This window comes from Prunus avium, chromosome 3, assembly GCF_965620075.1.
Source record: "Prunus avium chromosome 3, drPruAviu1.hap1.1, whole genome shotgun sequence".
NCBI lineage: Eukaryota > Viridiplantae > Streptophyta > Magnoliopsida > Rosales > Rosaceae > Prunus > Prunus avium.
In genome coordinates, this window is record NC_142286.1 from 31210003 (window position 1) to 31277002 (window position 67000).

The 67000-nt window shown below is 38.6% G+C and overlaps 12 protein-coding genes and 1 pseudogene across 17 annotated transcripts in view; 2 read left to right on the forward strand and 11 right to left on the reverse strand.

Moving 5' to 3' along the window:
- Nucleotides 1–2468: 2468 nt before the first annotated feature.
- LOC110746818 (wall-associated receptor kinase-like 6) lies at nucleotides 2469–7543 on the reverse strand. 2 transcript variants are annotated; one of them, XM_088250961.1, is made up of 4 exons: nucleotides 7062–7541; nucleotides 6082–6953; nucleotides 5741–5965; nucleotides 2471–3915 (listed from the first exon to the last, which is right to left on the reverse strand). In XM_088250961.1, the coding sequence occupies exons 2-4, from the start codon at nucleotides 6746–6748 to the stop codon at nucleotides 2696–2698; spliced, it is 2112 nt and encodes a 703-aa protein (XP_088107087.1). In that variant the 5' UTR covers nucleotides 6749–6953; nucleotides 7062–7541; the 3' UTR covers nucleotides 2471–2695. The 2 variants fall into 2 exon arrangements, with proteins under 2 accessions (XP_088107086.1, XP_088107087.1); XM_088250960.1 differs by having other exon boundaries at nucleotides 2469–3915; nucleotides 6082–7543.
- Nucleotides 7544–13583: 6040 nt separating this feature from the next.
- On the reverse strand, nucleotides 13584–20842 carry LOC110767368 (auxin response factor 17-like). Of its 2 annotated transcripts, XM_088250223.1 has the most exons (15): nucleotides 20680–20842; nucleotides 20137–20228; nucleotides 19461–19573; nucleotides 18881–18979; nucleotides 18744–18800; nucleotides 18504–18662; nucleotides 18315–18399; nucleotides 17239–17329; nucleotides 16918–17082; nucleotides 16721–16843; nucleotides 16553–16628; nucleotides 16259–16406; nucleotides 14966–16161; nucleotides 14612–14802; nucleotides 13584–14149 (listed from the first exon to the last, which is right to left on the reverse strand). In XM_088250223.1, the coding sequence occupies exons 2-15, from the start codon at nucleotides 20189–20191 to the stop codon at nucleotides 13942–13944; spliced, it is 2766 nt and encodes a 921-aa protein (XP_088106349.1). In that variant the 5' UTR covers nucleotides 20192–20228; nucleotides 20680–20842; the 3' UTR covers nucleotides 13584–13941. The 2 variants fall into 2 exon arrangements, with proteins under 2 accessions (XP_088106349.1, XP_088106348.1); XM_088250222.1 differs by having other exon boundaries at nucleotides 20137–20842.
- Nucleotides 20843–21658: 816 nt separating this feature from the next.
- Nucleotides 21659–22457, reverse strand: LOC110767380 (non-specific lipid-transfer protein A-like). Its single transcript, XM_021970908.2, has 2 exons — nucleotides 21996–22457; nucleotides 21659–21869 (listed from the first exon to the last, which is right to left on the reverse strand). The coding sequence occupies exons 1-2, from the start codon at nucleotides 22337–22339 to the stop codon at nucleotides 21860–21862; spliced, it is 354 nt and encodes a 117-aa protein (XP_021826600.2). The 5' UTR covers nucleotides 22340–22457; the 3' UTR covers nucleotides 21659–21859.
- A 773-nt stretch (nucleotides 22458–23230) lies between these two features.
- Nucleotides 23231–26868, reverse strand: LOC110767381 (Actin-like ATPase superfamily protein). The gene is made up of 7 exons (XM_021970909.2): nucleotides 26446–26868; nucleotides 26205–26352; nucleotides 25836–26027; nucleotides 25126–25254; nucleotides 24353–24522; nucleotides 23815–23945; nucleotides 23231–23447 (listed from the first exon to the last, which is right to left on the reverse strand). The coding sequence occupies exons 1-7, from the start codon at nucleotides 26657–26659 to the stop codon at nucleotides 23367–23369; spliced, it is 1065 nt and encodes a 354-aa protein (XP_021826601.2). The 5' UTR covers nucleotides 26660–26868; the 3' UTR covers nucleotides 23231–23366.
- A 481-nt stretch (nucleotides 26869–27349) lies between these two features.
- On the reverse strand, nucleotides 27350–30541 carry LOC110767358 (2-oxoglutarate (2OG) and Fe(II)-dependent oxygenase superfamily protein). The gene is made up of 2 exons (XM_021970880.2): nucleotides 29626–30541; nucleotides 27350–27815 (listed from the first exon to the last, which is right to left on the reverse strand). Exons 1-2 carry the CDS (start codon nucleotides 30424–30426, stop codon nucleotides 27567–27569), a joined length of 1050 nt encoding a protein of 349 aa, XP_021826572.2. The 5' UTR covers nucleotides 30427–30541; the 3' UTR covers nucleotides 27350–27566.
- A 1170-nt stretch (nucleotides 30542–31711) lies between these two features.
- LOC110767371 (oxygen-dependent coproporphyrinogen-III oxidase, chloroplastic) lies at nucleotides 31712–34541 on the forward strand. Its single transcript, XM_021970899.2, has 8 exons — nucleotides 31712–32379; nucleotides 32493–32568; nucleotides 33202–33296; nucleotides 33414–33497; nucleotides 33586–33673; nucleotides 33789–33913; nucleotides 34006–34104; nucleotides 34218–34541. Exons 1-8 carry the CDS (start codon nucleotides 31849–31851, stop codon nucleotides 34284–34286), a joined length of 1167 nt encoding a protein of 388 aa, XP_021826591.1. The 5' UTR covers nucleotides 31712–31848; the 3' UTR covers nucleotides 34287–34541.
- A 653-nt stretch (nucleotides 34542–35194) lies between these two features.
- SRD2 (snRNA activating complex family protein) lies at nucleotides 35195–39150 on the reverse strand. 3 transcript variants are annotated; one of them, XM_021970882.2, is made up of 12 exons: nucleotides 39016–39150; nucleotides 38652–38843; nucleotides 38499–38554; nucleotides 38341–38407; nucleotides 38174–38229; nucleotides 37926–38019; nucleotides 37399–37487; nucleotides 37230–37320; nucleotides 37015–37110; nucleotides 36083–36208; nucleotides 35737–35997; nucleotides 35195–35578 (listed from the first exon to the last, which is right to left on the reverse strand). In XM_021970882.2, exons 2-12 carry the CDS (start codon nucleotides 38838–38840, stop codon nucleotides 35297–35299), a joined length of 1407 nt encoding a protein of 468 aa, XP_021826574.1. In that variant the 5' UTR covers nucleotides 38841–38843; nucleotides 39016–39150; the 3' UTR covers nucleotides 35195–35296. The 3 variants fall into 3 exon arrangements, with proteins under 3 accessions (XP_021826574.1, XP_021826575.1, XP_021826576.1); XM_021970883.2 differs by having other exon boundaries at nucleotides 38652–38847; nucleotides 39016–39149; XM_021970884.2 differs by lacking the exon at nucleotides 39016–39150 and having other exon boundaries at nucleotides 37926–38016; nucleotides 38652–38996.
- A 1307-nt stretch (nucleotides 39151–40457) lies between these two features.
- Nucleotides 40458–44415, reverse strand: LOC148295940 (uncharacterized; annotated as a pseudogene). The gene is made up of 3 exons (XR_015834436.1): nucleotides 44217–44415; nucleotides 41419–43941; nucleotides 40458–41297 (listed from the first exon to the last, which is right to left on the reverse strand). The product of XR_015834436.1 is annotated as an uncharacterized LOC148295940 (transcript).
- Nucleotides 44416–44868: 453 nt separating this feature from the next.
- Nucleotides 44869–46855, reverse strand: LOC110767373 (WAT1-related protein At5g07050-like). Its single transcript, XM_021970901.2, has 7 exons — nucleotides 46547–46855; nucleotides 46269–46331; nucleotides 46045–46161; nucleotides 45677–45914; nucleotides 45416–45574; nucleotides 45182–45333; nucleotides 44869–45090 (listed from the first exon to the last, which is right to left on the reverse strand). The coding sequence occupies exons 1-7, from the start codon at nucleotides 46753–46755 to the stop codon at nucleotides 44961–44963; spliced, it is 1068 nt and encodes a 355-aa protein (XP_021826593.2). The 5' UTR covers nucleotides 46756–46855; the 3' UTR covers nucleotides 44869–44960.
- Nucleotides 46856–48341: 1486 nt separating this feature from the next.
- RUG3 (Regulator of chromosome condensation (RCC1) family protein) lies at nucleotides 48342–52301 on the forward strand. The gene is made up of 7 exons (XM_021970902.2): nucleotides 48342–49028; nucleotides 49528–49667; nucleotides 49918–50112; nucleotides 50639–50767; nucleotides 50877–51032; nucleotides 51503–51683; nucleotides 51759–52301. Exons 1-7 carry the CDS (start codon nucleotides 48469–48471, stop codon nucleotides 51775–51777), a joined length of 1380 nt encoding a protein of 459 aa, XP_021826594.1. The 5' UTR covers nucleotides 48342–48468; the 3' UTR covers nucleotides 51778–52301.
- A 1294-nt stretch (nucleotides 52302–53595) lies between these two features.
- Nucleotides 53596–55251, reverse strand: LOC110767376 (Leucine-rich repeat (LRR) family protein). The gene has a single exon (XM_021970903.2). It carries the CDS (start codon nucleotides 55088–55090, stop codon nucleotides 53834–53836), a length of 1257 nt encoding a protein of 418 aa, XP_021826595.1. The 5' UTR covers nucleotides 55091–55251; the 3' UTR covers nucleotides 53596–53833.
- A 6319-nt stretch (nucleotides 55252–61570) lies between these two features.
- Nucleotides 61571–63200, reverse strand: CWLP (cell wall-plasma membrane linker protein). The gene has a single exon (XM_021948493.2). The coding sequence runs from the start codon at nucleotides 63057–63059 to the stop codon at nucleotides 61836–61838; it is 1224 nt and encodes a 407-aa protein (XP_021804185.2). The 5' UTR covers nucleotides 63060–63200; the 3' UTR covers nucleotides 61571–61835.
- Nucleotides 63201–64837: 1637 nt separating this feature from the next.
- The window catches only part of LOC110767362 (uncharacterized), a 2291-nt gene continuing 128 nt past the window's right edge, over nucleotides 64838–67000 (reverse strand). Inside the window, exons 1-3 of the mRNA XM_021970887.2 lie at nucleotides 66888–67000; nucleotides 66076–66798; nucleotides 64838–65142 (exon numbers count right to left, since the gene is read on the reverse strand). The exon at nucleotides 66888–67000 is cut by the window's right edge and continues 128 nt beyond it. Coding sequence (XP_021826579.1) covers nucleotides 65108–65142; nucleotides 66076–66798; nucleotides 66888–67000 — 871 coding nt within the window. The 3' untranslated portion in view covers nucleotides 64838–65107. The remainder of the gene's footprint in view (nucleotides 65143–66075; nucleotides 66799–66887) is intronic.

A 67000-nucleotide genomic window follows, 5' to 3' on the forward strand; every position in this document is an offset into this window, starting at 1 on the left:
GTGGAAGACAAGATGGTGCCTTATCTTATGTCCATTGGTCTGTGTAAGTAATGGGGAATGAAGCAAGACATTATAAGATGAGAAAGCAAGTTGAAGTTAAGGTGGTTATTCTCAAGGTGGTCAAGTAGCTGGGTGCTATTGTGTTCAAAGGAGGTTAACTCACCAAGGGAGAACGTGAGAGAGAGCAATCAGTTCAAGTTTAGAGCTGAGTTGGGGTCTTGAGAGTCTAGACACAAAGGAGGGAAACACGAAGGGTTGTGAGAGTGTTCACAAGTGCATCAAAGTGTTGAGCAAGGGGTGTGAGAGAAAAGAGAGCTTGGGGAGAGAATAGAGTTCTAAGGGGGTTTTTATGTGTAAAACCAAAGTTGTAACTTATTCTTTCATGAAGTGAATTTCTCAAGGGGATCACCAAGAGGATGTAGGCAATTGCTGAACCTCTATAAATTCTTGTGTCATTTTATGCTTGGTTGGTTTCTCAAGTGTGTGATTGTGTGATTCATCCATCATTGTGTGTGTCACAAAGTCCATCAACAACAAGATCATTAGGGAAGAGTGAAAGTGTTTGTCCATTTTTCACAACACTCTCTAGCAATATTCTTGAGGGGACTATTCCACAGGCTCTGACTGGCCTTTCCTTGCTCATGGAGATTGATCTATCAAACAACCGTTTATCTGGAATGATTCCAGAGTCGAGTCAATTTGGGACATTCCCTGCCTACAGATTCATCAACAATTCAGGCCTCTGTGGCTACCCTTTATCTCCATGTGGCGGAGCTTCTGGGCCAAATGCAAATGCGCATCAAAAGTGTCATCGGCGACAAGCATCCCTGGTAGTGGTGGGCAGTGTGGCAATGGGATTGCTCTTCTCCCTTTTCTGCATCTTCGGTTTGCTTATTCTTGCCATCTAAACCATGAAAAGGCGAAAAAAGAAGGATTCATCCTCAGGGACGGACCGGACCTAGGATTTCAAAACTACAGTTTAAAAAATTTCTTCTTTTTTGGCTGGCTGGGCTATAAAAAAATTTTGGGCTGGGATTTTAAAAGTCACCTGGGCTAGCCCAAGTTAGCCAAAGTCATGTACCGTCCCTATAAACCCAGGCTTGATCCCTTAACTTTTCAATGTGGGACAAATACTCTCAATAGTTGTAACAATAAACCACCGTTCGTTTGAAAAACCTTTCCTTGAGTTCGATGTTATTCGTTTTCTTTATGACTTTGTATGCATACCATGCACCAGCGAGTAGTAACAATAGTCCGGGACCCATGAAAACACCTGCATATATAAATATACATGGAATTATAATTGGATAAAACTATTCATACAAATAGGTTCCACTTCTTTTAATAGAGATGTGGGATAAAAAATAATAAAATAAAAAAGTTACAGCGTTCTCCAACAAAGTGAAATCCGAATGTCATTATTTTGAGAAAAGCTTGCTTTCATAATTAAAAGAAACAGAAAATTAGATATTAACCCATTTTTTGGGTTTATATCTATTTTGAATTCATGGCCATGATGAATGTGTTAGCTGACTTTTTGAGCTAAATTCAAATTTCTTCTCCTTCACCATCAAGGCCTTGAGATGGTAATTCTCCTTCTTTTTCTAGGTAGCAGGGGTTTATGTAACTACGTAGGTTTGGGTGTTGAGGTAGCCTACCTATCAAAGGAGAATATGATTTGTGAGTTTTCTGCATATTACGTATACTAATTATGTCTTCCTATTAGTAGATGTCTTTCATCTCTTCCCATCATTTTTTCAGCAAATCCTTACTAACAACAATGGATTGCTAAAAGAACTATTATGAGATCGAAACAGCAAACGTAAGCCTCTTGGGTACGCATTTTAGAAACTCATTCTGTAATTTCATATTGTTTAGCTAAAGTGAAAGTTTTTACATTTAAATATTTTTTTTAGTTCCAATGTGTGTATATAGAACTCCGCATTGGAGAACTTTTGTATATTTATATATAGGGTGAGTATCCGGAGACACACAAAAAGCCACAAATTTATACACACATTTTCAACCTTGCCCGCATCGAAATACAAACCAAGCCAAAAGGGAACAAAGGTTTGTATAATTAGTTAGTACCAAAATTCTGCAATGTTTGAATTGGCTCTAATATATTATGATCTCAAGTGCGAATTGATATATCAAAGCTTAATTTGTAAGCCGGTTTGATTGGAAGTATTCCTGGTCCAAGTAACAAGTGTTGTCTTGAGTTTGGTAATTGATAGTGAAGTTCCAAAATCCGCAACTTTCGCTATGTAGTTTTTATCTAAAAGTATGTTTGTTGACTTAATGTCTTTGTGAAAAACAGGAGAGGAAAGTGCTCCTGCAATTTCTGTGGCAATACATAACCACAGTTCCATGTTGTGATTCAACTTGGTCTCCATAAGAAACACAACAGAGGGTCTCTTCATACAAATTCCTCTGTCATACGAATGATCTCCCTCCCTGCATAGGACTGAAGTTTCATATATTACCCAGAAATCATTTTGCTCAACTAATACTCTGTCCTTTCCACTAATTTACTCTCATTATTCAGATTATTGATAGTAGTATGCTTGCTCATTATTAATGATAGTAGCATGCCTACCTTACAGAACATATAATAATCCCAAACAACATATAATGTTTGTACAGCATCAAATTAAACATGGATTACAAGACCCAAGTGTTTTAGTTAACTTGTTTACCATGTCACAGAAGATGATAGTGGAAACTCGTCTAATGGTGAACTGGGCCTAACATTCGAGGCTGACTCTGTTGAACTTGAAACAGCATCCCAGTGCTCATTTATGTCACTTACAGCAGATTCAACCCCGTTGTAATTCTGTGGAACATTACAAGTGTTTTCAATCAACATTTGAATGGCCTCCAACTCCGTTGCGACCTCTCTCATTGTGGGGCGATTCCTTCCATTCATATTCAAGCATCTCATTGCAAGGTTAGCAAAAGTTATGATATCTGTTTGGGAGCCCTCCATCACAACCCCAGCATCAAGAATGCCAAATAGACGATCTTCTTGCATCGAAGTAATGAAATAAGTGGCAAGACCTTTGTATTCATTTCCTTCTGACCCTGTTACTGCAGAAACTGGTTGTAGACCAGTCAAGAGCTCAACAAGGACAACTCCGAAACTATAGACGTCACTTTTCTCTGTAAATTGGCTTGATTGAAAGTATTCCGGGTCCAAGTAACCAAATGTACCATGTACAGCTGTGGTCAAGTGAGTCTGGCCGATCACAATTGATCTTGAAGTGCCAAAGTCAGCAACTTTTGCTCTGTATCTATCATCTAAGAGTATGTTGGTAGACTTGATGTCTCTATGATAAATAGGAAAGGAAGCTGCACCATGCAAGTAAGATAGAGCTCCTGCAATTTCTGTGGCAATTCGTAACCGCATTTTCCATGTAAGTGGAAAGTCTTCATTCTGCTCATGAATATAGTGGGAAAGGGTTCCATTCGGTATGAATTCGTAAACCAAGAGTGGAACTTCAGTCTCTAAACAACAACCTAATAATTGAACCACATTTCTGTGATTTATTTGTGAAAGAATCACAACCTCATTGATGAATTCTGAAAGTTGGCCTTCATTCAATATCTTAGACTTCTTTACCGCAATGATTCTTCCATCTGCGAACATTCCTTTGTAGACGGTACCTTGGCCTCCTTGGCCAAGAATTCTATCAATGTTGAAGTTGTCAGTGGACTTCTCCAACTCCTCTGATTTGAACAACTTGATTTTCTCAACATTGACTTCACCTGATGATAATTGTTGTTGTAACAATAAACCACCGTTTCGTTTGAAAAACTTTTCCTTGCGTTTAATGTTTTTCCGTTTTTTTATGACTTTGTATGCATACCATGCACCCACGAGTAGCAACAATAGTCCGGGACCCATGAAAACACCTGCATATGTAAATATACATGGAATTATAGTTGGATAAAACTATGCATACCGCATTTGTACCACTATGAGTTTGAGACTCACTTACAAATAGGTTCCACTTTACAATTATATCCCCCTTTTTTTCCCAACAAAAATAAACTTTTTCCATTCATTGTGAAATTAATTGCACAATAACCATTTATAATACAAACCTACACCATTTTTTTGCCCAAAGTCTCTCACCCTTCCACCAGAAAAAGAAAAAAAAAACACTCTACACCACCTAAATTCAAATTTCTTCTCCTTCACCATCAAGGCCTTGAGATGGTAATTCTCCTTCTTTTTCTAGGTAGCTGGGGTTTATGTAACTACGTAGCTACCAAATAGGTTTGGGTGTTGAGGTAGCCTACCTATCAAAGGAGAATATGATTTGTGAGTTTTCTGCGTATGTACGTATACTAATTATGTCTTCCTATTAATAGATGTCTTCCATCTCTTCCTGAAATTGCTTCATCATTTTTTCTTTGCCGGAAAAGCGGAACAACTGCAATGTCATCACATTCCTCCAGCCCTCATATGTCTATTTCAGCAAATCCTTACTAACAACAATGGATTGCTAAAAGAACTCTAACATAAACCGCTTGGGAGAACTTTTGTGTGTATATAGAAGTCTGCATAGGAGAACTTTTGTGTATATATATATATATATATATATATAGGGTGAGGATCCAGAGACACACAAAAAGCCACAAATTTATACACACATTTTCAACCTTTAGATTAAATCAATTTTAATGGCTAAGATTGCATTTGAAAAAAAGGTCAATAATCTCAACTATATGATTAATTTTCCTTGGAAGAATATATATGGTTTTATTCTAGCCATAAGTGTTTAAAAGTACGTACTTTTAATTTGTTTTCATTAAGGCTTATTATCACAAAAGGTCCCTAAGGTTTACGAAATTATCAGATTGCTCTTAATGTTTTTTTGTGTCACTTGTGGTCCTCAAGGTTAGTATGTGTGATCACAAATGGTCCTTGCCGTTAGGTTCCGTCAAAAACTCCGTTAGTTTGCTGACGTGGCATATATACATCTCTGATGTTCACACATTTATCACAAATGGTCCTTGCGAAATTTTTTAATTTTTTAATTTAAAATTCATAAAATTTTGGTTTTCTTTTTTATATTATTTAAAAATATATATTGTATTTTAAATACATATGACACTATATTTTTTAAGATGTGGGCTCCACATATATGCCACACCAACAAACTAATGAATTTTTTAAAAAATAATATAGTTTGTTGATGTGGCATATATGTGGAGCCCACATCTAAAATAATATAGTGTCATGTGTATTTAAAATACAATATATATTTTAAAATAATTTAAAATTCATGAGATTTAAAAAAGAAAACCAAAATTGTATGAATTTTAAATTTAAAAAATTTTAAAAATTTGCAAGGACCATTTGTGATAGGTGTGTAAACCTCATGGATGTTTTGTGATATATATATATGCCACATTAACAAACCAACGGAGTTTTTGATAGAACATAACGGCAGGGACCATTTGTGATCACACATACTAACCTTGAGGACTATCAATGACACAAAAAAACATTAAGGATGCAATCTGATAATTTCGTAAACCTTAGGGACCTTTTGTGATAATAAGCCTTTCAGTAATATTATTTATCTTCAAGGCCAAAATAGGCATTGAGCATAAATAATAATTGAGCCTAGATTCAATAAGTATATAGTACAAGGGTCTTTCCCAACATTTTTAGCATGGAATTGGTCTATATTAATAATAATGAACTCTAAACAGTATAAGAGCATACCTAAAAGAACAATTCTGATTCGATAGGCCCGAGAAGGCAGAGGCGGCTCTGGCTTGTTGTAGCAACGCCCACCACCTCGACCATCAAAGTCACATGTAGCTCTGGTTACATTTGAGTAGCATGTATAACCACCGGCGACATTCTCACATATAGGACTGCCTCTGAAATTCCATGAAGCTATCACATCATGATCCATACACCGATTAAGCTTGCATTCATCAATATCTGAAATATAATAACAGAAAGACAAAAGAACATGATGATGAATGGTGAAGTTGGCTCATTCCAGAACGAAGTTTTGGATAACGGAATGGAAGGGTTTTAATTAATTACGTACGTACCTTGACAAGGTTGGAGAAGATAAGGATTTCCTTCAAAGCCACTCGGACAGAAGCAATGAACGCTTGACCGATTGTATGTCGAAGAAGTAGTGGCATTATATATTTTGCAATAGGGTGTTGAGTCGTTTTTAAAGTTATTTCCATAAAACGGACGTACTTTTCTTCCGATAAATCCTTCAAATTCTTTGTGTGAAGTGTTGTCTAAGCTGATGTTCCATTCCAGCACCACGGGAACTCTGTCCATTCCTTGGATAGCTCTGTAGCTTGATAAATTGTTCAAAAACCAATCTTGGTCAACAAGAAATGCATAGTTGCAACCATCAATTTGATCTCTTTGCCGTATCTCAGTAGTGAAAGCGCTGACATTTGGAGGAATGGTAGTCTGGCAACAGTTAGTTCCAAAGGTACCGCAGCGAAAAGTAGCACCATCTGTATTCTGATCGTCACAAGTTGAATTGCATCCAAGAACAACATTCACATCTGATCTCATGGTAGCAAGACGGCCGCAGCTGACTGCAGTGAACATGTTTTTTCTGTCCAAGTACACAAAAGGGCTTCCCGTCAAATTTGGGGCTTGGCGAGTTTCCTTTCCCTTGCAAGCGCCGAAGAAAGTAACAGGGCTTTTAACCTGAAGGGTGCCGTCAATAGAAATGTTGAGCACCTCCATTTGGGCGCGCCTCAAGAAAGGCTTGTGCCCAGTAGACTCGTTGCAGTCTATCTGAAACCATTCATTAAAGTAACAATCTTTGTTTGGTCCAACGCCGAAAGGGTAAGGGATGCTGACATTAATTCCGCAGTGCGTCGTGCAATTAAGCTTTGCTATAGGCGGAGCTAATTCTGATGATGACGCTGGTTTGGTTTCAGTAACTATGCTGCACCAAAACAACAAAACGAACATGATCACATGATGATGAACTAGCAATTGCATTGACATTATTAATTCCTCTGCCTCCTCTTTCTCTCTATATATGATATCTGACCTTAGTTGGTTACATGGAGCGTTTCTGTAGACAAGGGCGGAACTACGAAGGGGCTGGACTGGACTCTAGCCTAGGGCTGATTTTCCAACTTAGTCTTAAATGTATAAAAAAAAATACCCTACAGTTAAATAGTAGCCCACAAAAAGGACAAGGCCAGACAACAACTGGTCTTCGAGGGAGAGCGGGAAGAAGGAGAAGAAGGAAGAGGAGAGAGGGATGGAAAAAAAATAGAAAAAAGAGAGGGATATGGGAGAAGACGCAAAAGAGGAAGAAGAGGAAAAAATTGCAGAGTGACAGAGGAAGAAGCAGGAAAAAGAAGAGAGAGAGAGAGAAGAAGGAAAAAATAAATAAAAAGAGAGAGGGAGAGATGGAAAGTGACGGAAGGAAGAAGAAGATGGGAAAAAAATTAAAAAAATGAAGGCGTTGGGAGAGATGAGATATGGGGGGAATAAACAAAAGAAAGAAAAAGAGGCATTGGGTTTGGGCGCATCTTCACATTTTTTATATAATATTTATTGTTCAGAGTAACTATTACTAATTATATATCATATTTATGGCAAGTTTACACAAGAAGGTTGTTGGCTCGAGTGTTAAGTGAGAATGATTCTTACATGGAGATCTAGGGTTCAAACTCCTTGGTTGCAAAATATTTTTGGAATATTTGGCTTGTCAACAGTTTGGATTTCTAAAATTTTTTTAAAAAGAATGAACTTGTTCGGTTTCTATAATTTTTTTAAAAAGAATGAACTTGTTCGGTTTCTATAATTTTTTTTGGGTTTCTAAAATTTAACTAGCTGTTTTCGGGCTTTTGCCCCCTTACAACAAAAAAATCTAGACAATTTGAAGCATGATATATTATATTATAGAAGAAGCCAAGAAAAAAAATATTTAGCCTACCCCTAGGAAAATTCCTGGTTCCGCCATTGTCTGTAGAGAAGGTACCTTTTATATAGGGCTCGGGAGTTTCCAAAGAAAAAAATAATTTGGCAATAACAACTTGACAAATCATCTGTCTGTCTATAATATAATGTATTTATTAATATTAAATCATGTGTCTTTCTGTAATATAATGTATTAATTAATATTGTAGCTGCCATACTTGACTGAGATGTCGGGCCTTTTTTCACGTGGTTCTAGCATGTGCAAACGTAACGGACCTTTCATTAAAAACAAAAAAAAAGTCACGGACCCCTCGATTAGGGATTTGCTTTCTCATACCACTCGTGGCTTCAGCTGCGCCAGCAGATTACAGGAAGTCGTGACCATTCTTGCAAAAATGCCATTCGCTCGTTCAAATATTTACAATTAACTTTTTCTCTAATCAAAATCCCTTTACAAACACAAAACGAAAAGTGTATTCTGAATCTGAAGAAGGAAACTCAAAATGGATTGAAAAAAATAAGGTCTTAGTTCAAGATATCGTTTTTCTATTTCCAACTCAAAAAAAAACAGGAATAGAAATGAAAACAACTCATAAGACCAATGAAAGTTTTATAACAAAATAGTGATTTAAAGTTGATGTAGGTTAGGCAAGTTAACAAAGTTTTATAACAAAATGGTGATTTGAAGTAGGCAAGGACGGTGAACTTGCCGTCTTGCATCCAAGTTCGAGTCTTCCTTCCTATAAATTAGATTAATTTAAAATACTTTAGACTATGACTTGTATTTATTTATATAAAAAAGTGATTTGAATTGCTTTATAATTTGAAAACTTATAACATACACAGGTAAATAAGGTGGATCTTGAGGGCATTATGGCAATTTAGGAAAGAAATAAACTCCTGCTTTAACCATATAATTAACTGTAGAAGATACTTGTGGAGGAAAGAAGTGCTTATTCTTTAATTTTATTGTGTGGAAAATCAGTCATCTAATCAATTTATAGTAAAATTTAATAGTGCAAAAGAAAGAGGGTAACAACTAAAATTCTGAATAAATGGGGGATTGACAGGGGCGGCTTGTAGGACATTGCTTTGTCATTTCTCGATCGTTTCTTACTCAAGAAGTTATTTCGAATTTTTTATTCATCGCCAGAGAGGGCTTAGAACCAATAATTCATTATCTAATGGACTTTTCTATTTTAATACTCCATCCGAGAATTATCAATATTTATCAAAGATGTTCCTCTTAGTAATCTCCTAGCTTAGACTTTCTTATTAGTTTGGCAGGGATGTTGCCAATATCCTCATTGCCTTGAAATTGCTACGTTCCTCAAAATAATTTAATAATCTCCTAACTTGGACTTCCTAACTAGTTTACTAAAGTTTGACCAAAAAAAAAAAACTAGTTTACTAAAGTTAATATAGACTAACTAGACTATATAATATCATTCATGAAAGAAATATGACAGGGACGCCACTGCTGCTCCTAGGACTAGGTCCGCTGCGTCACCATCGTCACCCTAAATAGTCACAATATTAATTAATATTGTAGCTGCCATATTTGACTGATATATGGACTAGGAACAACATATCAACTTGGTATTATCTTATACAATTAGTCCCAATGGGAATTATGATGTTACATGTCTTTCAAATCAATCAGAAAGTCACGTTAATTCGTTTACATTTTTTTTCCTTGTGTGGCCCCAAATTCCAGTTACACTAAAATCTGTTAATAGAGAGAAACTCTCATATAATGGGAATAACACTTTTTACTATCCCTAGTCAATAATGCAATGACATTCCACATGTCATTGTGTTATTGATCGGGAATAACAAAACAGTGCTATCACCGTTATATATAAGCTTTGTTGCTGCTAGCAAGTTGGCTTGAACTCTAATGCACACTAACTTGCCATAGCCACATGCCTTATCCAAACAAAAAAAAAACTCCGGCAAAATTTAGTAACCTTCTAGCTTGGACTTCCTAATTTTTTTACTGAGGATCTGTTTGATATTCATTTCAATTTTTATTTTTATTTTTCATTTTTTGTGCTAGAGTATAGAGGAAAATGAGAGTGTAAATGGGAGTTAGGATGAGATTGAGAGAGAGAATGAAGATAACATCATTTCAATCTCTCATTCTCTCTCAAATAGATTTAGGAAGTGAAAACAATTTCAAATAGATTTCAGATTTTTGTTTGTGTTTTCACTTTTGTTAATGTAGACTAAGGGCTAGTTTGTCACTTTTGTTAAGATGAATGATGGGAAGTAGAAGAACGAGGAGAAACATAAGCAAGCGTGAAAACATATGGAGTTATTTTTGGAATTCTGAAATTTTCATTAAACTCTAGTGCCTCTCCAAACTGATTGCCGCATAATCAGAAAATAAAAGCATCTTTATACCAGTTTTCCCTTAGGCCCCGTTTGGTTCACAGAATGGATTTGATGGGAAATCATTTCCCATGTCATTTCCCAATGGATGGAAAATGGTGATTCCTTTCTTATGTTTGGTAATGCCGGGAAAGTAACCCAGAAATATCATTTTATTCCCTTTCCTATGTTTGTTTTGAGTAGGAATGGAAAGCGAATTTTGATGAGGTTGGTGTAGTACTAGTAGTTGTTATGTGCCATAACAATAGAAGAATGAATATCATATGTTGAACTAGCAATTGCATTCTTGCCATAATTATTCCTCTTCTTCTTTCTCTGATATTTCATCTTAGTTTTGTGACAAGTACATACTACATATAGGGAGGCTGCAAAGAAAAAAACCAAAGTTAGGCAACAATGTGAAAATCGTGTGTTCGTCTGTAACTAGAGAAGTCAAAGATTTCGTTCAATATAATAAATAGCTAATACAACAAAATCAAAAAAGTGAATGAAAATACAATGAAGTCGACTTTACGTGAAGGTCCATCGCTTACACGCTCAGTATTTTTTTTCTTTCTATTTGCTTTAACTATTGCAGAAAGTTCAAAGTCTTCTTTGATTCTTTAAAGTGATTAATATTCATATTTATCTACTTTACCTGACTCTCTGCTTTTCCATGACATAATTATCACAATTTTGTTTCTACTATTATAAAGTTATGCAATAATTTTTGGTGTCATAGACTTCATCAAAAATTATTATGACTAACTTCAAATGGCATTATGTGACACTACTATTACTCTAAACTTAAAAATGCTTATTATCTGTGATTAAGAGAAAGGGCGATCACTCAAATCAAGAGGGAAAGGGATTCAAACTCTAATCTAGAGTGATCACACTACTATTACTCTAAACTTAGCAATCTTTATTATCTATCATAGACTTCATAACCAATTGACCTATCACACACACTACTAAAGTGCCATGAGAATTTGAATTTGAGACCAGTGGTCTGCAACTGACACTTTACCACTGGGCTTTACACATTGGTTTTAATATTATATTTAAATGAACATTGCTAAACTGTCCATAATCAGGTTAACCCTAGGCCTCAAACAACAATTTACATGAAGAATACTACCACAAATATACCCATAGGAAATTGTTGTTCTGGTTGGCAAAGAGATTGCAAAATCACCATCTTGCATTTTTGTTACAACAAGTAAAAAGTAATCTTTGCCTCTCACATTCTTTCATAATTAGTAAAATACGGAACGGAAAAAGTACGTATTTTATTCGGAAAATTTTTGTGAAATTACAACTGAAAAGTTGGGCCACTATATAATATTTTAATATAATTTATTTAAATTTTTTAACATATATTATTTTTATTCAATAATATGTGAAAATTATGTGTATAATACGTGAATTTTGTGCGTATTCTTGAAAATGTTGTAAAAAACACATGTATTAAACATGAAAAATATGTACGTATGAGTACATTATGGTATTGTACGTATGAGTACAATATGAGTATTGTACGTTTGCTTTTTAAAAAAACATGTATTTTATCGAGTCTTTAAGACGTGTACGGAAAACGGATGTATTATTGAAAAATACGTACATACATACGTGTATAATACGAGTATTAAACGTGAAAATGCTAAATTCTTTATATGGGTAATAACTCTATCAAAGTAAAAAAATCAAAGGGGACAATAGAGACTCGGGTACTGGCCTAATAATAATGGATAATGCTCTAAACTACTATTGCCGATAAAAGAAAATCGAGAATTTTTTTTTTTTTTATAAAAAGATCCTAGTATATATAAAGTATAGCTGCTTGGCTATTACTATTTATTAAAAAAAATTAAAAGAAAACCCCAGTACTGACGCGTGGCTATACGATTTTTTTTTAAAAAAAACACAAATACCTGAGTATAGCCGCGTGGCTATACTATTTTTGAAAAAACAAAAAGAAGACCCGCCTACCAATTAGGCACCCACGTGTGTAAACAAGTATAGCCGCGCGGCGATGCTATTCTAAAAAAAAAATACTTGAATATACTGTTTAAAAATAATATTTTTTTAAAAAATACCTGAGTATGGCCGCGCGGCTATACCATTTATAAAGAGAAAAAAAAGGACCCGCCTAGCAGTTAGGAGCCCACGTGTGAAAACAAGTATAGCCGCCGGCTATACGTGTTTTATTTTATTTAAACCAAGCCGTGCGGCTGTACTATTTAAAAATATATAATAAAAAAAAGGACCCTCCTAGTTGCATTAGTTTATACTCTATATATATATTTGCTAGTTTCAACATATCCAAAACAGATATTGAAGAGAGAAATTTCACAGTAAATCAATTTGAGAGTTCAATTTTTTCTTCTTCTTTTTTGGTGGAAATGTTTGCCTTTGATCTAACTTGTTCTCTGGAGTGAAATTTGTTGGAGGAAAAACATTCAGTATTATTCTAATATTTTAATTAAACAATTAAATTAAACAAGAAGTAGAATAACCGTCCCTTCTTTCTCTGTATATTTGATCTTAGTTGGTTAGTACTAACTATAGTTTGCATTGAGCGTTTTTGTTGAGAAGGTACGCGTATATATGGACCCAGCTGCTCGGTATTACCTCAAACTAAGTGACAACGTGAACTATGATGTTTCATGTCTACCAAATCAATCAGAAGTCACTTTAATTCGTCTGTTCTTTTTTCTATTAGTGACAATGTGAACTATGATGTTTCATGAATCTCTTCGTGTAATTGGCTTGAACTCTATAGTCACTGGTATGCCCTACGCGATACATGCAGCAAAAAACCAACTAGAAGTCGCATTAATTACAGAACAAAAGATGAGTATCATTGTGTCAATACCATCATGCATCAAAACTGTTCCTCTTTTTATTATACATCAAATAAATAGAATCTATTTAATTTATCCTAATCCTATCTCATTTCTCGTCCGTCTGTCGCGTCCGTCAGTGGGTGGCTGGCATGCAAGCATTATCCCCTTTAAATCTAACAAAAGTAGCAACCTTGAGAACACATTCAAAGTCAAGCATTTGTTTGGCAACATAAGTCTCGCAAGAAAGCATTCTCTACATATGCACACATACTGCATGCATGCAGCCAGTAAAAATGCACAAATGCAGCGACTAGAGTTAAACCAAGAAACTACTTTCGGCCATGAAAGCGTACAGAATTAAATCGAAACTTAAGATTGTCAATATAGTAATTGAACAGGTTGGCACTTGAACAGTCTGATTAATGAAACAAGTGCTTAATTTCATTTAATAATAAATTACAAGACAAGATAGCATAGAAAGTGCTATCGGACTCGGACATCAAGCAATCTCTCTTAGGGTGCGTGTTGTTCTACGTGCTGTAGTGGTAGTTTCAGAAACAAGGTTCCTTCCTACTATAATTTACAGTATATAATTATAAGCTGACATGCAAGCTTCAAATAGACTTAGCCCAAAGCAGTACATCTCACCGACCACAGAAAAGGGGGTAAAAGAATGCTAACAATTCTTTTTTACGAACAACACTACTAGCATAGTTAAAACACTCATCATTCGCAGCCAATTTTAATTTTCCATTTTTATAGCTAAGCATTGGCCTTTTAGTAGTCCAGTGAGCCCAACGATGCAATCCCATTGGTTGAGTTTCTCAAGTCTTGTCGACTCACGTAGTCATCGCAGGTGTTGTTGCCACCATTGGAAAGCTTATTGCTTGGGACAGAAGCCGCACGATTGAGGCCTTCCTTTCCCATCTGTTGCACTTCATGTGGCGAGAGTATCTTGATATACCACACATTGTTCACAAACTCCCTGAATATAAGAGAAGAATCATTTACTTCAACTGAATCATAAAAAAGAACAGTTCAAAACTTCAGAAGACTTTTGTTTTAGGCTCAGAGATGTACACATGCAAAATAGTAACTTAAAACTCTTGAAAAGTGATAAAACAGTCAACAATTTTAAATGGCTTAAGCTACTCCTACAACACTTTAAACCTCAAGGCGTTTTCTAAACATTACCTCTGTTTCTATCCACAAATTTGGGATACCAGCTCCTACACTTTTAACAATTTGACATACAGAATAAAATCATTGCAGTAGCTACTTCGAAAACATTAAACTTGCGCCCAGTAATCCAGGATGAAACATTTTACAAAAGAACAGTAATAACTGAAACGCATGGGAAGCTCGAATTTTAGAATTGCCAATGCAAACAGAGTGTATAATAATTGACTAGTATAAGTGAAATGATGAAATACAATTTGGGACTTACTGCCAAGGGTCGTCGCCAAGGAGAAGAACATCATTCTCCCGGTCAACAAATACAAGCTGCCAGCCTGATCTCTGAGGGTCCTCTAATTGGCCTTCAAGGCCAAACATACGTGCGAGCTCACTGCGCAGCTCATCATAGCTGCTGAATTTAGAAATATCCAGTGACCTCCCAAAGGACCCTGACTTGTGAACCTACCAAATTGCAACATTTAATAAAAAGAATATGAGTAACCACTCAGAAAAAGTACTAATTCTTTTGAACAAGTATTCACATGGAAGAAGACTTCCCATGCATCCGACCGTTCTGTTAAGAATAAAATGCTTGTAATAAACAATCACAACTATCTTATCTTACCTTCACAAAGTTTCGAGTTGGATTTACTTGGTCCACATTTTCTGAAGACTGCAAGAAACCTGATTCATCTACACAACTTGAAGTAGTCATGTCTGAATTAAGTGGAAAATCATTGCCCGTGGCACTGGTGTAACTGGAAGCACCGAACGGCATAGACAATGAATCATTTCCATTGCCAATATTTCTCAGGGTTGGAATCCCACTATGCAGCATAAGAGATGAGGAATCAATGTTCACCCCAAACAAAAGATTGCTTTGGGGATCAGTACCGCCTTGGAATGCAGAGTACTCTCTACCAGGAAACGGAGGCAGGGCAGTGAGCTCAGAGATATTTGACTGTGGTGTTCCCAACTGTTCCACCTGAGGTAGTACACATTGAGCAGCTCCAGATGATAACTGCTGTTCGCCTGTGATCTGCTTGGGTAACAAGGAAGACGAAATTACAGAGTTGGATCCACTTAAGTTAAGTAAGTGGGATGCTCCATCTTGTGATAGGGAACCTAATATACTATGTATAGGGGGAACATCAGATGAAGATATAGGATTTCCAACAGGGTCAGGAAAGCTCTGCTGCTGAGGTTGTGAAGGGATAGCCTGCAGAGATGCAGACTGGGATTGAGTGGCAGAGGCAAAATTGGACAGAGCAGACATAACATTCGGGATCTGCTGCTGAACAGACAATTGGTGCAGATGATGGGATTGTTGAAGCTGCTGTTGATGTTGATGTTGCTGCTGCAGCTGCTGTTGTTGCTGGTGCTGCTGCAGCTGCTGTTGTTGCCTTTGATCACTATAGGGATGGTAACGCTGCAACTGTTGTTGCAAAACCTGAGCCTGAGCAGGAGCTTGGTTTTCTTGAAAGCTCTGAAGATAAGTATTTTGAGATTGCGACTGCGGTATAACCTGTCTCTGAAGCACAGCAGCCGGCCCATTAGAAACATTTGAAGATTGCTGGAAGGGCAGAAGAGACTGTGAAACACATTTAGAAGAATCCACTGTCCTCATTTCTTGAAGTGCGGCAGCTGCCATTGCTTGGTATACTTCAGGTTGTAGACCTGCCATAGAAGCGTCAAGCCTCGGCTGCATCCAGGGAGTAACCCCAAATCCCTGGAAGTTCAAAGATTGAATCCCCTGATCTCCAACCCCTCCTTGGAGCCACATCAGTGGAGCATTAACGCCCATATCACCATCTTTGAGCCCTGAAATGAACATACCACTGAGTATTAGAGGGGGCAAAGAAAACAATTGTTGACACATAAGACACCATGTGTTCCTCAAGCATAAAAACAAAGATACCGTGGAAAGAGGGAATGCCCGATGGCCATGGTCGCTTCAGTCTGAGGGGGAATGGGGATGGATACATTGGGAATGTTGTTAGTGGTTCAATCTCCCACAATGAAACTCTAGGCTGCCTCTCCCCTGCAGTGGATTCATCCCAGCCAACCTGCAATAGCAGAGAACACATTTACAAACCTTATGTCACCTGAAAAAGTTAAAAAACTGGCCACATCTCTTTCAAAAACTTGTGAAACTTATGCAAAATATTTGAATTTTAATGAGCATGAAAATCACAAAATGCTCCCAACAAACCTTCACAGAGCGCCAATGTGAATTTGTCCAACGCACAGAATCTAAATCACTGATACCAGTTATTGTACCCATGTATCTGAAGGAAAAGAAAAACAAAACAAAAAAATTACCACTTAAATAAATGCTAATCATAAACTATACATATAACTATGAAGATAATTAACCTACCGACGGACACTTGACTCTTCTGTTTCAAACAGCATCCTAAATCGCATGCCAACAGAAACCCGTGTATGATAGACAGCTTTAACATACTTGGCCAGGGGTATCACAAACTCAGATGGACTAGCCCTGCATTATAAGCAAATTGATTAATAAGATGTAACAAGTAGAATCTACAATCTAGAGAAGTAGCAGATACTCACCTTGGATTATAAAATATTGTAAAGCGACTATTTGTTGCAGCTGCATGGGCTGCAGCAGCAAGAAGACCAATGTGCATGCTATCACTTGACAAAACCGATGAGGGCATAACAGTCTGTGGACGATTTGCTCGCCGAATACCCAAGAGTAACTGATTCTTTTCATTCCTGATTGAAGACAACATATTTGAAGAAAAACTAATAATTACCACAATTCTTGCCCTAATAAGTCCAACCACCCCCGGCACATTCCCAAAAAAATAGAAAAAAAAGAAGAGAAACATATTCAATCATACGAAGAACAGAATAATGTTTTAAAATTACCAAATAAAAAGGACTGAATCACCAGCAACAAGACGTTTGGCACTAACGAACACGCTCCATCCTGTCGTGAGAAGATGCCTCTTGGGCTGGCCTGCACAATAGCATGGAAAAAATAAATTAGAAACCAGAACTGCATGTTGCAGACAGTATATTAAAAAATAAAACCTAGGTAAAGAAAGTACACAACAGTCTATAAAATCATTGAACTCTAAAACAAGTGTCCCACAAGGCCCATTCATGTGTAAGCCCAATGTGATCAAGATCCATGACAGGCAGTTCTTGCCTTTCAACCACAATGAGGGCAAGAACAACTACAGTAGAAACAAAAAAACATTTGTTGGGTCAATAAGACCTACAATTATTTCTTCTTAATTTGTGAGACTAAGAGGGTTGAATGGTTGTTGATCATCCATGTGGTGTAACACTCTTGGTTACCCATTCCCTTTAATCTAATTTCTTGCTACAGTTCAGTTATTTTCTCCTGACAGCTGCAACTTTTTGAACAGCTCACTGAAGCAGAAGAAAAAAAATATTCCAAAAGGAGAGTGCATGCCATCCTAACCCCAGAATAATGGTTAAGTTACTCGGGAGAACAGAAATCAAACTTGCCATAAAATATGACCCAAAGGCAGCCAAATTTAATAATTGGCAACATTTACATAATCCAGAACATAAAAAAAGTTGCTACATTGTCTGGTTGCTTGGGCCGTTCTTTGATTATTATATGTTTAGGCAGATTCAAAGACAGGGCTACTTTATTTCATTATTTGTTTGCCAGATCCTCACTGGGTCTTTAGGAAATTACTATAGCAGGTAGGTTTAGTAATTACAGATTTTTAAGTTCAAGTAAACAATAAATTTATTTATTTTTAATGAGATATTGCTCATGCCATTAAATATACAATTTCTCCAAATCTTTCACTTTTGACATTTAGAACAGCAAGTGTGCGAACTGTCTAGTATACTTGCACTAAGTGGTCTTAATTTTGCATCTAAGCTAGAGGTGCAGACTTGAAGAATAATAAAGAGTAATGAAAGCAGATATAAAACAGAATTCTGAACAAATTCACACCCACCTCGAAATATATGTCTGAATTTCCACTCATTATCATGAAGATCCCTTGCAATTAGTTCCTGAGCTGGGGGCTGCTGTGAGTAATCCTGAAGGTACATTAAAAAATTAAATTATTGAAACCAATTTCATGAGACGAAAACACAGAAAATCAAACGTGATGCTCAGGCCACTCAAAAAGGAGGAAACCTACAAGAGGAGGAAAGACTTTTTCAGCTGCACGGCGGGGAACAGAGAATCCTCCATGCGTGCTAGTATCACTTGCAGTCAAAGTTTTACAAAAATAGTTGGTTGGCTGTTTGCTGGCAGCACCCAACTCCGCAGGCAGTAGGTATACATCCTTTTGCTCTTGCTACAAAATAGTTTATGTTAATACATGATGAAAATTACTTGACTCACAAAGTCACAAGTCAAAAACAGAAAAGTACAGTACCGGACTTAATGGTTGTAGGGTCATTTGAGCATATACTTCATCAGTCTCCACATCTGCCTGTACCATACAAAATTTTAAAAAATTAAGGAGCATCCCGTGAAATGGTACAGAGAAGATGCAAGCCAGCTGACACTTACATGCATTGTCACATTATGCAGCTGACATATTAGTTGTGGAGGCAAGTTGGGGTAATTTGGAATATGGGCATCCACTTCCTTATTGGTTGATGCAGCAACCTGTACAAGAAATACCAAGAATTAAAAACAATCACTGAATACACTCTCAAAAATTAGTGTCCAGGACGTTGTGGTTATATAGATAATAGAAGCTTCAGCAGTTTAAGCACACAACAATTGTACTCATAAGTTTTGGATTATATTAAAGTAATTGAGGTAATGATATGTATAAAATGAATAAGAGACAAAGTTATAACTAGACACTATGTAAATATCAAAGAAGTAAAAAGAAAACCTTCAACCCATCCTTAATTTTTTATTTTTTTTCAATAGGAGTAAATGAACATAAATCTATAATTACACAGCCTACATTTCAAACTTATTAGACAAAAATAAGACAATGGTAACAAGAGACTTCCTCGAATCAATTAAACAACCAAAGTTCCTATTCTACGTACTGCAAACCAACCAAATGTTTTCTCCTGATACCATTCAGAAGGAAAAATCTGAAAATAAATGAGATAGCGATCCAGTTGCTGACCTGCTCACTGTGACCCTGTGGAAAGTAGACTACACGACTTCCAAGAAGAGGCAAAGACACCAGGGGCCCCGCACATGCATGCCATAGCTCAGAATTCAAACATTTCTTCTCCCCTGCACATAGTTTCTATGCTTGCATGAGTATGCATGACATGAAATCCATAGCATCAAAATCCTAACCCTTAAATTAATTGAAGATAGAAATGCAAGCCTAGTTTTAGTGATAATGGCATGTTGTTAATTTGTTTACAGGTGCAACCACTTCAAATCATATAACCAAATTTCCACCCAGAACCCCATCAAGCATTATGGGCAGTTGAGATAATTGTAAAATAGTAAGATGGGTGTTTAGTCACCTCAAACTCAATTCTCGAACAGACAAGCAACATATGCATAGCATGTGACTATTTTTACAATGAAATAACTCCGGAAAGAGACACAAACACTGGTGAAATGAATATTCACTAGGTCTGTTCAATGACCGCTTAATTAAGACATGCACATATAACGGTCGCCTAAAACGTGGCTCAATCGTTTAGACTAAATACAAAAACAAAAGAAGCATAAATGTATGCAAGATAATGCCTCAGAGTCGATTCACTAATGCTTTTAAGGACGTATTAAATTTCAGACGAGAAAAATGGAACGAGCCAAATAAAGCACAAAAAAGTGCATACCTTCCTGAGGCTGGTGATTAAAACCCGAAGACGAGGATGAAGTCGAAAGTCTCATTTCTTCGAAAGCCCGAAATGCAACCTCCTTTCACCACCTACTGAAACCCACTTTAGCCCCAGTAAAACCAAACCCAACTTAAACAAAGATTCAAATATCAGCCCCCTCCTTATTCCTTGCACATATTAGCACCCATTTCTGAACCCCTTCACCTCTATATCATCAAATGCAGTGAAAGTAAGCCCACCCCCCACCCCCCCCAAGCAAAAACCAGAAAATATCAACTACACCTCTGGGAAAATATCATCCAAAACCAGTGCCAATACAGAAGACAACACCTCTCACCCTCATGCGCCCCAGATCTTCTTCACCCTACCAAAACCCACCACATTTACCCTAATAAGAACCCTAAACCCCCAACTGACACCTCCAAGCTCAGAAATTTATGAACACTTGCAAGCTCCACAGAAACCCTAGACTACCCAGATCTCAGAAATTGAACAGTAACTTAGCAAGTAAGCTTGAACAGAGAATGAGAGAACTCTTACTGAGCTGAGAGTGACATTTTCAGAAGCACCGATTTGACTGCCAAAAGAGCTGAGCTTTAGCTTGGTCTGCTGCTTGTGAAGCTTGAGAGAGAAAGATAGAGAGAGAGTTTGGGTGAGAGAAGCTTTATTGGTCTCCGTTGAGGGCTTGTTTGGTCTACGATCAATTAATACAGTGGTAATTATTGCTGGTGGGGTAATGTAATGTTCATAGGGATAGCTGTCAGAAGCAAATAGAAATAGAAGGACCAAAAATCTAACCTCTCTCCCTATTTTACCCTAGCCTTTTTCCCCTTTTTGCAATCTTGGCCATTACCCTCTCTCTCTAGGCCCTTTTTTCCTTCTATTTTTCTCCCCTACCATTCAATTTTCCCTTTATTCCTCTTTTGGAAATTGCCAATCTTTTTCATGTTGGCTTTTGGAAAATTTTCATTTTTATTTCATAAAAGGGAAAAGATGATTTGGTTATCATTGGTTTCTCCTTATGAATTAAATAGTTTTGAAATTGAAATAAGTTAAATTACATTTATAGTGAACTCTCTTATTGTTTTCTCCATAAAGCTTTTGATCTAACTTCCTTAAATGTCAGTTTGGGAGACTTAATTTGTGCATGGTTTGAGTTGAAATGTCTTTACATTTAATAGAACGTCCCCATGTGTGCCCACATTTGGCAACTTCCTTGGAAGGTTTGCTGCATTAATTATTAGTAGGTTCTTATGGTTTCTGGTTATAGTTCCATGTGTCATCTATCAAGCATTTACAACCTCAATTGTCACTTCAATCCTAGATGCCACAAATTAATGTTAAAAGACTTTTGTATTTTTCTTGTAAATTATACGCGTGTCAATAATGCTATGACATGCGTGATAACATTTCTACGTGACATAGTATTATTGGCCGGATATAATAAAACAGTACTATCATGTTGCAACTAAGTTTTTCTCCATCCGTGAGAGAGAGAGAGAGAGATCTGCAACAGATATTTAAAATTTCTTATTTTATTAGAAGACAATATTATCTCATACATAACGGGTAGCTTGAATAAACTAAGTAGCATGGCTCTCTAGTGAGAACCATATCTTGACCACATTCAACCAAAAGCTAGGTGTAGCCGTTGAGAAGATAGAAGCATCCCCCATGCTTCTCTCTTTATTTTAACTTCCATCTGTAGTTGCCTTGATTTTTACTGCACGCTGCATAGAGAAACAAAGGAACATTAGTAATGTTCTCACATTTCACCTCTCACGTGCTAATGAGGTGATCATAGGGGTTGTATACAGCAGTTGTATATCGATGCAATGCATACAAAAATTACTTACTCGTTGCAATTGACACTCCTAGAAATGGGAACGTTGATTTGGACTTTACACGCAGTGGGGAGACTAGCTGCGACGTCTTCCTTAATGTTTTGGTAGTGATCTGCGACGTCCTTGAGGCATTGGCAGGCTGCACGCCTGTCTTTGGTGGTTGAAGCGAGCTGTTTCAGACCCGAAACCCCATTGCAACACGCCGTGGGTGGGATACCAGTGCCACTGGTGAGATATGGAACGCAGGGAGCGACAGATGACACCACTTGTTGGCAAGTGACTGTGGCCTGCCCCGGTTTAACCAAGACCAACATGGCCACCACCACCATCACTAAAGCTATAACAACACCCTTCATTTTCTTTTCTGTTTTTTGTACGTTTGAGTTTGAGATCGATGGAGTGCTACAATGTTTGCTAATTGGCTTAATGCTGAGCTTAATTGTTCATGTATGGAAGTTTAAGTTGTGGTTTTGATGGGTAAGGTTTGAAGGGTATTTATAGTTGCCACTAGAAGATATATCCAAAATCATGAGGGGGATTATTGGTGTAGCAGAAGCCGTTATGAAGCTTAAGCAGCCTTTGCATGGTCCCTATCTCTTCGCTGGGTTAGGCCTTTGCTGCATGCCAAGAGCGTTACAACTTTCTTCCAAAAGAAAGCGGAATTGGTGTTCCTGCCATGTGTATAACTCTTGCTTATGAAAGGGGTCGTTCGGTAATGTTTTGCTTGCACCAGTTTTTGTTTTCCACACAGCAAACACTGCTAAATCGCGTTCGGTGAGCAGCTTACAAAAACATGGAAAGCAATAATCTGAAGATGAACTCGATATTGCGTTTTAAGTTTAAAAAGCATGTATGAAACACTAATTATGTCATTTTTGTCAATCAGAATGTATATAAAATGCCAATTATGTCAGTTTTACACCAAAAAAAGTTTAATAAGGAATTTTAAGATGAAAGATCAGAAAATATGGTTCTTCTGACATTGCTCAATTTGTTCCAAATGAGGCTGAGGCAATATGGTGTATACAGGTTTAGGACTGAACACTAGGTTTCAGTTGGGGAAAACAGAAGGGCATGGACGCTAGAAAAATGGAGCAGGCAAAAAAAGCACACAAGGCGCTTTTGGCACACTTGAAATCATTCTTTACTTCACTATTGATGGAGATACTTTTACATGCAAAGCTAAGACAGTATCAGAAATTGACAAAGTGGTATATTCATAGAATTAGCCTACCAACACTTCAGAATGATTTCTTAACCAAAAGAATTTATATATTGATGATGATTTCATTTTCAATTTCGAGCAGCTTGTTTTCCTTTCACTTCATCATTGATCCTTTCCACTATACAATTCATAAACTATAAAATCAACAACAGTCGGAGTCAGCTTTTGAAGGCATTCTCAAGAGATTCTTTCATGCAAAAATTCCATGCTACCAATGCTGCTCCAACTGCAGGCTCTACCTGATGGTGATACAGCAGCATTGTAAAAGAGCAAACCAGAAATTCCACAAAATAACATCTGTGTACACAAGCATATGGGTTGCTAACTTGGTCGTTAGTAGGACTTTTGATAAATTATAGAAACAATTAGTATCTTCTAATTGATTATTGTTCCTTCCTTAGTCTATTTGTGTGCTGTCCACTTTTCATCTACCCTCTAATTATCGTTTGACATGAAGACACTTTTCCTTTTTATCCAAGATAGGGAAGCCCGCCAATATTAACTGTACTCAAGAAGCCATCTATGGAAAGTAGCAGGCTCACCCTTTAAATCTCATTTGCTTCAAATATCAAAAGTTTATTGAAGTGAGGCATAAAATATGCTTACCTTCGGCCTAATAGGAACTGCCCCGGGGTAGTCCTTGGAGATGCATTTAATGACTTCCTCTCCTATATCCCACCTCTTATTTTCATCAAGAACACCGCCAACCATGACAAGGGGAAAAGAATCTTTTCCCTCTGCAATTATTTTAAACAAAAAATGAAATAAGTATGCAGAGTAGGGACTCCCTACCTTTCAATTATTGCAAGGCACTATATAAACTCGAATCTGATACACATATAGAATATCCATCATGAGCACAGCAATAATACAACACCATAAGTAGAAGGAATGGGTATAGCACAAGGGCAAAACACTCGAAAATAAAATAAGCCAGTAAGGAATAGCAATAACTTTCCTGCTCCCTGTATGCAGTTTATTAAGCATTTCTTTTTTGCAACTGCATATTTAAATAGTATCACTACCCTACCACTAAATGATTAATATTTTATGAAGCCATGCATAACCTCATGACCTATTATACATCACACAAATCCAAAAAATTCCTTTAATTTTTTTCAGTTTTTTGTTCAGTATGTCACACCTGGACCACACAAGCCAAGTCTTTGAACAACAGCTTTCACACTCAATCTCAACTCCTCGACTGAATCAAACAAGATCTTATTTGCAACCTCATCACCAGCAATTGCACAACATACAACAACTGGAACAAGTGCTGCAATGCGAGCCCAAGATGGATCTGCATAGGTCCACCTGAAATCCAATAGAAAATTATAGTGGTTATCTGATACCCCATACAATTACATCCCGGATACTCATTTGTATCAAGGTTCTCAATTCATTTTCCTCAAGAAGGTTCACAGAGACATACAAAATACCACATACCCTTTAAATGAAACATATTCCAATCAAGAATGCATGACAAATTCAATGGAAAAGATACAATAATTGCAATTTTAAGATCAATGGGGTTTTTTCCACATCCCTATGTGAGATGCGACCGACTTTTGACTCCTCTCACATAGAGGTGCAGATAAAACCACGTAATCTAAGAAGAATAATCTCAAGATATAAAAAGTTTGCATGCCAATGGAACCAGAGAACTTAGATCATTCACATCTATACCAGATTTTAGCTACTACAATAAGTGGAACTTCCCACATATTTGCATCACTTAACCAACACCATTTGAGGGATTGCAGACAAACGAATTTACAGATTGATGGAACAAACCTTGTCATTTATTTTCGCCAAAACTGCCTTAAAGATTGGCTGCAGACTGTAAGATCCCAAAATGACAACTAGTAACTTCACCAATATATGTGATGATGACAATTATAAGTTTCAGATAGATACCCGATGAGTTCATCTGGAGAAGAAAGACCAAGCTTCCCTAAAATACTAGACATAAGCATTGTATGTGGACCACGACCATCATGGGCCCTTACCACAGCGGTTAATGCCTGTGCAGCTATTCCGTAACCACTGCAAGTAAAAAGAACATTACCTTCAGTAAAAACTTCTGGGAAAGGAAAAAGACGGATATCGTAAAAAAGACGCCCACATCCTGAATGCCAGAAACTACCAGAATACTACTCAAAAAGTGATATTAAGTTTATTTGACACATTGATTGATTTATACATGGCCATGAAATCTTAAAATTAAAGCACAACATTATCAGGCAGGGAGCAACTGTAGAATATAGATGGATCACAATCATACTGCTGGGGAGTTCAAATCGTCAATTTATAAAGTTTAATGCAAAATGATGAGCAGGAAAGGGAAAATCAACAATGAAAATAGAAAGAATTTTACGGGATTTCAACAGTAAGATTAATTCAAAACATATAATCAAGAAGTGAGTAAAAGTGGAAGTCTTTTTCCCAGTGACTGTTTCTTCTTACAACCCTTATATCATTTCATGTACTTGATGGTTAAGGTGACCTAGATACAAAAGATGTAGGAAACCTCCAATGACAACAAGGAACCACCTTCATTAAAGTAGAAGCATCTCGGGGACAGAGCTAGAAATAGGAAAATAAAGAACCGAGCAACAAGGCTATACCTTCCCCAATCACCTAAGGTAGGTCCTGCGCCAGCTGCCCGAGCTTCTCTACCGTCTTCTGTGAACCCATATGCAATGGTCCCCGTGCCAGCAATTAGAACACACCCATGAAGTTTTCCCAAAGTCCCACAAGCTAGAGCTGCCACAGCATCATTATGAACATGCAACCTTGCATTGCTGGGGAATACATCCCTGTTCACATCAAGACAAGATTAAAGCTTTCAGTACTAAACATTAATCAGAGATTGATATGTGCCAAAACCCACAAGGGTAAGCACCCAACAAGTAAATAACTTTTAAAGTAAAATAAATATTTTTAAAAAACACAGACGGGAACAATGTGCGATCATAGAGACTTGAAAGTAATACCTAAGCCAATCTAATATCCTCTGCTGATCAGTGGGATGGTTGACACCAGAAACCGCCAAACAAACAGCTCGAACCGCCGACCGGTTCGAACCGGACTTGGCCAGCGCTTCAGCCATCACCTGCTCCAATGTTTCCCTTGCAGCAGCCTCTAAGGTTTAACAACAAGTTATTCAATTAGATCAGATACAAAAATCAAAACAGTTGCGATCAACTGATAAACCATGAACAGAAGAACAATTACCGCCAACGCTGTTGTGGTTGGTGCAACCGGCGACTGCTCGAGCAAGAACGGGAACTGGGTCGGGGAGAGGGTCAGAGAAGGGCAAAATCGGCATGCAAATGCAGACGGTGGAGGTGGTGCCGCCGTCTACACCCAAGATGACGTCTCCGGCGCCGGCCGCCACCGGCATTTGGCTCTCAAAGTCCCAGACTTCGCCATTCCTGTACCGCTTCATCTGGGTTTTTGGTGGTGATTGGATTGAATTGGATTTGAGTGTTTGTTTCGAGGAATCGGAGCTTTAAAAGGCTCCAATGGAGGCTTGCCCTCTCTGTCAAAGACAGATAGGGATAATAGGAAGAGAACAAGGAAGAAGGTTGGGGGAGTCAGAAGTTTTTGGGACCGTGTTCAAAAGAAAATAATATTCATTTCAAATGGTGGGGTTTTTTTTGTTTTGGTTCTCGGACGGCAGAATGGGGGGCTATAAATAAATTTATAACTCATATGCTAATGGTTATTATTTCTAATTGAAGATACTTTATTCATAATTCTGTTCTTTGATGATTTGGAATTTTTTCTCATAGATTATTTTCTTTACTTCTGTCAAATTCTTTCAAATATTTTGTTAAATCATTTGGTTTGGGTCAGTTTAGTCATATCATGGGTTGATTTAATTATGGTTGTATTTCTTTGTTTCCATAATCATTTTGACGTTTTCAATTTTTTATTCTAATGGCAATCCAAACATAATTCACAATATCTAGATTCAATATTTAGAACTATTTCCATGGAAACACTTTGAATTTGCCGTCCATCTTTCTGTTTAAATTCCAAATCAGTCCATGAAGAAAGCGAAAAACAACACTTGCAGCTAAAGCAAGATGGTGCACAAGAACACCCCCAATTATACTTGAATTCACATTGGCAGTTAGAAAAAGCATTTTCACTAATGCAATCAACTAACCAATTCATGTACATGTTGAACAGAATTATGCATTGTTAAAGGTGTGGTATGGATTAGAAAGACTATGCTATCCTCCCAAAACCAAAGTCCCAGGCTAAAATACTGATGACAGTGGCTCTACTTCCATTCTAGAATGCAAGGTGTTGGCAAGTTGGGGAAATGAGGGTTTTCCAACTAACGATCAAGGTTCAAGCTGGAGGGCATCGATATTCCGTTTTCCTTCTGGGCCCTTTGTGTACCACGATGACACATAATCTCCATAAACAACTTCCCGGTAGAGGGGAGGAGTCGACGCACTGGTAAGCTCAGAAGCAGGGGATACTTTCACTGTCTTGGCTGGATCATGAAATGTAGCAACTGAGAGCCGTGCCTGATTGGAATTGGTTAGAGCCCTATGTTGAGCACTCCTGTACTTCCCATTGGTCATTATCTGCAGGCAAGATAATCCACTGTTAGAGAATAAACATAATTCATATTATTGCTCCACTTGTTCAATTAATTTCATTCTACAAAACAAATCCTATGAAAGAAATGCACTTAGATCCAAAGAATGACAAGAATCCTGTAAAGCACATGTTGGCGATTCGATTATCAGCTTAGAGAGAAGGCATTGATAGGTATAAGCCTTAAGCACTGCATTTTTTAGTTTCAGATCGTCTCAGCTCAAGTCCACTTGGTACAATCCCAAAACTGAACCACTTAAATCAGTACCTTTGAGTATTGATCCAAAGCCAAACCCAACAGTGAAAGTCAGTTTCGTAGTGGTTGGATTAATTAGAGGTTCCTCTACATGTCACAGTTATTTGTGATCTAAGTTAAAGCCAATTATTACGACAAATCAGAAAGGACAATGACCAAGCCTCAATGTGTTCCATGGGACCCAAACTTAATATCCCTAACCAAATCATATAAGAACAATGAAAAGCGATAGAAAAATAAGTAAAACTGAGGGTTGATGTTATGCCAATGTTTAGAAATAGTGGTTGTCAATGACATCAAACAATTAGCAGCTTCATTGAAGACAAAATAAAGTGCTTAAGAAAATTATGGCTTAACCCTGGCACGAAGTGTAAAAGCAGGCCTATGATATACAGTGTGACTCCTTATAGACTGACAGATTTAGCAACATGTGAATTTTTTAGTATGTTATGACCCACAGCAACTAAGAGCACATATACAAAGCAGTAGGTCTTAACCTGGTTGGCTACACATACAGTCAACGTAGAGCCATATTAACCTATGTTTATTCTCAAACCATTTGTCCTAATTGACCAACAGCAACTAAGAGCACATATACAATGCAGTAGGTCTTAACTTGGTTGGCTACACATACAGTCAACGTAGAGCCATATTAACCTATGTTTATTCTCAAACCATTTGTCCTAATTGGCCAAGAATGAACAAAAACCAAACCAAAGAAAACAAAAATGAGGTTACTTAGTCAGCTTGTCCTCAGGTCCCCTCAAACGAATACTATAATAACAGGCCGAAAATCAATACGTCAAGCAAATATAAAACAAAAACGATCAGAAGCCTGGCCAAGACCGATAGATAAGCACAACTTCCCAGACAAAAACGTTTAAGTCTCTAGACATAATATAACATATTGCTACCAGTACCACTTGTTCAATTCAAAATCATCGAGAAGCCTAAAAGCTAAAAGAATACCATGAAAAACACTCATCACGATTCATCCACTGAGAGTTTCCTGGGATTCAAGCATATTTTTATCTGGACAAAATGTGATTCAGCAAATGATAATTCCAAAGCATCATGGTAATGGACTGAATATATTTAAGAAGGCATAAGCATCAACTGACAACGACTCAACTTCTCTTATTAATAATAAAATTAAAGAAGGCACAGTACAAGACACTTCTCCATGCCTATTTTATTTCAGAAAATCCTTCGAATCTTTGAATAGACTAATACAAAGTCATAACAAACAAAGTTGATCATAGCAATTTGACACTGTTCAAGATAAGTTAAACTCACTGCATTCTAATTTATACTGCCCTCCTTTCTTTCTCACCAATTTAGCTCATTTCTTTAATATTCAACAAAAGTTTTCAGTTACCAAAAAAAAAAAACAAAAGTTTTCAACTTTATTACAAAAGAACTTGTTTAACCAATGTAGCTCATTTCTTTATAAAAATGAATACTGCAAATTTTTCATAGTTTGGTCAGCTAAAAGAAGAATAAGAAGGTGTTCGTTTGATGTTTGATAGATGATAAGGTACCTCGGTCTGGTCAGCTAGAAGAACAACAATGGCATCACCACCCAAAGGCTTCACAGGAACCCACTCTCCGTCTTTAAGCACCTCAAGCCCACCCACCTCGTCCTGGACCAACAGCGTAATCGCACCAAAATCCGAATGGGCCTGCAGGCCCAAAGTCAGCTCAGGCTGAGGACACGGCGGGTAATAGCTGATCGTAATGTTCTGCCAAAACTCCCCAACCGCCTCCTCTAAACGCCGCGTGTTAAGCCCCAGGCTCTCGGACGCCAGCCCCAGCAGCTCTCGCGCCAGCGAAGCAATTCGATCGCTGTACTCGGAAACCACCTGGCGGTAATCTGCGGGGAAATGGGGCCATCGCGTGGGGTTCCGGCGCCGGAGGGGGAGGGTGTGGTGGTCGAAGTAGTCCCTCCAGTCCAAAACGGTGTCGTCCTTCTCCAGCATCCGGCTGCCGTAGCCCTCCGACGCCGACGAGCTCGGATCGCACGCATACTTGAGTTTGTCTTCGACTGAGCTGTCGTTGAAGAAGGTGAGGCCCACGCGCTTGATGGCGTCGACTATGCTGGCAGGAACGCCGTGGTTGGTGATGTGGAAGGCGCCCCAGTCCCGGCAGGCTTGCCCGATTGAGGCCCGAACAGAATCACGTCGGGTCGGGTCGAGGCCGAAAAGGTTGATGAGCGGAATGTTGGTTGAAGAAGAAGGTCGATTGGGTCGGTGCTGGGGAGGTTGAATGTATTGGGGCGGGACTTGGTTGAGGCCTGCTTGGGCTAAGCTTTGAACTCTTATGGGCTCCGCCGATATTTCCATTTCTATCGAATTGGAATGAATTTACAGAGAGAGATACAGAGGGATGTGATGATGAAGACGATGATACCGATTTTATAGTCCGGAAGTTATTCAAGCATATAAAACACTGCTTTTTGTTCTTTTTTTCCCGGCAGAAAATGAATACGTTTAGTGACGGTTTTAGCATTGCTTATTTGGGGTGATAAATGATTTTAAAAAAAAATTTAGAAGGCCAACCCATTTATTAAACTATGAGAAAATCACTTATTGTTAAAAATTAATGTAAGAGAAAGTTATAAGAGAAAGCACCTAATGAGTTGCTTTCGTTTTCTGATTATGTGGGAATCAATTTCGAAGAGGCATTGGGTTTAATGATTATGTGGGAATTATTTTTTGATTATGCGGGAATCAATACTAATAACACTATTAACAAAAAGTTTACCAAACGCCAAACTGTTTTATCTCATAGCTGATTTTCTTACAGCAAATCTAATCGCGATTATTTTCACAGCACAACAATGCCAAACTAGCCCTTGGTAAAAAAACGTTGTATTTACTGAATTAATTAAAGTAATTGACAAAATTTATTTGGGTTACAATATTGAGCAACATACGCTATGTGAGGAGAAAACTTACATGTAATAGCGATGCTAAGTTATTTCAAGTCTGTCATGTATTATTATGAATATTTACTTGTTTATGCATTATATTTGAATGTATCAAGCGTAACCTCTTATTTTAGATTTTTATATATTGAAATTTGAATTTATATAATTTATTTGTTTTGAATGTTAAATTTTTAGTTAATTCGAATAAGTTAAATATTGATTGAAAAATGAGAATGAGTCTAGCACTTAAGTGAAAAAAAAAATGTTATATAAATACATAGCTTAGAGGTCTAATTTTTTACATTTGCCTTGGGCCCTGTAAAATTCAAGACCGGCTCTGTGTATTGTCATATCAACACATAACAATGGGTGATTGGCTCGGGATAATGCCACAACCCAATATTGGTAAAATTTTCTCATATATGAGAACTCATAATAACATAAAAGAAGGGAAAAAAAAAAAAAAAGGAACTATGCTTTTAGTACAAGAATTGTAGTTGGTCTTCTTTGGTTTATCATTTGGACTTGGACACTCAGTTTTTGTCAAAAAAGGAAAAAAATCCGGGTGAATGAAGCAATGTTATGCAAGTATGGAGTGTAGGGCTCAACTTTGGTGCCAAAATTGACCTTAAAAATTGGCCAACAGTAAAAGACCAAGCCCCCACAGTAAAATTTGATGATAATACAGTGGGCTTAAACAATCTGCGTATCTGGGTTTGGTTTGACTGAGCACCTTATCCCAAATTCATATCCCCATCTCTCTCTCAATTCCTATGTGAGAAAGACACACAGCCTTTGAATTGTACTTGAAATTTTTTTCCTCGCAAAACCCACAATGCCACCACCAGCCACTCTCTCAGCTTCATCTTCCTTCACTCTTCTCTCTCCCTCTCCCTCCCCAAAACCAAAGTTCCCTCCTTTCTCCCCCAAAAGACACTCCTTCACAATCAACCCACGTCACCATTCCCTTCACTCAGTTCCCTCCTCCACCGTCCGATGTACCGTCATCGAGAAAGAGACCCCGGAGGCCCAGCGGCCCGACACCTTCCTCCGCGCCAACTCCTCTTCGTCCTCCGTGCGGGCCCGCTTCGAGAAGATGATAAGGGAAGCCCAAGACACCGTCTGCGCCGCCATTGAGGCCGCGGACGGCGGTGCCACCTTTAAAGAGGACGTGTGGTCGAGGCCCGGTGGCGGTGGAGGCATCAGCAGGGTCCTCCAAGACGGCGCCGTTTGGGAGAAGGCCGGTGTCAATGTCTCTGTTGTCTACGGCGTTATGCCTCCCGAGGCATACCGAGCTGCCAAGGGCGCCGCCGCAGCTGATCACAAGCCGGGCCCGGTTCCTTTCTTCGCCTCCGGAATTAGCTCGGTAATTTCGTGAGTTCTGCTCGTTTTGTGAAAAAAGAAAGAAGAAGAAAATGTTGGGTTTTTATTTTGTTTGTATAATATATGGGGCTGCGGTTTGGTTGTGATTGTTTTCAGGTTTTGCATCCAAAGAACCCTTTTGCACCTACTTTGCATTTCAATTATCGGTATTTCGAAACTGATGCTCCGCAAGGTATGAATGTGATCATTTCTCATTTCTTTGCTGTGGATTGCACATTGCTTAGTTAGGTTGCGTTTGTAGGTAGGTAGGTAGGCAGGCTTGAACCCAGCTTTGTTGGTATTACTAATGAAGTAGATGATCTCTAAATGAGTTCAGCATTTTATGTCATGCTTGTGTTGAATAATGAAAAACCAAGGATATCAAAGATTGGGAAAGGTAAAGGTTAAATTTGGATATAAAAGTGTACATGTTATTATGATGAAAACTGTTAAACCCAGAAAAAATACTTTGACGGGCACTAGATTATGCTCACATGCTAGAAATGATATGTTGAGATTCTGATTACTTCCCTTTATGGGTTGATTAACAATCAGTAATAATGATAGTTGCAATGCTGATAATAATACTAGCAGTTGTGATAGTAGAAACAATAATAAGATTAACTATAGGGATAAGATATTTCTTCTCGTCAGTATCTGGAAAGTGTTCAATCAGTGATGTGGTGGAGAAGATGAGGCAGATATCGTATCACTAATAATTTTCTTTTTCCCTTGTTCCATGCATTTCCTTATATCACTCGTGTATAAATAATTTATGAATAAGAAAGCTCTTTGGACTCTATCCTGATTCGTCACATTTATGCAGATGCTCCTGGAGCACCTAGGCAATGGTGGTTTGGTGGCGGAACTGACTTGACACCTGCTTATATTTTTGAGGAGGATGTTAAGCATTTTCATTCAGTATGTAAAACAAAACAGACAACATCCCTTATGGTGTTTTGTGATTAAAGTCCCACTTCTTTTGAAAAATTCTGTGGCTTTAACTAACTGTATAGTGGTGTTGGCCTTCTTCTGTAGGTCCAGAAAAGTGCTTGCGACAAATTTGATCCTACCTTCTATCCTCGGTTCAAGAAATGGTGTGATGATTATTTCTATATCAAGGTATATTTCTTACTAAACCTTTTTAATTGTTATGTGTTATAAATTTGTAATATGGTGTTGATGGTACATAGATCATTTCTGTATGCAGCATCGAGATGAGAGGCGAGGGCTTGGAGGAATATTTTTTGATGATCTAAATGACTATGATCAGGAGATGCTTCTTTCCTTTGCCACTGGTATTGCTTGGAAATATAGAATCTTCTTGTTTTTTTGGTTGTATTTTCCATTAATTATTTCCTACTAGTTGAGTGACTGCATCCACTTCCTGCATGCACTTCCGTTGACTTGAAGAATGTGCAAATTCTGTGGTCCCTGCTTACGTACCAATTATAGAGAAAAGGAAGGATCTACCATTTACGGATCAGCAAAAGGCATGGCAGCAATTGCGAAGAGGGCGCTATGTTGAATTCAATTTGGTATGAAAATGAGCCCTGAAAATGTTAGTGAAATTCGTATCAGCAATTAATATGTAAATGAGGCCTAATTTCTGTTTTCTTTTAAACAAAAGGTTTATGATCGTGGAACAACTTTTGGACTAAAGACGGGAGGTCGAATTGAGAGTATTCTTGTCTCACTTCCACTGACTGCTCGGTGGGAATATGACCATGTAAGCTTACTGGTTTTCTCTGTACGGTACTTTATTTCTGGTACTACTGAAAAATGGAACGCCTTGAAGTTTTGAACTCATAATTGAGAGCAATCTTATTGTATGCTGTGCAGAAACCAGAAGAGGGAAGTGAAGAATGGAAACTGTTAGATGCTTGCATCAACCCAAAGGAGTGGGTATAATGTTCTGAAATGTATGTTTGTATCATTTTGAGATTTTTACTTCTTTTTCCCCACTCCTCTTGTCTTTCTTCTATCATCTTCCCTTCAATTTTTTTCTTCAATAGCTGAGGCTTAGAAGTTAGCAGTCGATATCTTGTTGAAAAGTAATCTAATACATGTTGAAGGTGATGTGAGTTGTGAATCATGTTAGAATTGTCATCTTTTGTAAGACTGGAAACTCTTCTTGCCCAATAAATCTGTAGTCGATTAAGATTTCCCAACTTCTTCATATCCTGTAATATAATCTAATACTTGCACCGGGTGATTTCGTTTTTTCCCCTGCACGGAAACAAGCCTGGAAATGAGTACGAGATTCTTCTCCTCGTGTTGGGTTAGAGCACAATGTATCCTACAGGGGAAAACCCATATGAACATGAGAAGGGTGGGTTTTCCGTTTTCATGGGTTTTAAAACCGTTATACATTTCTATGATCAAAGAAACAAAAACCCATATACATTTCCCAAAGGAGATGGGTTTTCATTCTCATTTCTAGTCCTAGTTTTAGCAGCTTTGTAATAAAATGGTAATGGCAATAAAACCTTTATATTTTTACTTAATTTGAATTGAATCATCCAAGGAGGCTTTAATATTTCCAATTGTCTCGTGAAGCATCGCATGGTTAATCAAAATGTTGCTTAACGAAAGATCTTGCAGATCAAGTAATGTGAAAAATACGGGCATAAATGAATGAATTAATTAGAAAGATCTTGCACAGATACTTATATTATAACCTAAACTAGAAAACTTCAAATATGTATCATATGGACAGACAAATTTTCTTGGAGCGTAGGCCCCCATTGTTAAATAATGGTGTGGTATGATGAATGATATGCAAACTCTAAGTCGCAAGAGACTTGTAACTCAAGTAGTTAAAGCGAACATAGAACTGACTCCATAATGGTGGTATGACTCAGATATGTTTGTACCACTTCCCGTTACGGGTGAAACTAAACTCTCTACGTACAAAATGATTAATCATGTCGATACTCGTGTACAGAAAAGTCATCATACAGCAAACAACCGTCCTTGTAGTGAAGAAGGTAATAGCAGTTGTCACAGAAGTAGCAGGGGTTCTCCTGAGCCCACTTGTCATCTATAGTCACCTGTGTTGCTCTAAATATTTTACAAACATAACATTTTCGTATATGCGGCTTCAGTTGAAATAAGAGTATCGGATAGGCTGCCCTGTTTTGTACATCCTGTGGATGAATCAATCTCATGTCTCTAATTACAATTGTATGTCTGCAGTCTCCCTGTTTCAAATCATTTCCCCAAATCAACATCAACAACCATCAACAGAGATGCATAAAAAGTTCATCAAGATTCTCACATACAGAAAAATACGTTGTAAAGCACAAAATAATGTTTCCCTTATAGAAAGGCATGAAAAGATTGCAATAGAGATACGTACCTGGTGACAATATAGATATCCAGCACCAAGTCGAAATTTCAAGTCACAAAACTGTGTCTTGTGCATGTCAACAGCTCTGAAATGAGGCAATTGTGAGCCCGTAACATCGCCTACAACTGCTTTTTGCTTTGTTTGCAATCCTCCAGCTGCAATCCATTCCCATTTTTTATGAGCTTCATCTTTAGAATTTCTAAGCCAATCAAATATAGGTTCACTATAATCTACTGCAGAGGGATCCCTCAAATCGTTGCACAATGTATCCTACATAGGATCAGCAATATGCTAGATTTCAGTGCAAATACCATCCTGATCATGAAAATAAACAATAAATGGATAGATTACTTACTTCTATAAGGAAATATCCTGAAGGGTCATGCTGCTTAGCCTTTTGCATCACATGGTCCGTTAAGCAGTAGATCTTATCCCTCAGTTCAGTCAAGGTTTGTTGTCCAAGGACCAAGAACTCTTGGTTCTGCAAACAATCTTACTTTGTCAATAACAGCAGGAACTTGAGGAAAGAATTATCTGAGTAATGAAAAAGAGTGCTACATAAATAAGACATGAATGACTCGGAATTGCTTTTAATTCATCTTTTCCCTAGACTCATAGAGGCAATAGAAATCCTGTAACAGAAGGAAGGAAACCTAACTACTTTTTTCTGGTCTATCTTTTCCCTAAACTATACTAAAAAAGAAGCTCAGAGAACGCAAGTCTGATGAAGAAAATAAAAATCACAAGTCTATTGGATGAAATTTTTGGTCTTGCTCCACTCGAAATGGACTACCAATTTATTGGAGGTGACTCAGTCACAAGGGACCTAAAACCCTACCTGTAAGAACCTAGCTAACTCAAACCAACTCCAGATTAAAAGGGAGGGACACATCCAGTTGTTCTTTAGGCTTAATTCTGCGAACTTCCCAGCATAGAGTTACACATACCATGACTTTCTTTCATATTTGTACAAAGATTAAATCCCAATCCACAGAGAAGCTCCCACTCAGGAATGAAAGCATCCTCAGCCAGCTAGGTTCGAGCATGGATATCTTTGTTTTTGGAGTTTCTGCTATGAAGCATGAGCTTTTTAAAAATGAAGAATTGCACTTGCACACATCTCAATTATAGAGACATCAGATATTTCAACCCTACAAATCAGAAGCCCACGAAAAATGCTAGCATTATACCTTGACTAGTATGAACCATATAATTGGCAAACAAACACCAAAACCAAAAGCTACTCTATTTGACATAAGCAAGAAAACACATTAGAGGATGCTATACCTTCACCCATTTTCGCGCATTATGGTAAACCTCAATGGAAAGAGCAACTTCTGGATAGTGCACAGGTACGTAGCCCTGAATGCTGGATGACTTTACCTGTTTGCATAAGAGGGGGAAAAAAAAGCATAGATATTATCAACCATCTGAGATGTCAGAGCCAGCAAATTGAACATGACTGCATGAAAACATTCACAATAGGCAACTCTTAAGCAAACCTTCACTGCTGAACTTGCAGATCTGAGGGGTTTCATCCTATCAATTGTCCTTGAGGATGTAATGGCACAATCATTGACCTTCGAACTAGGGCTGAATCACCATAAGAAAAACAATAAGTTGAAGATGTGAGAAAAATAATTGAGTGAGTTACATAATCATTCTACCAACTTGAACGAATGCAGTGTCACAGCAGCTTTGTCTTCATCTTGCTTCTCTTTGATTCTTTTAACATGCTCCACATTTGCAATATAAGTTTCCTGGAATGCGGCAGCAATTAAGTTGTGAACATGATAACAAAGATATAACTTGAACATAAACAAGGACAATGAAAAATGTAATGCAACGACAAGAATCCTAGATTGCAGGACCCTTACTAGGTATGCAATTGGGAAACTTTTGGGAGCTTCAAAAAGTCTCTGCTCAACACACCTGGGGTCCTTGAAAAATTTCCTAACTTTCTCAGTTTACCCTCATTCTCTTAAAAAATTCCCTTAGGTGGTACATTAGCCTTTAAACTAGATAGGTCTTCTCATTCAAATTTTACTATTTCTTGCACCCACCCAATTTTCAACAGTGTGATGCCTAGGCTTTCAAAATGAAGGAAGATACAGACTTAATATAACGAGGTACCATACCAAGTACCAACAATTCAGATAAATACATTAGCAGCACACACGGAGAAGGCAATATCTCACCTCTAGATCATGATTCTTTGCCTTCATTCGTTTTCTCTTCCTTGATTTCTTTTTACAAGCTTCGTCATTTGATGCCTCGTGATCCTTTGATCTACTGAATTTGGTGTATAAAAATCAAATAATGGATAAAAAACAATTTGGAAATACATAGCAGATAGAGAATACTCATCAAAGTAGAAAAAAAGACTATAATAAGACATATGAAAGATTCAGTTAAATTTGTTCGCTTATGTATAGATATGACTCACCCTTCATCGGAAGGCTCTTCTGGAATAGGCAAAAGATTGGGGGAATCTTCATTGTCCTACAATCAAACCCATGATAAAGCCATACCTTGTTAGCACAAGCACTGCTGTATTATTTATCAGAGCTTCTTCAAATCACAAAAAAGCACTAAGTGTAAGTATGAGTGTACCTTAAATGCTTCCTTGATAGCCATATCCACCAACTCTTCCTCAGTCAAGATTTTGAGCTCATCCACCCTGCACAACAAACAATAACAATGTGAACCAAAACCCACCAGCTAAAATTCAAAATGCAAAACCCAAGACAAAGGAAAGTGAGAATGTTTACGAAATATCTTCGTCTAAGACTTGGGATGAACTTGAAGATACTTCAAATTCTAAACCCTGCAAAATAAGCCCAACACAACTTTAAACTAAATGAATCAATAAAAAATTAGCAAAGCAATAACAGAACTATCAAGAACTCATCAACCAAGAGTACCTGAAGTTCTTGGACAATAGAAGACTGGAACAAAAGGACGCTGGTGAGGGAGCCCACCAGATTGGGGACGAAGATGGGCCCACCTCTGGGAACTGAGAGTTCTTCCTCTTCCTTATCACAACCATTGTTATTGTTATTGGTGTGTTCTTCGTCTTCAACACTGCAACTGTCATCGTCATTCTCTGCCATAATCTATCTTCTTGTGTAAAGTTTTGAACTTTAATTACACCAACAAAATGCATAAACTATATATCTTCTCAATTTTCAACGAAAAGAAACCCAATTGGGAAAGCAGCATACGAAGTGAAGGGAACAGTTGGTTTCATTTACAACAAAATTGAAAAAAAGAAAATAGTATAAATACCTGTGAGGTGAAGGAAGTCTAGGGTTTTTGAGAGAGAGAGAGAGAGTTGAAGACAAAAGTGTCTCTCTTTGCGTCTCCCGGTTAACCCTCCAAACAAACAGTTTGTTTGTTTTTTTTTTTGGACGAAATCCAATAAACAGTTTGTTTTTACAGTAGATATGTTACAGAACGCGGCAAATATATGCCCTGGTACTGTCTAGGGATAGGGAGTTTAAGCAGTTCGCAATGTGGGCACTCTCAACAGTAAAAGAGAAAGGGAAAGAAGGTTTTTTGTTTTAAAAATAAAGGTAATCTACTGAAATGTCCCCTGAACTTGTATATAACTCTCAATTTACCACTTGATCTTTTTTTTAGCGAATTAAGGGCTCAAATTAAAATTTATTATAAATGTTCCCCTCACCGTCAAAATTCGAACATTTCATCCATTATTCCATCCATTTGACTCATTTTGACCCTTTTTTTAGGGTTCTTTTCGTCATCTTCAGCCTATTAAACCCTTACCCAGTCAAACCTTCACACACTTCCCACATACATCGTGCTCCACCTCCATTTGTTCATGTTTCTGGCGATTTCCAGCTATCTATCTAGAGAGAGAGAGAGAGAGAGAGAGAGAGAGAGAGAGAGAGAGAGATGAGGACGAACTTACCCGGCAGCGTTGATGGGTCACACAGAGGGAGTTCGGAGTTCGAAGACGGCAATTCATGGATGTTGCCATCACGGGTCTGCTACTGTGGGAATGTTGCGAAAATTCAGACTTCTTGGACCTCTTCACATCCAGGACGAAGATTTTATGTTTGTGCGCGGGTAAGTTGAATTTTGAAGTTTGGGTTTCTAATTTGTAGTTTTGAGTTTCCAAGTTTTAAAACTGTCTTTGCATAATCATTGTCAAATGTGGGAGTGGGGTGACCCTGTTATGTGCAATAGATCTAAGCAAATAATTCCAGGACTGCTGAGGAGAATTAACAAGTTAGAAGCAGAAAAAAAGAAAGGGAATTCGAAGCTGAAAAACCCATGGTTTTGGGTGTCGTTGTGCATGTTTGGGGTTATTATATGCTTGATTTTGAATGAAGATAAAGGCACTAATGGGCAGCTGTAAAAAGGGATGAGTAGTTGGCATTTTGTAAGGGTTTGAAAAGGATGGGTGGTTGCCATTTTGTAAGGGTTAGAAAGGGATGGGTAATTGGCATTTTGAAACGGTTAGAAAGGGATAGGTAATTGACATTTTGTAATAGTTAGAAAGGGATAGGTGATTGGCTTGTTGTAAAGGTCAAAAAAGGTGTGTAATTGGCTTCATTTCGAGTGTTGTGACCAATGTAATCAATGTATGAGTTGTTTTGTTGAATGAAAATGCAAGCTCTCATTTTGACAATTGAAATAGTAACTGGCACACCAAAGATATGAACTGCACTGCAAATACCAAAATATACAACATTTGAATTCACATGTCATTACATTAATAGCACTTAAAAATACACAGACACATCCCCTAAACAGTCTTGTCCAAAATCCCTTAAACATACACATACACATACACATCCACAACATATAGCTTTGCCATCAAAGCTTGTCCAAATTCAGTTTCAAAAATACATCTTCATCACTAACCATTACAAGTTAGCTTGTACAAAATCAGTTCAAAATATACCAGCAAATAGATTGCAAACCAAAATAAACATCACAATTCTTCAACCATTCACTTCAAATATGTCACTAAACTCTCCATGGCCTTATTCGTTTTGCTGGAGATTTTAACCTAGGCCTTTTTGGAGAAGTTACCATTGGTTGAGGTTGTGAACTTGAAACTTGATGAGCTTGTAAACTTTGGGCAGGTTGTGAAGGAGCTTGTGAACTTTGGGTAGGTTGTAAAGGAGGTTGGGAACTTGAACCTTGGCCAGGTTGCCAACCAGCAAATAGATTGGTCTTCCTTATGACATGGGGGGCATGGGCTCCTCTTTTCACATATTTCAAGCATACGACCCTTAAGCCTTCAAAACACACCACAATAATGCAAGTATTGATTCAAAACATCAAGGTTTAATCCAAGTACTTACATTAAACTTTGGTCTGGCTTGAGTTTGTTGTTGTTCACTCACAACACCTCTGCCTCTCACAACACCTCTTCCCCTGACACCAACTGTTGCGCTTGCAGTTGTTGTTCCACTTGCATTAGCACTAGCAGTATCAACACCTCCAGTTGCAGCTCCTCTTGCCCTTGCACCTCTTCCCCTCACAGCTCCTCTTCCCCTCCTGTTGACTCTTGATCTAGCACCTCTAGGTTGCCCCTTCATTGCCAATAACAAAAAATGACATGTGAACATAGCAAAAACACTCCAATTCACATGTTAACATAGCCATTTCCAGCAAATGAAATGTGGAAACAAAAAAATTAAAAACAAATCTAACCTGTCCATTTTGGGAACAAGTTGCAAAATTGTGACCTTCTTGTCCACAGTTGTGGCATGTCATTACAATGCCATACCTCTTAAGTTTTGTTGCCCATCTTGGTATTTCATCAGGTTCTTTATTTCTCCTAAGTTTGGGCCTTCCTGGTTGGATGTGATAAAGAGGTGGCTTGATAGGTACATGCCCTGTTTTTCTTCAATATGATTGATTGACTAGGCATTGGAGATATATAGCCCTTATAAGCCCTATCATATGCCGGCCTTTGGTAAAGTGCATGCACAAAATCCAGAGGTCTGTGCTTACTCTTTGCTACTGCAGCCAAGGCATGTGGACATGGGATTCCACTTAAGTCCCATTTTCTGCAGGTGCATGTATGCCTTTCTAAATCCACAACAAACATAGCTCCCAACATACTATTAACTTGATACTTCCCCCCACCAGCATACGAAGCTATGCAGTGGCCACTTTCAATTGAATTCTTTTCCACAATAGCAAATATTCTTGGACCAACCTCATGGGGCCACACTGTCTCTCTAAGTCTAGCCATTCTAAGCATCAAGTAGGTTCTAATTCTCTCCAAAAGAGTAACAATGGGCTTATCCCTTGCTTTTAGGATTGCAGCATTAAAACACTCACACAAGTTGTTTAGAAGTATATCACACTTTGGGACTGTACTAAAGTGTGATCTACTCCAATAAGCAGCTGGTCTCTCGTCAAGCCACTTATAAGCTACCTCAGATTAACCCAACATCTGCTCCATTTCAGCTTCAAATAGAGGTATTGTTGTTGCCCTAGCTGCTGCCCACAACCTCTGCTTCAAAGCATTACCAGTATGGCCTACAAACTTGAAATTATTGTGCAAGTGCCTCACACAATGCCTGTGCTCAGCAGTGGGCATCAAAGCATGAAGGGCATTCCCTAAACCTTTTTGCTTATTAGTAATGAAAACCCAGCCATGGCCATTTTGAATACCTACATCTTGAAAGAATATGTCAAAAAACCAACTCCAAGTCTCTGTGTTTTCAACTTCAACAACAGCAAAAGCAATTGGATACATCCCATTATTTCCATCAACCCCAACTGCACTTAGAATCTGCCCTAGGTGACAACCCTTAACATGGCACCCATCAAAACCCACCACTGGTCTACATCCTTCCACAAATCCCTTTTTAAGTGCTCCAAAACATATATAAATCCTCTTAAAAGTAGGATTATCACCCTGCAATTCAGTTTTCACAATGACAGTACTTCCGGGGTTATTGCTCTTTAACTCCTCACAAACCCACAACTTTCCATATTGTTCTTCAGTACTACCTTGAATTCTAGCTTTTGCAAAACTCTTGGCTTTATAAACTTAAGCCTCAGTTACATCTATGGCATAATGTTTCCTTATTATCTTCATGAAATCTGTCACTTTCATCTTGGGATTATCTCTTAACTCCTCATCAAACCTCTTAGACAGCCATGATGAAGTGGCATACTTGGTTCTTTGCCTCCTTCCACATGTATGCCTTGGAATATATGTCTTAATCCTTGTAGTTGGACCTTTCCCCACATGAGAAGCATATAGCATCCATGGACATGGAACCTTTTGTTTATTATCTCCTTCACATTTTAGCCTCACCCTATATGAATCATTCCTCACCCACTTCAATGGCCTTGCACATGAAACTGCATAATACCTTATTGCTTCCCTACACTGCTCCATGTTGGTAAATTCCATTCCCAAATGAAATGTTGGCTTCAGCAAATCAGATTCTCTCCTAAACTGCTTAAACCTAGGAGCTTTTCTTCTGCAGCTACGGTTTTTCACACCTTCATCCTCATCATCTTCTTCATCAAGACTTACAAGTTCGTCGGTATTGTAATCTTCACTGTCAACCTCACCAGGTTCTTCATTGTATTCTTCATTTTCTTCATCAACTACATGTTTATCAAACAAGTTGTCATCCTCTTCCAAGACTGTCTTGAACCCTTCTTCATCTGACTGCTCAAACTCAGAGTCAATCAACTCAATGTCTGTCTCACTATCATCATCTTCAGCCTCATCATCTTCAAATTCATCTGCCTCATTATCTCCTTCATTATCTGCCTCATCATCACCATCAACATCCACTTCTACAAACTGGTTCCCCAAATCACCAACATCAGTTTCAGTTTCAACTTCTACTTCCAACCCCAACTGTGGAGCAGATGCAGATGCAGATGTCTGGCTCTCTGACAAATGTGGTTGATGCTTATATGACAGATATAAAGGTTGAACTCTAGAGGTAGGTGTATGCTCCACAAACTCAACTACATGGGCATCTACTTCAATTGGAACAAATCCCCTTCTTTTGTTCCAGTAGTGGTACTGAATTTTTTTATGGTCGTATCCTAAACATATAGCAACATCATACATGTCAAGCATTGACAGGTGGTCAACATTACAGTTGTCTGCCCATGTTACCTTATCCCGAACATACTTCCCCTTTGAAATATAACCTCCATGGTGAATTTCTAGGGAGAACAAATCTGGATCACCTATAAAAAAAAAAATTATATATAAAAGCAGTACTTTATCACACCAACTTATCCTTATTGCTCAACTACCATTCTAAACTTGAAATTGACTCAGATCCACCGACTATTATGCAGACAAAACAACACAAATGCTTTGGGACCACATGTATTTCATATTCAAAAAGGCATATCACCCAACACCACAAAATGTCAAAAGCACCGACAGACCAAGGACCAAAGGACCAAAGGACCACACAAGCTTAAACAATTTCAACTTGGGAAAAGCGTTTACTTACTGTATTTGGGAGGAGGCCCTCTGTTCCGCACCTGCAGAGGCAACACATCCAGAGTCATGTTGCGTTAAATCAACGGACCCAAAAGAAGCTTTATGAAAAAGCTTTCAGATTCCTTCGATTTTGCCCCCTTTCGCGCCCTCAGTTCAGTCCCTTTCGAACCCTACCAAAGTGAAAGCGATGTGCGAAGTGTGTGAGAGAGGTTGGTAATTGAATCCGCGCTGAATGACGAAAATAACCCTAACAAAAGAGTCAACGTGAGTCAAATGGACGGAATAATGGATGAAATGTTCGAATTTTGACGGTGGGGGGAACATTGATAATAAATTTTAATTTGAGCCCTTAATTCGCTAAAAAAAAAAAGGTCATGTGGTAAATTGAGAGTTATATACAAGTTCAGGGGGCAATTCAGCAGATTAAATAAAAGTAAGGCTAAATTACTCATTTTAAAAAAAAATTTAGAAAAAAGAGAAAAGAAAAGCAGCATGCCGATTACTTTATTTTTATTTTTATTTTTATTTTTATTTTATTTTATTTTATTTTTTGTCATTTGATAGGTAAGGAGATGGAGGAGTATTATATGGGTTCCTCAAGATTGTCTCTTACGTGAATCAAAGAGCAACTCTGAAATTAATTTTTCACATGAATTTCTTAAAAAAAATATATAATGATTCATATTCTTGCCATCTGAAAACTTAAGGCATTCCATAGATTACAACTTGAATAGTACATATCATCTGCTGTTTTTCAATTTTCTAATTGGATCTCACAAACTTCTTGAGATGTAGCATCCTCCAATGGGTTCTTCTCTTTCTCTTTGTTCTTTCCCCATAGAGTTGCGGACAAACCAAGAATAATCAAGGAAGCTCCTAAAATACTGAAAATGTTCACAAATAATAAAATATATTTTAAATTGATAGCAACCCAGTATTCCAAATAAGTGAACCCAAAAAAAAAAAAATTCATACCTTCCCAAGTGTATAGCTTCTCTTAAAATGAATAGGCCCATTATAGCTGCAACAACTGTGGATAGTGGTCTAAACGCTGTCATGAAAACTGGGCCTCTTGTTTTTACAACTAATGTTTGCACATAAATGGTGATTCCAAAAATCAAAACTCCCTGCAAAAATTTCACCTCATCAAACTTCCATGAGGAGAGAAGCTTTACCATTTGACAGTTGAAGACCTCTTCAGATTCTTACACTGTACAAAGGAGCAAGAAGTGTACTGTCCCATGACAGCTTCCAAGAGGATGCTTCCTGATCTAGAATTGCTGCCATGATCGCCGTGAGTAGAGTCCCCGATAAGCACGTTATCGATGTAAGAGTAATAGGTGCAGGATACATTTCGATTGTTATTGTCTGCATCAATCAAATGTATGAGTATTGTAAGTAACTGCTAACGGAAAGTTGTTCCTGTGACACTTTGTTTTTGGTTGTAGTGGTAGAATATGTGTCAAGCACCTGCAAGATGTAGAATGCTGATGAGGAAAAATATGAAACAAGAAGAATAAGGGAGCCCTTTATCCAGTCTCTGTCTACGGATGATTTGGAAGTAGCAGATTGATGGGAGGCTTGAGTGTGCATTGAAATCACAGCAATTCCCTCGTATAGCGTCATCAGTGCTGCACCGGCAAAGGCGATAAGAGTTCCCCCAATCTTGGCTTGGGTACCAAGCTTTGTAATATCAAATTTTTCCATCCTGAGTACATATCATAGTGTAAATCCTTAAATCAGAATGCAATAATGCTGTGAGTTCCTTTTTATTTTCAGTGCAAAGGTATACTCAAATGCAATGGTGATTGGACGTATTGACCAAATATATTTCATACCTGCACAAAACTGCTATGATAAAGGTAATACATGGAATAAGGTTGCCCATAGCAGATGTAATAGCTGGTGAAGTGTATTCCAGTCCCATGTAATTCAATGTTCTTCCCAACACTCCTCTGAATTACACAGGAAGATGCAGAAAATTAATATCAATTTTCATTTGTCTGATAATTGTCCAACATTAGTTGGGGATGATTTGTTAAGAGGTTAACAATTTACTCACCCCAGCAGACCCAAGAAGAAGACATTTCGAATTATCGGAACACTGATTTTGCTCTCATTTTTCCTGTCACGAGATAGGTTATGGTTAATCAGACGACAGAGGATACTGTTCATATTGGAGGAGGGTGCCATATTTTTATGCAGGCTATGGAGGAAATCAAATGGAAATAATTAGAAGAGTTATGTTGCAACCTTCTAACAAGGCAACAAATAAAGAAAGAGCTTTAGACTTTAGAATCTTAGGACCATGAGTTATAAGAAGAATGAAAACTAACAGACCTCTCAAAAAGAAGTGCAAGAAGAGCAGTAGCTAGCGTTCCAAAAGCATGGCCATAAACCACAAGCACATAACAGCTCATGCCTTTGTCTAGAGAGACCTTAATGACAACAGGGAACCCTGCAAAGCAGATGTTAGCAAATATACAGAGAATGTATGGTTTTGACACCTCCCTTTCGTCCTGCTCTTCCGTTTGCATTTCCATTTCCATTTAGCATGTTGTTTTCACCATGACCCCCTTTTATATCAATTTTGGGGAATGTAAGGAAGAAAATGATCTGCTACAGATAATTCTGTGTTTCTGATATATCACCACTTCTTTTCTTCTATTTTTTTATTTTAAGTAAGAAGGAAAGTTCTTTGTGACACCTCAAGAACTATTATAATGACTCAATGCATTTTACATTTTAATGTGCCCAAGCAGAACTCCTAAGCAGTTTTATCAAGTTACAACTTTCTACCAATTAATCTACCTAATTTATTTTGTGGTCAGCATCAGCATCAGTCTTAATCTCACTTACATACTCAACATCATACATGACTTTCTCTTTGTCCTTCTGATTGATTTCAGCACTCACCAATCTTTCATTTCCACATACAACATCATTTGATTATGGTAACTTTTCCAAACATCTTGTAGAAGAAACGAAAACGGGCGATTGGAGGATGGTTCTAATATTCTTTACTTATATGAAGGGACACTTCGAAATTTTGTAGAGATTAGTTCAAACATTGCACCTATAGTTTTCCATTTCCAGAACCAACATGATTTTGATTATTGGGATCACGTTTCTTATAGAAGAAAAGAACATCAATTATTGAAGATTGGTTCAGATATATCACAACATAAAGGAACATTATCCATTTGGGGGATATTTCTCTGTTCCTGATATATCACTACTTATTTTCTTCTTCTTTGTTTTTTTTTATTTTTAAGAAAGAGGAAAGTGCTTTGTGACACCTCAAGAACTATTATAAGAAGTGACTCAATTATGAGTTGGGTCTTACCATAAGTTCCTCCTTATGCGTTGTAGTTTTTAGTGTGCCCAAGCAGAAGACCCGAGCAGTTTTATCAAGTTACAACTTTCTACTAATCTACCTTTTATTTGATCTAAGCAACTTGCTCAGATATGGCAACGCTCAAAATAGCTTCTTCTCCCTTTCTGGTTTGCCTTTCGCCCACGAAATGTGTACGAGCAGTTATCTACGTAGCTCACACGATACTGAAAATGTTCAAGAGTTGAAAGTGTAGGATACCACAATTCAAGAATAAGCTCCTCCTTCTTCACTAGGCAATATATACATGACTACGAATGCATGCCCAATCAAACATGAAGAAGCTTGTAGGCTTAAAAGGCTGTATGTCTGGCATTCAGGTTGAATGAATATGAATTACAGAGCATGCTCTTTTTCTTTTGTTAGTTGATTGCCCAATTAAAAACAATCCAATAGTGCCGACGGGTTCTAGCCCAACAGAAAAGAGCCTTGACTTGCAGACTAGAAATCTCGTATTCGAATCCCATGACATCTTAATTGAGTGTACATCCTCTCCCCTATAGTTTACGATCACTTGTGCTAAAAATGCAAAATTACCAATCCAGAGAAATTTTTATTTTTATTTTTATGATAGAGAATTTTTTTTATAGAACATATATGGTGGGAGAAAATTTCAGAGTTCAATCAACTCACCAACAAGCTATTCTCTTTCAAATAATCAAAAACTCATTTCAGTCAACTCATTTGGGTACTTATTTAGCTAAATAAGTACCCAAAAGCAGTGTTGTTAAACCCTTTTCCTAAAACCCTCCAAATTTAAATAAATAAATAAACCTTTAAAAATAAAAAAAAAACTCCAAATCAAAGCAGCCTCCTTCACTCCCCCTCTCTCTCTTTCTCTGGTTCCTGATCGAAGCAAAGCAGTGACATGAGTGCCCATCTCTATCTTCGCCACCGCTCTTTCACTTACCTCAATCGCCACCTCACATCCTCACCCTTCTCCACCACCACCTCCAAACTCCCCACCCTTTACGAACCAGCTGCCGCCGCCACCCAAAACGACGACGTCCCCACCAGAACCCTCCAACTCCTCTCATGGGGCAGAGGCGCCTCGGGCCAACTCGGCGGAGGAATCGAAGAACTTCGTCTCTACCCAACCCCTGTCGCCAACCTCGTCGTTCCCGCCTCATCCTTCACCCTTTCACCAACCCAAGGCCGAATTCAAATACCCAATTGCTCAGAAACAAAGAACAATGCCCATGGCAGTGTTGTAGAGGTGGGTATTTCTTGTGGGCTTTTCCACTCGTCGCTGTTGGTGGATGAAAAGCTCTGGATTTGGGGTAAAGGCGATGGCGGTCGACTTGGGTTTGGACATGAGAATTCTCTGTTTCTGCCCACTTTGAACCCGCATTTGGATTCGGTTCGCTTCGTAGCGCTTGGCGGATTGCATTCTGTAGCGCTCAGCTCACTCGGCCAGGTCTATACTTGGTCAGTACAATAGTAAAGACTAGACATTTCTTGCATTTCATCACATGTTGAGTCGCATTACATTTTGTTGATTGCAATAGTTGGGTTCTCTTGTTTTTTGTTTTTTTTGTTTTTATCTGCACAAACATTTATGCATTTTTCTTCTTGGAAGAAGAAGTTAGCAAATATGGTTGCAATGAGCAGATTCTGTCCATAGCTTGTAAAGTTTGCATCTTCTCAAGAGTAATAGTTTCTAGTCTCAACTATGTGCAATTAAAGGTGGTGTTTGAGGAAGAACTGGCCCAATTACATTTGCTTGTCATGTGTTGAAAGACCAATTTGCTATTTTAACTCTCCAACCCACATCAATGTTACCACAGTCCACTTCTTCTATCCATTTGATATAATTATTGTTTTCATGTCCACTGCAAATCTTTTATGTTCATTGACCATATTGCTCTATTGATTCATGCTTTTGGTTGGATAACTTCATGGTTGTCATTAAACATGAAGCTTGCAGGGGTTATGGTGGTTTTGGTGCACTTGGACATTCTGTTTATACTAGAGAATTGTTCCCTAGATTGGTGGAAGGCTCATGGAGTGGGAAAATACATCATATTTCAACTAGTGGGACACATACTGCTGCAATCACGGAATCAGGTTTGTTACTGGGACCTTTCATTGGAGTAAAATGGTACTGCCTGGGTGCAACATATTAATGGACTCTAACCAAGAGGATGGGAATAACTTAAACTAGTAGTGGAAGTTTGTTGCAGATGACATGCTTTTTCGGTTTCTTACTCCTTTCTGGCTTTAAGCATTTATTGTTGTTTCTGGTATGAAGATTTATGTTTACATGTTTGATTTGTCATTAGATATCTGGGTATTACTCATTGGATGTAGCATGTAGGAGAACTTTATACTTGGGGTCGAGATGAAGGGGATGGTAGATTGGGACTTGGTCCTAATCGGGGCCCAAATGAGGGTGGTGGACTAAGCATACCCTCCAAAGTAAAAGCATTACCTGTGCCTGCGGCTGCTGTTTCTTGTGGAGGGTTTTTCACAATGGTACTGACAGAAGATGGGGAACTTTGGAATTGGGGAGGTAAGGTTGTCACTTCTCATGTGGAAAACTTTTTTCTCCCTTGCCTTCTTTCTTATACAAATTAATGGGTTTTTTTTTCTTGGAGAATAGTGAAAGATCATATTGAAAAGATTTATTTATAAATCACCAACAACCCCCCCCAAAAAAAAGCATGGATTGACCTAATATAATGTAACTTAACAACATAATTCCAATGCCAAATAAGTGTTATTAAATTATTGTAAGAAATGGTGTTATAGTTTTCAAATGTTCTCCCAGATATTTGCTTCATTAGTCAATGAGCTTCTGCAAATGAATTTTAATTTGCAGATTTGACAAATGGAGATTGCCAGAAGGGGGTGGTATTTAGTTTATTTTAGAGATCATAAAGTCATTGGTACTTCTATAATGAGTAGCATTCTTGTTACTCTTCAGTAAGGGGTTATCTAATTGGCTCTTGATGTTATTGTCATCTTTGACTTTGACGGACTTCTAATTGCTCCACTTTTGTGAAGCTAATTATCATGTTTTCTTGGTGTTTACTCAGCAAACTCCAACTATGAGCTTGGAAGAGGCAATAAGGTTGGTGGTTGGCAACCAAAACCATTTCCTAGTCTTGTAGGCGTCCGTATCATTCAGATAGAAAGTGGTGGATATCATTCTCTTGCATTAACTGGTAAAGTGACAGCCGTGTCTCATGATTGCAGCAACAACACTTGCTGTCTTTATTTCTTGAAAGGTTAAGTCTTATGTATGGCCTTTCTTTCTTGATGTTTAATTTTTAGATGAAGGTAAAGTGCTTTCCTGGGGACATGGTGGGCATGGTCAGTTGGGCAACTCTTCTATCCAAAGTCAGAAAACACCTACAGTTGTTGAGGCTTTAACTGACGAGCGTGTCATCTATATTGCTTGTGGAGGTTCATCTTCAGCAGCTATAACAGGTAAGATGATTCTTGTGTTCTCAGATACTGTAATCTATTAGGTCTTAGAAATATTTTGTTATGTCGCTCAAATGTGTAAATGCTGTGCAGCCTCTAATTACATTCCACCAGGGTGTTTCTCTTTACAGTGAATAATGTGCTCCTGTAGTTGACACACGTGTTGATTTTTCCTTTAATGATTTATTCATCCGATAGAAGATTTGTATTCAGCCATGCCTTTTCATTTGGTTTGCTATGCGTTGGTAGTGTTGGGGATTGAAACTTAGACCAAAAGTAAGGACTACTTTAGAATATTCTGGAAACAACTGAAGACTTAAAGGACATCGGAGTAAGAGCATCAATAATTCTTGGTTGCATAATTCAAGAACATGGTTAGGCTGATGTTCGGACCTGGTTCAAACTAGTATACTTCATATTTTCATGCATTTCCGATTTGAAATTGAATGCCCCCGCCTTTTGTTTCGTAACAGATAAAGGAAAGTTGTATATGTGGGGAAACACCAAAGATTCTCAATTAGGAGTTCCTGGGCTTCCAGAGATACAACCATCACCTGTTGAAGTCAAGTTCTTAATGGAGGAAGATGGATTGGGACCCCACAATGTGCTGTCTGTTGCAGTTGGTGCTTCTCATGCCATGTGCTTGGTTTCAAGGTCTGAGTGTTTCAGTTTGATAATTATTATGATTTTCTTTTTTCTTTTTTCTAATGTATATAAATTCTGTAACAGGGATGGAATGTCCAACTGAGCTGAAATGGAGGAGAAAATGGATGGATAGCTATGATTCAGAGGTTAAACTGATTCAAGATGATAAATATTATTTCATGTGAGAAAGACAGTAGACTTCTAACCAGGAGAGAGTGAGAGACGAACAAATGCTTTACAGGAGATAAAATGTAAGCACATTGGAGAGCCAGAAGTTGCTGCCCCAACTCCGTCTGGCATTAGTACCGCATCAACTTGTGCAAAACTCTATGAAACCTCCCTTCGAAATGCAATGGCTCAAAGCCGTTCTGCAAGGATATGCTGACAATTGACAGAACTCAGTTATTGTAAACACATGAGAGATTTCCAGGTTCTTTAAATTATTGGCAGCGATGGTAGGTATCTTGCTGTATATTTAATGTAGTGCCCCATTCTTCTCCGAGTTACTAGAATGCCCCAGGCTGGGACTTTGGCCCAACTCTTTACTACGTTTTTGTACTACTTTTGACTGGGGCTGTTCAGATGAATAATCTGTTCCAAATCAAAATAAACTTTGTTTTGTGTTCTCATGATTTCTTTACCCACCTGTGGGTTTTTGGAAGTGTTTTTTTTCTACCCTTTTTGAGGTATATTTTTTGGGTAAAACCTGCATACAGGTCGTATCTGTGATTAGCTTGGTACCTTCACCATCAAAAATGGACCCTACGGTTTCTAAACATCATGGTACTCTCACTTGGCTTGCTTTCACAGCTATCATCTGCTGATGTGAATGAGCCTTCACTTGTCGCTGTGGAATGGAAACCCTATGGTTTTGTAGCTTTCATAGCTTTCATGACAGAGTTGCCCCATCATGTTCCTTGGCTCATCATCTTTCTCGTGGCCCCTTCGAGTAATTGAGTACAAGCATTAGCTTGTAGGGATTTCACTAAAATTAACGGCCCACGTCCGTGGGTGATCTAATGTCAATGATAAGAAATCATCTGCACGTGTGAGCGACTGGTTCCTCGTCCACTCGTGACTATTGGCTCTAGGTGGTGGCTTGGCTCCTGGGTAAACTTCGTTTTTTGCTCATAAGATGAAATGGGTTTTGGTTGTCTTCGATCCCCACAGTCAAGGAGACAGTGTGCACAATGTGGACCACCAAGCTGCATGCTGCGATCGTTTGGTGCGTGACAAACTTCAATAATTTCACCATGTTTGGCTCCATCTTATTCACACCTCTCACGACAAACATTTACGAACGGGGCTTTGGCCCCATTAATATTTGCCTCGGGCTATGGCCCCATTAATATTTGCCCCTTCCTTGCATGATTCCAAATCTCAACGGAACGGAAGGGAAAATCACTACAGACACCCTCTTGATTTGTCAGGTGTTTTTATCACAGCAACCATGTATGTACATGACATCTAGTAAATAATTTGTGTAAGTAGACTAGGTCAGTTGGTCAGGATAGTAAGTCTGTTTTTTTACGCTCAAGTTTGAATTTTTATTTCCATAAATTAGATTAATTTAAACCATCAATTGTATATAAATAAAATAAAATAAAAGATAATTTGTGTAATCTCATATCTTTCGCTCAATACATTAGCACATCGCATTATAAAAATAAGAGGAATGCTAAAAGACAGTGTGCGTCAAGCATTAGATTTATGTGGATTCAAATTATAGATCTCATTACTATCGACATTTGAGAGTTCACTTAAGCACATAAATTCACGCATGCAACTCTCTCTAGTATAACTTTGAAAACAAAAGAAAGAAGAAAAAAAATCAAATTGTATAGTGTTACAATTGATCGTAATGAGTTGATTATATGATCAGCTAATCATATATAATTCAAAATATATAGAAACAAAAATATACAACAAGAAATGTAAATTTTCTTTTACTATTAACACGTATGTCTCTCGTGGGACGCTTTCCTTACAGGTTTACGCAAACAAATATGAACACAAATCAAAACAAACGTTCAAAATAAAACCCTATATGGAAAAAAAAAACAAACTAATAATGTTATGTAGGACAAGCTTCCCTAATATACGCTTAATCATGTTATTGCCTGGCCAATCAATCACCATTGTGTATCAAGCGATTGATTCTAGCCGTAAGTGAACACTGAACACTGCGATGCCGGCCTCGACAGCTTCGTTCCCGCGCTTGCCGGGCACGCCTCCATCCCCACCGGGGGCACCATGCAGTTGTAACTCAAGCACAGCGACACCGTATCGGGTAACATCGACCCCGGCTCAACAGGGAACCCGGATATGTAATTGTGCTGTAAATACAATGTTCTGGTAGTGCCCACGTACACGCTCTTAACGTACTCCCTCGGTACGTTCCCAAGCAGACGGTTGTTATTCAAAAACAAGCTTTCCACCCCAGCCAGGATCGGCGACAGCTCACCCGTTATGGAGTTGTGGCTCAAATCCACGATCGAGCCCTCGCCGTAGGATGGTGGCTGGGACCCCACGGGTGGGACCCACCCGGAGAGATTGTTCCGTTGCAACAATAAAGACTGGAGGGTGGTACGGAACAGAGTTTGAGGGAGGGGTCCACTGAGACGGTTCGTACCGAGATCGAGGTGGACTAAATCGGCGAGCGAGTCGAAGAGGGAGCCGATGAGGCCCGACATTTCGTTTTCCGAGAACGACAAGTAACGGAGCGTCGTCGGGAGAGAAGGCGGTAAGGGACCGGTGAGCTTGTTGCGTTTTAAGTCCAGGTGAAGGAGCTGAGACGACACGTTGTGCGGCAGCTCGCCGGAGAGGGAGTTGGAGGCGAGGATGAGGACTTTCAGAGCCGGTAAACGGGTCAGACCCGGGGGGATTGACCCGGTGAGGCGGTTGTAGCTGAGGTCGAGGGTGTGGAGGTTGGAGAGGAGAGAGAGGGTCTGGGGAATCGGACCGGTGAGGCGGTTGTTGGTTAACGAGATGACTCGGAGGTTGGCCAGTCGGCCGAGTTGGAACGGGATTGGACCTGTGACGATTCCAGGGAGGAGGATGAGCTGAGTCAACTCGGTGAGGTCGGCGAGGGAGGGAGGGAGCGACCCGGCGAGGCCGGGCGAGTCAGAGAGGCCAGTGCCGAGAGTGAGGGTGGTGACTCGGCCGGAGGTGCAGGTGACGCCGGAGAAGGTGGAGCAGGGATCTGGTGCGGCGAAGTCCCAGGTGGAGAAGAATGCTGTGGCCCCTCGGGAGGGGACATCGGTGAGGGAGTTCTTGATGGCGGTGAGGGCTTGGAGATCGACGGAGCTGATTTTCTGGTTTTGTTGTTGATGCGACGGTGGCGTGAGATTGAGAAGAAGGAGGAGAAGAAGAAGTGGAAGTGGGAGTGAGGAGTGTGCATGTGGTTTGGCCGCCATGACAAAAAAACCACCCAAACCACGAGAGAGAGAGAGAGAAAGAGAGAGAGGAAGTCAAAACTGGTGCGGTTTCATGTAAATCGTAAGAATGGGTTATGAAGTTATGATGGATATAACCGTTGCCTTGCGTAATGGCGTTATGGCCCAACCCATTTATTTGAGTCACCTTTCTTGACTTATTATAAGAGCGCCAGTTACTTCATTTACTCACTACAATAATTACCACTGATTACAATCTTTCACACCTGTAGAACCTTACTTGCACACAATGGATGAATCTTACTCCATTGCTTGAGACAGTCGTGCACGCGGGGGCACCTCTCAATTGTTAATGCATGTGCGGCTCCCATTTCATCAACGGCTGAAAACCACTCACATGTGCGTATATTTTTAAGCGGAATCAATACATATAGTTTGAGTGTTTTACCCCCTCGAATCAAACTGAGAATAGTGGTCCTATATATGAGTTGGGCAACTTTTGAGGTGCATAAAATATGTCCTCTAGGATCACTCTTCATCACTTTTGGTGGTTTAGGACATAGGGGGTGGTTAATTGGTTGGACAACTTAAACTAAAAGTACTAATACTTCTTCAGTGGTAGGCTTGGCTTTGCTGTCAACCTTTGTTTTTTTGCATTATTACAGAAACGTGTTTGCAATTAAGAGATTGATGGAATCATAGTAATGAAAAGCAGAGAAAGTTCACCCACCATGACCATTGACCATGCTCTGTTCTCTTGTAAATTCAGGTTTGAATCTTTGCTGTCTGCACCATTTTGTTCTTTTAGAGCATGCAGAGCAGATGGGGCTAAAAGAAAAAGACCCACTTGGGCCACTTCATGCTTCAAAGAGCAAACTCTTTTCCCATTTCCCAACCAATATACATAAAAATGTTAGTTAATTAGTGATTAGAGCTAGCAAAACCAAGTACTTAGCACTAATCCACACACCTGGAAGACTTGTTTACTGACTGTTAGTGAATGACCTGAACTTAATGCAGACAAAAACTTGGTTAAAAAAACAAGAAGAAGAAAAAGACCAGAGTCTAGCAGCCTGCTACACCGATCACTGCTTCCCAACTTAGCTATTAGTTAATGGGATGTCTTTAGATTCAAAAAAAACTGAGGCACATGGGGAGAGGTGTGGGCAAACATCAATATTCACCCCAACAGTGGTCAAACTATGCACGTACAATATTCTAATTTTACACATAAAATACATTAGCATATATATGACACATTGTTTATTGCCATTCAATTAGGCACCATGATGCATATATAGAGATCCATAGACAGCTCAGACGGAAACTTCGTGACGCCACTGCTGGAAAGATTCTCCCACTCCTTACTAATTTAATTTATATTGGGCATTTTGTAGATATGAGTTAGGCGGAGTTAGGCCAGTTGGTAAGGGCAATGAGTCCGCTCTATTACACTTAAGTTCGAAGCAACCTCTTGTAAATTAGGTTAGTTTAGAATAAATTATCGCTTTTATCAAAAATCCATATTAGGCATCTAAGTGAGTACCATGATACAGGTATTACAAAAAATGAGTCATTCTATAGTGAGGGCCTTATATATGGCCCTTAAGTGAGGTCCTATCTCTTAATCGTTAGATTAAACTAATTAATTTAATTCAACAGTTAAGAGATAGGGCCTCACATAAAAGCTATATACAATGCCCTCACTATAGAATTCTTGTACCAAAAAGAAGAAAGAAAAAAGAAAGTTTTAAAGGAAGTTGAGCTTCGGCAGCTTTACGTGGGTGTGTATATAAAAGTTGACGACCCACTAATGGATTATGGATGGTCCAATGCTTTAGAAAATGTTTTGGTGGATCTTTCTCAAGCAGTGTGGGTAGTGCAATTTTGTAAAAGGCTGCAAAATGAGCATGCGGCATGTCCAATATAATGAAGGAATGAATTGGAAGCTCAAGGAATATCTACCCACCACCACTACTAAGTTAGGATTTTAAGTTGGTTTCTTTAAGGCTACTTTTTGGGGGTAAAAGAGCTTGAGACAAAGCTTGCATGTTATGCTATGGGGTTTTTGTTTTTTATTTTTATTTTTTATATAAGCGATATTGGAAGGGGGTAAAATGTGGAGCCAGAAGCACTGCTTTCCCGAAAATTTGAGATGTTAAGGTGGGTTGGGCCTCCAAATGGTTCGGGTCTTACGTTCGTGGGAATATATATGGGCTTTATTTTCTTGAAGTCTACCAACATAACCCTAAACAAATTTAGGAAAATATGTGTATGCATGGTTTTTATCCTTCTCAAAACCATTCATAAAAATTTACAAATGCAGTAGAGGATCTGGGAATTCAAACCATAAATGCAGTTCCCTATGGAGAACTGAAAATGCAGGGGTGATCTTTGGTTCCAGGAATAAATAGTGAAACCATTCTTCAACGAAATGCTCACAGAGCTTCTAAACCAATGATTATCCCCTCTTTCCCTAATAACGAACATAAGACATCTAAAGCAAATGAAGCAATGCTTTTACTATCTAAACTATCAACTCTCACTCACATCACATACCGATGCTCAAATGAATTATACCACAAATCCTTTCCCTAGCATAGGTCAGTAGCAACACAAGCACATTAATTATTTCCCTCTCTTTTCAACTTCTGACATGTCTAACAAGAGAACGTTTCGTAAACATAAGCAGCACGCACGCAGGCACACAGTCCTACACTACATATATATGTCCATGATTTTCTCATATTATAATCCTCTGAGATGAATGCCAGACTTTGTGCTAGGACCACCAACACAGTGTTTCTTTTCAAACCCAATTCACTCAAAACCAGTAAGAGTTTGCACATCTAACACCAAAATCAATTGACAATGCAGCTGCAATTGCCTCGTCTAAGCCTATCGGAACCATCAGTGGAAAGAAAGATGCAAAAATGAGTAGAATGAAAGTTAAACGCAAACAATGTAATCACACCATGTGTCAAACAACATAAAGTTCAAACTTGCTCCAAAACTATATTCTCAGGACAAAATGTAGTTAAAACCTAGGAATCCTCAGTAGATGGTTGGTTCACACCAACCTTCTCCAACAACTTACTTAAAGATGCAGGTGGACAAACTTGATACTTCACTTTCCCAGAAGGTGAGCGGAAAACCTCAGCCAATTCAAGCTTCTCTGGATGTTAAATAAGCATTTTTGAATGGTGTGCTTGAAGAGGAAGTATATGTGGATCAACCGGATGGTTTTGTGGTTGAAGAGGCTGAAGATAAAGTGTATAGATTAAGAAAGGCTCTTTATGGTCTAAAACAAGCACCAAGGGCCTGGTATAGTGAGATTGATACATATCTCATTCACTGTGGTTTTCATAGAAGCTCAAGTGAAGCAACTCTATATGTGAGAAACAAAGAAGGAATTGGTGTCTTGATAGTATCAATCTATGTAGATGATATAGTCTACACAGGGAGTAGTACAAGAATGATGGAAGAGTTTAAAACAGAGATGATGTGCAAGTATGAAATGTCAGACTTGGGTTTACTTCACCACTTTCTTGGAATGAGGGTAACTCAAACTGAAGGGAGTATTTTTATACATCAGAAAAAGTATGCTCTCACTCTCTTGGATAAATTTGGGCTCAAGGATTGCAAATCAGTGAGCACTCCATTGGTTGCCATTGATAAATTGCAAAGAGAGGATGTAAGTGAAGTTGCAGATGAAAGTCTGTACAGGAAAATTGTTGGAAGTCTTTTATATTTAACAGCAACCAGGCCAGACATTATGTTCTCTGCTAGCCTGCTTGCACGGTTTATGCATAAGCCCTCAAAGAAGCATTATGGAGCTGCTAAAAGGGTTCTAAGATACATCCAAGGAACAATTGACTTTGGGATTGAATATGTGGCTGGTAAATCTGCCCTATTGATTGGTTATTGTGATAATGACTGGAGTGGATCTGAAGAGGACATGAAAAGCACCTCAGAGTATACCTTTTCATTTGGAAGTGGTGCTTTCTCATGGGCTTCGGTCAAGCAACATAGTGTAGCACTGTCAACTACAGAAGAAGAGTATGTAAGTGCAGCCGAAGCAACCTCACAGGCCATTTCGCTTAGATTTGTGCTTGAGGACTTTGGAGAAGAACAAGCTACTGCAACTACCCTATTTTGTGACAACACTTCAGCCATAGCCATGTCTAAAAACCCTGTATTTCACCAAAGAAGCAAGCATATTCGCAGGAAGTTTCATTTCATCAGAGATGCAAATCAAGAAGGTGTGATTGATTTGGTCTACTGCAAAGGTGAGGAACAGATTGCTGATATTTTCACCAAGGCTCTTCCCAAAGACAGATTCAGCTATTTGAGAAGCCTACTTGGTGTGAAATCAGTTAGCAATTTAGAAGGGAGTGTTGAAAAGTAAATTGCTTACTAATTTCCCATTAGTAAATGATTTACTTAACATAGTTTACTTCTTTTATTTCAGCTGAGTGTTAGATAGGCTAACTTGAGCTCATATGCCAAGTGTAAGGTCTTAGATCAGTTCTCTTATTACCAACGGCTTACATGCCTTGTACTGCCATGTGTCATAATCACATTGGCTCTTGTATTTGAATGGTGATGATTACTGATGTAAGGAAAAGAACGAATATGAATAGAAAAGCATGACCTCTGTAACTGTTAGAATGTTGCAATGAGAATTTTCATCTCTCTTTGAGCTGACTCTCTCTCTTTCTTTTCTCTGTGCACTTTCTCTACTCCCTTCATAATCCAATTCTCAACACTCAAGGTCTTGCTCTATCTCATACAAAATACGCCTATGATCTTCTTCAACGGACTGACTTTCTAGGTGCCAAACCTTGTTCAACACCCTTGGGCTCTTCTAAGTTGGATCTTGATAGTCTAGAGCTTTATGACCCCACCTTTTATCGTTCTACCGTTGGGGCACTTCAGTATCTTACTTGGACCAGACCTGATTTAGTTTTTGCTGTCAATCAGGTCTGTCAACACATGCATAACCCCAGAGAATCTCATTTACCAGCTGTAAAGAGGATCCTAAGGTATCTTAAAGGCACTCTTCATCTTGGTCTTTGGATTAGAAAGGGCCAGCCACTTCTTCAAGCTTTTTCTGATGCAGATTGGGCAGGTTGCCCTATTGATCGACATTCTACCAGTGGTCTCTGTGTTTTCCTCAACCCCAATCTTCTCTCTTGGTCTACCTACAGTTGCTAGAAGCTCCACTGAAGCTGAGTATCGAAGTGTTGCCTTGGCTGCTGCTGAAATGGTTTATATAGCTAAATTGTTTAAAGACATTGGCTTCATTCTAGGCACTCCTCCTCTTCTCTGGGTGGACAATCAATCTGCTATTTCTTTGGCTTCTAATCTTGTGTTTCATGCTAGGACTAAACACGTGGAAGTTGATTATCACTTCACACGAGAACTGGTGCAAAATAGTTCTCTTAGACTTCACTATGTTTGTTCTTCTAATCAGCTTCCTGACATTTTTACAACTTCTCTCTTCCTCTTGATTTGTGTATCTTCGATCCAAGCTTTCAGTTTGTGACACTACCTTCAGCTTGAGGGGGGCTGATAGAGATATCTCCACATCTAATCCTAGTCTTTCATCACAGAGTTGTTAATTTTTGTTTAGCTTTACTTTGACAAACTGTACAGCTGTCATTTGTACAGCTATATTATTACAGCTGTATATAAACAATTCAATGTAATCATTATTGTTTAATGAAATGAAAATACAATTTTAGTTTTCTCACAAAATATTGAAGGAGAATTAGAAAGTGGAAAGGTCAAAGTAGAGGATTACTGTCAGGACTTTTTGGGCCTGAGGAGAGAGAGAGTATTGAAGTTGACAATGAGTAAGAGATTCTTTGATATTAGCAAAACTAACATGACAAAATATGCCAAATGTTGAGATTTTGGGTGATTGATTTTGAAATTAAAATGTTGTGGTGGTGATGTTGTCGAAAATGTTAGGTGAGAATTACATATCATTTACCTTTCGTTCATTTTCTAGCCATCTCTAAATTGTCTATATATCATGTGAGCCCTAATCTTTTTTTTAGAAGAAGATAAATTCCATTAATATCCCGAGAGCATTACATGTAAAACTATTGAGTGATGGGGGCCATTGCATTATTCCCCTTTGGATTTATGCATGCAGGAGGAGCTAGTAGGCTTGGTGTTTATGGGTAGAATTGACATTATTGGACAACCTTAGGTGTGTATATATAGGAAAACGTCCAAAATCCATAATAAAGCTGGGGACGTACGTGGTGGTGCATGCATGTGGTAGTTGATGTTGATATTTTATTCCCCCCTAAAGTATTACAAACGAATGCTGACAAAAAATAACTCAAAACCAGTGCACACTCACGTCACGTGCTTCTGCAAACACAAACTAGTAAGCAATTCACAGAGATACGGACATAGCCACAGAGGGGGAGCAGATCGATGTAAATTATTAAGTTCTTCTTTAAGCTCAAAAACTCAGCACCAAAATAGAGCAAAACATTCACATTAATTTCATCAAAATTAACATGACTTAATAATTAATATTACCACAGTACGTATATCGATCTGATACACTATCAGATAAACAAAAACAAAACAACAAATTACGACAGAAATTGATCCCTCAAGAAGTAGTTTTTACTTCCAAGCTTTCACATGCTATTAATTATTAGCTGACACATATTATGCTAATTAATTAAACCACAGTGAATTGGGAAATTTAGGACTGTGCTGTGATGATGATCAACTTCAACTATGCAGGGCACTGGAATCCAGAGGGTGGAGTTTTCCCACAGTCAATCAGAACCTGAAGAGCGATGGGGAGGATGATGTTGATGTTGAGAAGCTTAAGCTTGATGGTGGTGCAAAGGCAAATGGCAGCATCCAAGTCCACCAGCCCTTGAAGCACTGGACAGCATGCATCCTTGGCACTGCTGCCAATTCCAATGTGAATGAGGCCACCCAACACATCCACACAACCTCCCAACTTGATAGTGTCGATGGGACACGTGTCCTTTGGTGGTGGTGATGGGGTTGGCACTGGTGGTGGTGGAGGAGGGCATGGTGTCTCAGTGGGTGGAGGAGGCTTAACTGGTACAACTGGGGTAGGTGTTGGTGTTGGTGGGCTTGGTGGTACAACTGGGGTAGGTGTTGGTGTTGGTGGGCTTGGTGGTACAACAGGTGGTGATGGTGGTGGTTTGGGGACATATGGTGGAGGTTGTACAACTGGGGGTTTGGGGACAAACGGTGGGGGTTGTACGACTGGGGGCTTGGGTACATATGGTGGTGGGGGTTGTACTACCGGGGGTTTGGGTACATATGGTGGTGGGGGTTGTACAACTGGGGGTTTGGGGATGAAGGGTGGATGCACAATTGGGGGTTTAGGGATAAAGGGTGGGTGCACGATTGGGGGTTTAGGGATAAAGGGTGGGTGCACAATTGGGGGCTTGGGAATAAAGGGTGGGTGTACAATTGGGGGTCTGGGGTGGGGTGGTGGTTTGACAATAGGAGGCTTGGGGATGAAGGGAGGTCTCACAATAGGTGGTTTGGGGACAGAAGGAGGTTTTGGTATATGGGGAGGATATACAATGGGGGGTTTGGGGCCATGGGGTGGCTTGGGTACATAGGGTGGATGAGGATGAGGTGGCTTTGATGGTGGCTTGGGAACATAGGGAGGCTTTACATGAGGGGGATGGGGTGGTTTTGATGGTGGCTTGGGAACATAGGGAGGCTTTACATGAGGGGGATGGGGTGGTTTTGATGGTGGCTTGGGAACAGAGGGAGGCTTTACATGAGGGGGATGAGGTGGGTGTTTTGGTGGTTTAGGGATGAAGGGTGGCTTTACATGAGGAGGCTGTTTGGGTGGCAAGTGTGGAGGGTATGTTGGTGGTGGACAGTAGGAGTTAGCAAGAGAAGTGAGCAAACTACCCAAATTCACAATGAGGACTAAGAGCAAAGCCAGGGTATAATTCGCCATGTTCAAAACTCCACAACCCTCAAAAGAGTTGGGTTGTACAAGACTGGATATTGAAACCCAACACCATGCAAAAGACTTCTTATAGAGATATGGTGAGACAAGTTGTGAGTGAGTATGTACATGAGAGAGACACACACAGAGAGAGAGAGAGAGAGAGAGAGAGAGAGAGGGAGTAAAAACACAATCCTGTACCTTTCTTTGTGGTACCAACTAAAGATATATAAAACTATTAATCTCTGTGCATAATTAATTAATTTGTCAAATTGTCAAGATGCACATTGAATTGAGGTCTCTCTAAACTCCAAACTCCAAACTCCAACTTGATCAGTATCAAATTCACCACAAACAAAAAGGAGGAATTGAGTCACTTCCTTCCTTTACATTCAGAACCAAGTAGGGCACTGCAATCACTGACTTAATCTGTAGCCAAAAGTATTCAGCTTTTTTAAGGAGAAAAGGATCAACAAAACGCGGTTTTGTGATAGAGGCAAGTTTTAACATGTAGTGAGAGCCTAGCAAGTGACTATTGAACCCGTGATTGGGGTTTTGATACCCAAGCCACATGTGAGGCTTTCACAAACAACATTTTCTTGCATTAAAAAACTCTCTAAGGGGACAAAAGAGGCCTTAGACTTTTTCTACTTAAAGCATATGGGTTTTCCTTTTTTCATTTTTTGGAGGTTTTCTCCCGAATAGACTAGTCCATTAATGCTACAATTTCTTAGTCTAAGAACCATTCCTATATGAATAGACTCGTACAATTGTATTTGAGTGTCGGCTATCTTAATTAATTAATTTTTTATAAAAGCAATATTCTATTTCAATCTTTTCTAAACTATATGAAGGGATTCCGAATTCAAATACAAAATGGGAAGCGCATTCGTTTTAGTCAATTTAACTAAGTCCATGTGTGCAATTATTTTTTCCAATTTAACTTGCTTGCTTTGCTGCATGCAATTTCAATTCAAAAAAAGTATACGCATGGCCTAGACATCATGTCTTTCAAATCAACTGCTCATCTTTTTAAAACGAGGATATGCTGGTTTCACATGCAGCTACACAAGAATTTCAAGAAATTATTAATCAAACCTAGCATTGTTAGCAAGACATTAGGGCTGTAATTATGTGAAAATTGATGTTTGCCAAATCAATTATATAGAAAGGACCTACTGCAAAACAACTTCGTGTGGAACCCATCTACTTTGTTCTTTGTTTTTTTTTAGGTCTGGAGTCCATCTACTTGTTCACTCCACGCCATTGAAGTGTAGTCTATCTAAAATGGTAAGGGTGCCCTAGTTTAGGCGTAAGTACAATGTGCTGGGTTTTGGGTTTTGGGTTTTTCTTTGTTGACAAAAACATTGTACTATCTAAATCATAATATATCATATCTACATTGTTCTGACTATTGAAAAATTAGACAAAGGGGTAATGATTCTTATGCCAAAATGAATTTCAACATCACTTTCGACCGACAGAATTTCATTTGCTTATATTGAAGCTCATATTAAATTTTATAAATTTTAACAAAATTAGAATATGTCATCTTTCACGCCATTTGGTGAATAAGATTTTTAAGAAATCTTTCGGTGCCTATACAATATTAAGGCATCAAATAGTGCAAATCATGACATCTTATTTCAATGTTCATTAACAGACCTTCATATACAATTAAAGGCATCGGATGCAAGTAGGGTAGTAGATTTTTTTCCCTTTCTCAACCCAATTATATGTGGAACACAAATAACACCCCTTTTAATCATTCAATCTAAAAGGGTATATGCAACAGCTGGCCAAGAGGTATATTCCACGTACACAAAATGTTAATTTCAACTACATGCCAATATTTATACAGCGAAATTTCCAAATTTCAAATTCCAATTAAACATGCAAAAGGGAAATGAAATGTGATGTGATGTACTAGCTGTAGTGTCTGTTTGGATAGAAAGAAAAGAAAAGAAAATTCATTTCTGAGAGAAACCAGAAATTGAGTTTGTCGTCCTTATTATTTTCGAAGTGTCGCAATCAAGTTTTTTTGATCTATTGATGAGTCATCCATTGTAGAAGAAGTGGCATCCATCAAAACCTGCCACCATTAAAATCCATGCAAATCCATTTGTTAAAATGATATGGAGTCACTTGTGCAAAGCGACATATAAATTTATAAAGGGAGATAAAGCCGATGTAATATATGTAGGGTCAGGCTAAGACAACTTTGTCCCCAAATCTTTTACCAAATCTAAACCAACACTAATTATTATTGCTCACTACATCAAGTAAGAAAGATAAATAGTATTTTTGGTGTGAAGGCGTAAACATATCTGTGGATTCTTATTATTTCGGTGGGAGCTTACAGCTTAGCATAATAACCTCACTTCATATAAGAATTATTTCCAATCTGAGGTCTAAATTTTTTAAGAAAAAATGAAAATGGCTTTGTAGGTTCAAATCAAAATCCAACGTGCTGACAGACACGAACTTAGCCAAGTTGGCTAGATTGGATGTGCTCCTCTCACTCTGCACCCGATTTCAAATCCCCCTCCTCATTAGATCAAAGTAAAACATCACTTGAATATATGTAGAAAAAAGAAAAGCAATATGCAGCTGTATGCAGAAGATTTGGTTGAATAATTGCTCAATATAAAATAATAGGTAAAGTACCTTGATTATCTTTTCTCCAACAACCCTGTTCCCTATATCGGCCCATTGTTTATATCATAATCAATCAATTAATTGATTAACATCACCAAATTCTTGATGCCTTCAGCAAAGACACGATATTTTCTACCAAACATTTAGTTTGTCGTTTGAAGAAAAAGAAGAAGAAAAAAAAAACCATTTAGTTTGTCAAATCATATCTATATAGTATGCGTGTGTGTGTATCCAATGCTCTGCAGTTGTCAAGCTCAATTAATTTCTTATATCATTTTATTGCTTGGAAGTCGAAACTATATATTATAATTATATAATGACGATTTATATTAAAAACTATATAAGAATGGGCAAAATTTGGACGTACTTGGATCAACTGTAACAATCATGGCAGTCCCTCCAAAATCACAATTGCCACCAGCGGCCTTGGTGCTCTGCCAGTAGCTGTTGAAGGCGTACGAAGCATGGGACAACAATGTGTCTGGTTTATAGCAGGACCCATTGGGCTGGATTGACTTGCAGTCTGCACCAGACCCACACGCATAGTCCAGGGCCTCTTGGACGATTGGGCCAGGCACTGCTGGCTTAGCCACACACCACACCGCCCCAGACTGTGGTGGCTTTTTCTGTGGAGGGCCTGATGGTGGAGGGTAAGCTACAGGTGGGGCCAAGGCTGGTGGCCCTGAGACAGGCTTGGGTGGGGGGGATAGAGGATTTTTGGGTGGGCTTGGAATTGTGGTGGATGGGCCAGGTGGGTGAGGGGTGGGCCCATTTGCAGGTGGCGGTTTTGGGATGGGTGAGCAAGTGGGTGCAGATGATGAAGGGGAGGAGGAAGATGAAGGAGTATTTGGTTGAGGTGGGTTTTGGGAAAATGGTGGATTTGCACAGTATGGAGGAAGAGGGACATTTCCAGGCAAGGGAAGTGGTGCCAGTGAATCAAAGGGTGGGAAAGAGAAGGGAGGGCTTACCTCTAGTGGCTTAACATTTGAGGAAGGCAATGGTAAGTCTAACTCTAAGTGATTTATTGCTTTCAGCTTCTTCTCTAATTCTGTGTCTTGGGATTTTAAGAATTGTGCAAAAATTCTTGCATCTGCTCTAAAACAAAGTCACACAATAAGTTGTTAAAATTGTTCAAGTAGTGTGTCTTTGGAAAACCCAAATAAATAAATTCTTGCTTACCACATAAAATGGAGAAAGTTGTGAATGAAATGGAGATGATGGCTAATCTCATGTAAGACATTGTGGGCTGCATCTCTTGAAAAACCAATGTGATCAAATCCAAAATACCCAGA

What these genes read in the sequence shown, in the direction of transcription:
- LOC110746818 (XM_088250960.1), bottom strand. Translation starts at nt 7,015, where the DNA reads ATGTCAATGCAATTGCTAGTTCATCATCATGTGATCATGTTCGTTTTG. An exon ending in TCTTCTCCAACCTTGTCAAG is followed by an intron (nt 5,966 to 6,081) that starts GTACGTACGTAA and finishes ATTATATTTCAG; the next exon opens with ATATTGATGAATGCAAGCTT. An exon ending in AATCAGAATTGTTCTTTTAG is followed by an intron (nt 3,916 to 5,740) that starts GTATGCTCTTAT and finishes TTACATATGCAG; the next exon opens with GTGTTTTCATGGGTCCCGGA.
- LOC110767368 (XM_088250223.1), bottom strand. Translation starts at nt 20,191, where the DNA reads ATGAGACTTTCGACTTCATCCTCGTCTTCGGGTTTTAATCACCAGCCT. An exon ending in ACAATATTTTATAATCCAAG is followed by an intron (nt 16,844 to 16,917) that starts GTGAGTATCTGC and finishes CTTATAATGCAG; the next exon opens with GGCTAGTCCATCTGAGTTTG. An exon ending in CACATTGGCGCTCTGTGAAG is followed by an intron (nt 16,407 to 16,552) that starts GTTTGTTGGGAG and finishes CTGCTATTGCAG; the next exon opens with GTTGGCTGGGATGAATCCAC.
- LOC110767380 (XM_021970908.2), bottom strand. Translation starts at nt 22,339, where the DNA reads ATGAAGGGTGTTGTTATAGCTTTAGTGATGGTGGTGGTGGCCATGTTG.
- LOC110767381 (XM_021970909.2), bottom strand. Translation starts at nt 26,659, where the DNA reads ATGAAGCGGTACAGGAATGGCGAAGTCTGGGACTTTGAGAGCCAAATG. An exon ending in CAACCACAACAGCGTTGGCG is followed by an intron (nt 26,353 to 26,445) that starts GTAATTGTTCTT and finishes GTTAAACCTTAG; the next exon opens with AGGCTGCTGCAAGGGAAACA. An exon ending in ACCTTAGGTGATTGGGGAAG is followed by an intron (nt 25,255 to 25,835) that starts GTATAGCCTTGT and finishes TTTTACTTGCAG; the next exon opens with TGGTTACGGAATAGCTGCAC.
- LOC110767358 (XM_021970880.2), bottom strand. Translation starts at nt 30,426, where the DNA reads ATGGAAATATCGGCGGAGCCCATAAGAGTTCAAAGCTTAGCCCAAGCA. An exon ending in TTCTAGCTGACCAGACCGAG is followed by an intron (nt 27,816 to 29,625) that starts GTACCTTATCAT and finishes TCTTGCCTGCAG; the next exon opens with ATAATGACCAATGGGAAGTA.
- LOC110767371 (XM_021970899.2), top strand. Translation starts at nt 31,849, where the DNA reads ATGCCACCACCAGCCACTCTCTCAGCTTCATCTTCCTTCACTCTTCTC. An exon ending in GCTTCTTTCCTTTGCCACTG is followed by an intron (nt 33,674 to 33,788) that starts GTATTGCTTGGA and finishes GTTGACTTGAAG; the next exon opens with AATGTGCAAATTCTGTGGTC. An exon ending in GCTATGTTGAATTCAATTTG is followed by an intron (nt 33,914 to 34,005) that starts GTATGAAAATGA and finishes TTTAAACAAAAG; the next exon opens with GTTTATGATCGTGGAACAAC.
- SRD2 (XM_021970882.2), bottom strand. Translation starts at nt 38,840, where the DNA reads ATGGCAGAGAATGACGATGACAGTTGCAGTGTTGAAGACGAAGAACAC. An exon ending in CTGCAAGTTCAGCAGTGAAG is followed by an intron (nt 37,111 to 37,229) that starts GTTTGCTTAAGA and finishes TTATGCAAACAG; the next exon opens with GTAAAGTCATCCAGCATTCA. An exon ending in ATGCGCGAAAATGGGTGAAG is followed by an intron (nt 36,209 to 37,014) that starts GTATAGCATCCT and finishes GATTGTTTGCAG; the next exon opens with AACCAAGAGTTCTTGGTCCT.
- LOC110767373 (XM_021970901.2), bottom strand. Translation starts at nt 46,755, where the DNA reads ATGGAAATGGAAATGCAAACGGAAGAGCAGGACGAAAGGGAGGTGTCA. An exon ending in TTCTTCTTGGGTCTGCTGGG is followed by an intron (nt 46,162 to 46,268) that starts GTGAGTAAATTG and finishes TGTGTAATTCAG; the next exon opens with AGGAGTGTTGGGAAGAACAT. An exon ending in ATCATAGCAGTTTTGTGCAG is followed by an intron (nt 45,915 to 46,044) that starts GTATGAAATATA and finishes ATATGTACTCAG; the next exon opens with GATGGAAAAATTTGATATTA.
- RUG3 (XM_021970902.2), top strand. Translation starts at nt 48,469, where the DNA reads ATGAGTGCCCATCTCTATCTTCGCCACCGCTCTTTCACTTACCTCAAT. An exon ending in CTCGGCCAGGTCTATACTTG is followed by an intron (nt 49,029 to 49,527) that starts GTCAGTACAATA and finishes TGAAGCTTGCAG; the next exon opens with GGGTTATGGTGGTTTTGGTG. An exon ending in TGCTGCAATCACGGAATCAG is followed by an intron (nt 49,668 to 49,917) that starts GTTTGTTACTGG and finishes TGTAGCATGTAG; the next exon opens with GAGAACTTTATACTTGGGGT.
- LOC110767376 (XM_021970903.2), bottom strand. Translation starts at nt 55,090, where the DNA reads ATGGCGGCCAAACCACATGCACACTCCTCACTCCCACTTCCACTTCTT.
- CWLP (XM_021948493.2), bottom strand. Translation starts at nt 63,059, where the DNA reads ATGGCGAATTATACCCTGGCTTTGCTCTTAGTCCTCATTGTGAATTTG.